General features: G+C 37.3%; 1 pseudogene; it reads left to right on the forward strand.

Moving 5' to 3' along the window:
* Positions 1–3,847: 3,847 nt before the first annotated feature.
* LOC117399999 (vasoactive intestinal polypeptide receptor-like) lies at positions 3,848–59,846 on the forward strand (annotated as a pseudogene).
* Positions 59,847–60,948: the final 1,102 nt, after the last annotated feature.

Genomic DNA, 60,948 nt, shown 5'->3' on the forward strand with positions numbered 1-60,948 from the left:
AGTCTATTGTCATTTTCATTAAAAGATGGAAATGGCTGAGAAGAATACTATTAAACGGATGAGATATGTTGCCACTGTTTTTAATTTACTCTGCATTTGAAGAAAATTACGAGAGGTGCCCAAGATATTTATTTTTTTAAAGCAGGTGACCAGGTCAACAGTACTGATGTTAAAAATAAAGCATGAATTGGGTTTCTTTGTGGTGTTTTGTGGCATACAGCAGTTGAAACTGGCACTCTGAAGATCCTCAGTGGTATATAATATATTAATATGTTTATGCCCATTTGTATTTATTTTTCAGTGTAAGTCTCTGAAATCTAGATTCATAAACACCGACTTCCACTAATCTTAGACTGCTTAATGTTACCTTCTGTAAACTAGTCCAGGATTAGTGCTAATCTGTGTCTGTAAAACTAGATGGTAAACTATTCCATTAGTTATCCTATGATAGTCTCTATAAGTCAAGTTAATTAGTCCTGAAAGACTTGAGAGGCAAATTGTTATTTAGTGATTTAATGCATGGTTATCTATAGCATGGATGATGTACAATAAGTGCAAATACTTATTTTAGTTCAGATATTCTATTTCAATTTACCCAAACATATTAATGCTCTCCAGAGTGTGTTGTTCTGTTTCTATTAGATTGGAATGCCTATAGAGGCTTTTTAGTTTAAAAGTTGCTCCAAACTAAAGTTACTTCTTTTCTGATAAGAAATTTTGACAGTGAACACATTTTCAAGTTAGTTAAATGAAATCATAGTTTTGCTATATTCTATCCTCCCAAGGTTAACACATGATTCTGCACTGGTAGCTCTACAGATAAGAAAAGGGGCCCTTGTCTCAAGTCTGTCCAGCTTCAAAGACTAATATGCATTCCAATAACAAAGGCACACAGACAAGCTTTTTTCTAACATTAGGCCATTGCTTGCTCTCCCTTTGCTGCAATAGTTTTTTCTGCTGACTTTATATCCTTTAAAATACAGTACAGAGTTATTACAATATCTTAACATTATTACAGTTTCAGAAAGTCTTTTTAATCACATTCTCCAAATGTCCAACTTGTATCCCAAAGATCAGCCTGCTTCCAGCAGGAATGAAAGTCTTGGTCAGGCTCTGCTCTTAGTGGGTCTGTAAAAGCCACTCCAGGATCCTTGATCAATTTCTGCACATCACAGGTATGGGTGGCCTGATACCTGCAAAAACGTAACCCTGGTTAGCCGGGGTTCCATCTTTGCATTTTCATCTCCATCATCAGCGGGGAAACTCCAAAGAAATTAAGCTGGTTCTATCAAAGGGCCATATATCTCTTCCACAAACACCTTTCACTCAAAAATGTGCTTGACCCTTGTACAAGGGAGGAAAGGTTTTAGGGTCACTCATGACAACTCTTAGGTTTTTATTTGTATAATTCAAATAAGATCTACAGTAGAGGTCAATATCCTGAGTTCTGATAGGCTACAGTTACATTGATAATATCTTGATAGTAACATTACACTGGGTGCAAATGATCACTTTAGCAATACGACAAATGTTCTGTAAAGTTACAAATGGTTAAAAACAAGTGAATAAATCTCATTCATAATCACAAGTATAGAGAAGGCTAAAATATTTTCATAACTACAAATATTGAATTATCTAGGTAGTCTGTAAGAAATTAGTGGGTCTGTGTGATTTCTGTAAGTCAGTACACAAACAATCCATGTATAGGAGTCCAAAACATGTCTGTCTTCCTTAAAAGTCTCCCCTGAGTTTAAGAGTGTGCTCAGAGGATAAATGGATAAAAGTAGTATGTGGAATCTGACAGAGTAAATAATGAAATGTTGGTATAGAAAACGGCATATTAAATATTACAATAAAGGTTCCTTAGGTGATTGCGGATTTGAAATGCGTCCTTGGCGTTTAACACCTGTGTCTAATCCACACAGGAACGAAGAACAGGCATACAAGGACACACAGATCCACTAGGAATGTGATCAAGATCATTGACATGGATTTTGCCTAAACGTATTTGTAATGTTGTCAGACTCCCCCCAACACCTTATGTACAATGTACACTTTCACCTTCACACGTTTGTATGCATGTTCTTATAAAACTGTAAGTGTTCAGTGGCTACTTCTAATCATGTTGAGTTTATTTATTGCAGAGGCAAGCAAAGAGTACCAGAGAAAATGCATGATTAGAGGAATTCACCAAACAATTAATTATTAACAAATTGTGAATTGGTTCAGGGAGTTCTATCATAATTTTAAAAGCTTAACCCTTTGCAGTCCTATATCAGACCAGGTCGACTTTACAATTTTCTCTTTCCGGTCCGATGTCGAACCCTGTCCGAAATCATCAAAAAGATGTAAAACACAAGTCTAGTCGTTTTTTCTCCGGAAAAAGCTGAGAAAACCATTCAATGGCCGAGTGAGACCGATAGGAGCCGAGAGAAGCCAAAAAAGAAAAAAAGGGGCAGATCTGAGCAATATACATAACCCTGGCACCACAGAGATAACATGGCCATAAACAAACAAGAAAGCTGCTTCCGCATCCAGCGCTCAAAGAATACCACAGACATTTGCAGAGCTTTTTGAGATGTTATAGTAATAAAATAATGACTTGGCTCGCATTATTGAGGAGTTTGGTGATAAAATGAGTGATCAGGAGATGATTTATCAGTATGCACAACTATGAAGAGGTATGTGAAAAATACAGCGAGTGGGGCGGGTGGGGCGGGGCTGGAGATGCAGTACTGAGTGTCCTGTTGATATGCAGTGCCTTTTAAACCTGTTTTGCTGTGAAAAAAAAATACTTTTAAACAGTGCGTCTAAAATAAACTGCACATGTGAAAATAAATTGGACCTGATGCGCCTGAGACGCGCTGAATAAATGTACCGCTAAGGGTTAAGAAATATATCATTAAGTGTTACATACATGGTATACATGTATAATAACTAACAACTACAAACACAAATGACACTTACCTCCAGCCCTATCCAAAAAAAAAGTTGTTTTTTTTTTTTTTTACCCAAAAAAGATTGAAAATGCATATTAAAAGAGTTGTATATAGTAATCTGTGGCAAAATATCCCCCTAAATGAGGGTAGTGGGGTTTAAGTTTTATTATTTATTTATTTATTTATTTATTTATTTATTTATTTATTTTAATCTGTGCCGTCCAGTTGTTACCCACACACCAGATAATCATAAATCAGCATTTTATATTATTATTTATTTTCTTAGCAGACTCCCTTATCCAGGGCGACTTATAATTGTTACAAAATATCACATTACAAAATACCACATTGTAAAGTATCACATTTCAAAATATCACATTACAGGTAAGAGCAGTTGCAAAGTATAATATAATCAGTAGCAAAAGATCACATTCAAATAAGAGCAAAAAATAGAGAATACAGTAAATAATTACATGTAAGAGTGGGTTCAACTAAGAGTGGAACGGGAGAAGGGAGACAGGACGATAGTTCTGGAGGGATGAAGGATCCAGGGAGGGTTTTTTTAAGATGGGGTGATGCAGGCCTATTTGAAGGCAGAGGGGAAACAGCCAGAGAGCAGAGAGATGTTGAAAAAAGAGGAGATGAAAGGGAGTAGAGCAGGGGCAGCAGCCTGGAAGAGGTGAGTGGGGAGAGGGTCCAGAGCACACGTGGTAGGTTTATGGCTCTGGAGCAATGAGCAAAGATCGGAGTCCGAGAGGGATGAGAAGGAGGAGAAGGAGGGTTTGCAGATGGTGATGGGGAGTGATTGAGCAGAGGACGGGGTGGATGGGGAAGGAGGCAAGGTAGTGAAGAGTTTGTGGATGTCTGTGATTTTGGAGGAGAAGAAGGAGGCAAAGTCATGAGATGAGATGGAGGAAGGTGGAAGAAGGGAGAGGGCTAAGGATGGAGGAGAAGGTAGAGAAAAGTTTACGTGGCATGTTAGTGGAAGGCTAAATGATAGCATTTGGCAGAGGTGAGTGTAAAAGAGAAGGAAGCGAGGAGCAAGCGAGAGATCCAAGGCGAGATTGGTTTTCTTTCAGATATTTTCAGCAGTGCACAGTTTGGTACGAGCCAAGCGGAGCACGGAGGAGAGCCATGGCTGGGGCAGGGTGGGGCAAGAGGGCAGGGGGTCGAGGCAGGAGGTGAAGGGCGAGAAAAGGGTGGAGGTAGCCAAGTCAACAAAGAGTTGGGAGAAGGAGTCGATAGAGGGAGCAAGAAGGGATGGGAGAAGCAGAGAGAAGGAGATACAGCATTCATCTCCTCTCGACTACTGCAACTCTCTCTATGGTGGTCTTCTGTCACGTGCCATAAACCGACTGCAGCTGGTTCAAAATGCCCCTGCTAGGATCCTTACCAGATGTAAAAAACATGATCACATTACCCCATCTTGCCCAGCTGCACTGGTTACCTATAAAGTTCAGGATTACTTTCAAAATTCTCCTGCTTACCTACAAGGCCCTTCATCACAAAGGTCCAGAGTATCTCTCCAATCTGCTGACCCACTATGACCCTGCATGCAAGCTGAGGTCCTCTGACACTGGCCTGCACCACACTTGGAGACCGCTCATTTAGCTTCATGGCCCCGACTCTCTGGAACTCTCTCCCAGCTTTAGTACATGTAGCTCCCACAGTCACTCGCTTCAAATCAACTCTCAAGACCCACTTGTTCTCACTTGCTTTCAATGATCTTTAAGCCTGACATCTGTTATTAGCTGTTGTCTAAATTGCTATTTCAGGTTTTTCACTCCATCTTATTCATACGATTCGGTATGACACACACATCCACAATGTTTAGAATTCACATCCTAGCCTTGTATTTAATGTAATATGCCTGCATTTAATGTATTTGCATTGTTTTTTAATGTTTGTGTTTAATGTACTATGCCCTGTATTTCATTGTATTTAATGTATTATGCATTGTTCCACGCTATCTTGTAAGGGGGGGGGGGGGGGATTAGGAGAGGCATAAAGTGAAGGAGTGGAAAAGGGGAAGAAATCCAGCAGAGTGGTTAGGATTATAGAGGTGGATGTTGAAGTCACCTAATAGAACAACGGGTGGAGGGAGAGGGGAGGGAGGAGAAGAGAATGTCAAGCTCATCAAGAAAGTGAGAAGGGATATACATTTAACATCAGCCATTCTCACACACATTTCTCATTAGTCAGTAGTTTTATACTTTGAACAAGAAAATAAATATAAATCAAATATTTAAATGTACACAGTCAAGTTGCATTTCAAACTTTAACTATTAAGATTCTCGATTCCAGAACTGGCTATGAAGAAGAAAAACATGGGCTCAGAATGCACATTTAAACATATGCTTGTGTAACAGTGGAGGATTATGTAACTTCCATTGCCAGGTAAAATCGGAGAACTGCATGTTTTCATGGATACAGCAACACTAAACTAACCCACATTACCTAGTGATATTAAATGTATTTTACACATTAGGCTCACACTGCGTATAATCAGGAATGGCTTTGTAAACATAGACAAGCTCATTTTAATAAGTAACTACATGGTCACCTTATGTTACTTTTATCCCTTATAACCCATGTCAATAAAGGGGTTTTACCTGGCACGTATGAAACCACTATCTAGTAGTTTGAAATTATCATGCTCATGTATTATGAATCTAATGTTATTTCATTATTATGATTGTTTTTGCAAGTTCAGTGTGTTCTATATTGGATTTTTATTAGACATGCATTTTTTTTAACTTAATTTCTTAGAACTGTTTCCCTAAATCTTCAATAGTACTTCCTTATGGCAGCGTTCTTGCCACAGTATTACTACACCATTAACTTGCTAATATTGAACAGCAACAACATGAGAAATCTTGGAAAATTCCAAAAGAGCCTCTGTGTACCTCACCAGCATGTCCAATTGTGAAAGTTAAACTGTAGTTCAGGACGTTTGCTGATAATTAAAAATGCATACAGAAAACAAATCTGTTCTTTTACAAACACCTCTAATACCCATGGAAAAACAAGAAAATCTTAAAACTAACAAATGCTGAGTGACATTTTGTTTAAACTGGATATGGAAACCATCATTGAGGAATTACAAATTAAATAAAGAACTGCCAGAAACACAGGATACAGCAGATACTGTAATTAAGCTAAAGAAAGCAAGGTTTCCTTAAACCATCAAACCAAGAAGCAATTCATTTAAGTAATGATTCTATACTACAGACCATATTTTGTCTTAGTATTTAATTCTGGCAAAGATAAATAAAACAAAGAATAGAAGCAGATAAATTAACAGTAATATTTTCATAGCATTGAATGGCACCTACTGTAAAACGTATCATTGCCAGTAGTGGTGGTAGCCCATTGGGGGCCATAAGCAGACATTATTTGTTGTCCGGCCCTCCATTTCAATTATAATAATAAAGCCAAAGTGTTTCTTATTTTTAAAAAAATATATAATACAATACAGCAGCCCCTCTTAATTTCCAGGCCCTTCTAGTGATAAACTGGAGACAGAAATGAGGTATTTTGCTAGATTTTGTATTGTTCTGACAACAGGTTAAACACAGTTCAATCATTCATATTAATTGATATAAGTGAATACAATACCTAAGCTAAAGTACATTCCAATCACATGCAGCACAATCCCCAGTTAAATATAATAACATATAATGATTTGCAATGATTTAAAATTATATGTAAATCTTTATTCAACATATTACAGATGGATAGGTTGTGAATACCTTACTTTACCCCACTGAATTAACCCTCTATTGCACAAATTATGATCAACTGACTAATGAGTTGTGATGAATGTCATTTATACATGAAAATGTACAACTCAGTTAATACTTTTATGAAAAGAATAATTCCAACACAAGAATGAAATGATAAAATATGAGTTTAATACGTGGAAAATGTGTTGTATAATCAGGCATGTACAGCTTCAAGTAACTGATTCCTTTAAAAGGTACAATCTGCTCAACATAAAGCTTCTCAGTCATTGGAATGCTGTTCAGTTGTTTCTGAACGAGGTTCAGTAGGGGCCTCCCCTTGAACAGGCGATCTCTGTTTGGGTCGTCTTCAGCTGCTATCTGGATAGAATTATCATTGAAGTGAGATGTGCTTTTATTTGTTCCCACCTCTTCAAAACATGATGTCAGCAATTTCAGGGGTTCTACATTCTGGCTTCCAGAACATGCAAGCTCTTGTTAGTCCAAAAACGGACATGTAAAAAGTAACTCCAATAAATTGCTCTATTTCTTTTATTGTGAACTGCAAAGGTGAGTTTATTTATTTTGATGTTTTTATACTGTTTTAATGTCTAAAAAGTCTTATTTATAATACCAAAAGTTCACATTTAAACCACGGTGTAAGTAATTATACTGAAAAAATTCAATGAAACGCTGATGTATGTACATATCTCAAAATAATGCAAAATTCGGCACGACACTGGCAATATTTTACAGATGGCCAGTAGTGCCAGCATGCAAATAGTGTTTGGGACCTAAACGCCAATCAATGGAATAAAATGGTTAATAATACTTTAGTGTGTGGTGTTTCTTTGCTACGAGACTGACAATTGGTATGTATTACATACAATAAAAGCAGTATTACAATAAAAAGCGTACGATAGTTTTTTTTCTTCAAATCCCACGATATGGAAATTATTATCGATATCGAACAATATTGATATCAAAATATCACTACATTTTATGCGCTCTAATTCTCTCCTTTCCCTCTTTTGACTCCCACATCTCCTCCCGCATCTCAGAAGGCCTCTTGGTTATCTCAACGTGGATGCATTCTCACCACCGCAAACTCAACCACTCTAAATCTGACCTCCTCTACTTTCCTTCTGCTTCTTCTCCCATCTCTAATATCTCCATATAAGTATCATTTGACTGTCACCCTCCATCCATTTCTGTTAAAAACTTAGGACCCCTCTCTCTCCTCTCAACACATCTCCTCCCTGTCACACACTTCCCGCTTCTTTCTTAGCAACATCTACCGAATCTGTTCTTTTCTCACTACTTATTCCACCCAACTCCTGGTCCAAGCTCTTGTACTCTCCAGATTGCACTACTGTAACTCTCTCCTTGCTGGTCTCCCTGCTTCAGCTGTCCGCCCCCTTCAGCTCATTAAAAAGTCTTCTGCTCGTCTTGTTTTCTCCCAACATCGCTGCTCTCATGCTACCCATCTGCTTCGCACCCTCCACTGGCTACCTATCTTTGCTCGCATTCAATTCAAGACCCCTGTTCTTGCCTACCGCTCTCTTCACCACACTGCCCCCTCCTACCTCCAATCCCTCATGTCTCCCCCTCTCACTCTCTCTGCTCCTCCTCTACTGGCCGACTGATCATGCCTTCCCTCCACTCTCCATCTTCCTATTACTGCTCCTTTTCTTCCCTAGCCCCTCAGTGGTGAAACAAGCTACTGGAGAACCTCAGGACTGCTCCGTCTCTCACTGCCTTCCGCCGCCTCCTCAAGACCCACCAGTTTAGACTGCACTTGTAGATCTCTTGATCTACCACTCCTACTATTCAGTGGACCCTCACCTATTGCACTATCCTTACACTACTATGTCACTGTAGATTTAACTTATTGTAATCCTAACTTGTTGCATCCTAGTTCATATTGTATTTTAGTCATACAATTGCACTTTCTTTAAACTATACTGTATTTAAATATTAAGCTTGCATTGTAACCCTGTACTGCCCTGTAACATTTGTAAGTCACCTTGGATAATGGTGCATGCCAAATAAATAAATAAATAAATAATAACATTGCTTTCACTCATTTCTGCATTACCTCTAACTAGCAAAACACTTTTCAGAACAATAAGTCAATTCCTCCTTTCTCCTATTCAATACAGCTGCAAAGTGGTGAAACACATATTCCACAAGATGTCTACAGGAATGTTATTTCATCTGTCTATCACTGCAATACACTAAGGTTCCCAGTGGTGATGGATTTAAAGTTCCACCTCATTCCACAGATTGCCCACATTAAATGCTGATTTGAAATAACCTTCTATATCCATGGAAAATATTGAAGTTTGAAAAAAGCAAACACAAAACTCAGAAAAGTGGGACACTAATATAATGCAATAACAGAATGCAATCAAAAGCACATTGGTTGGCTAGTACTTTGTCTCTGGCCCCATTACCGTACATATATAACAAATAGTCATCCCAGTAGAAAGTGCTCTTGGATTGAAATGCATGTTGAATAATGCAAATACTACAGTAATTGTCGGTAATTTCCTTTAGGAAAATATAATTGATCTAAATGTACTTGAAGAGACTCGCCAATTACTGTGCTTTTGCTGTGACAAATGAATGGATGTACCAGAAAGTGCTTAGATATTGGTATATTAAAATAAAGTGTTCTTTCTACAGCATAAATAATTACAATAAACTGTTCTTTTAAAATATCAACAAAAAGTAATCTTTTACCTGGTTGGTGGGCGTTACCTGGACTCTTGAGCAAACCAACTGCCTTTATACGACTTGGGTTGTAGAAATCCAGGTGCATAATATAGTCAGTTTAAATTGGTTTCTATGATTGAAAATGTCACCTGGCCACATGTTTACAATGACCTTGATCAGTTGGCAGGGGACAGTCGTTTTGGTCTTCTTAACAAAGAGCTCATTCTCTTCCTTGTACGGATGGTATTCCTTTCTTGCTTGACATACCATGTCACAGGAAGTACCGACCCTTAGTGAGCAATCACTTCTAATTTCGCCTCCCTTACCCGCAAACCCACAAACGAATCACCCTGCACACAATGCAGTTGAGTCTTTACCAGGTGAGTCAGTCAGGGAACCCAAACTCCTATTATAAATAACATGCCAGAGTACTGCCTGACTGGCTTACTTATACTCCAGCCAGCCATGGGAATCAGGGAAATGAACTGTTTTGTCCATTTAACTTTAAACACCATAGAAGGTGCCTTCCATCGTTATATTCTATATTCTAAATTTCTAAAAATCACTATCCAGAAGTAAAAACAACACAAAAAAAACAGAAATTAAAAAAGAGCCGGGATTAACCCTGTTTTACCTACAGCAAACCCAACACCACAACAAAGAGATTTTGCCTCGTTCTTTGAGTGAAGAGTTTCAAGAAATTATTATTATTATTATTATTTATTTCTTAGCAGACACCCTTATCCAGGGCGACTTACAATCGTAAGCAAATACATTTCAAATGTTACAATACAAGTAATACAATAAGAGCAAGAAATATTGTATGACTTGGTCAACATCAGAAACAAAAGATGTTAATCAATGACATTCTGGCAAGCCATACACGGACTGCTGAATGTTTTATTACCAGTCATGTCTATACAGGTTATCTTGTTTACAGTGCTACATTTGTTATGCATTTCTTTGCATTGCCTTATTTTTAAGCAGAATCAGTGTTTGTTTGTTTTTTGTAATTTTTTTTGTCATTTGTAATTTTATTACCATTATGCTTCAATTTGGATGTGATCAGTACCATTTTCTTTAAAATCTACTATATTAATTACAAAAAGGTCCACAGAATTAACATGCCCTATATCAGTATTTATTTTAGAAAAAATAATCTATTGCAACAATTTGAAAAAAAAAAAAAGCCATATCATTTTTGATAGAAAGTATTTCTGGAGGTTTAGTGGTATTTATGCGAGCTACAGTACAAACACAAATACAAAACAAAATCAGATAAGCTTAAGATTTTTGATACTATAATATGTTTTCTCATACAGCAGTTTAACTGGCTGTTGAGACATTTAAAATGACAGCTGATAACAATCAGGATAAATATACTTATGCTAAAAGCCAAAGCATACAATTCTTCTTTCAATAAAACTGGATAGTCTCATGTTAGCTTTTTTGTAACATCTGTCTTAACATGTCTACCGTGCAAAATCATTAGCAATTATTAGCAATATAAGACCTATAGGTTGTATCTGATTCATGACCAAAAAAATATATATTTACAGAGGCTGGCTTTTTAAATGTCAGTTACTTTCAATGACAAAACAAGAGACATTGAAAAAGACTAAAGAGATACCGCATTGGGGTGTCAGAAAACTGGCTATTCTTTAGATTAGAGACATTACAGTATGTAAAAACGTCTTGTAATCATATAATCAGATAACATTGTTAAAATACAGCATGACAGGATGTGTGGTCCCTGTTTCTATTTAGATACCAGCCTCAGCAGTAAGTAATTTAAATTTTGGGTACATATTAGATGGGCATTGCTTGATCCTTAATAAACTCCCTGGGCTGACTGGCTGGCCAATTTGACAACAAGTTAATTAAGGCGCAATTAGCCTTTGTTTGGAAGAAGAGTGCAGGCTGTAGCTTGGTCAGCAGCTTCAGTTGGTTGCTGTATAAAGCTGCCAAAGAATGGTATGCAAAAACCCTAAAAGAGGTAGGGCCTTCTTTTCTGATTATGGCCTGCCATCTTTATAAACCTTAAATAAACCTCATTCAACCATCCAGTTCAACTAAATGTATTCCTTTTCTAGTCTTGTCATGCCATTTAACTGCATGTCCTCTATTACTAGCTTGAGGGAAGGTCACTTTTTTCTTCTTCTTTGAACACTGAAGATCACTTGTCTTTAGTGAAGTGACTTTGAACTATATGTAAAAAGAGTTTCAATTATTTATAAAAAGCAGCATTCCTACTTTTATTACACCGATATCTGCAGAAAAATAAATAAATAATAAGAGCAGTCATACAGTTGTTAAAAGGTTAGACATATATAGGTTTTATTTTATTATAAAAGCGTATATGTGCACTGTGTTTTTGCAGTCTACCATGTTTTGCCCACATTTATACCATGCATTTACCAGGCTTTATCATGATTTTACCATCCTTTACAAAGTTCTGTGGAAAAATATTACTTGTCTGTCCTCTTAAGTATGAGAGGTTTAGAGACCTCTTCATTCAGTTTTTTTTTTTTTATGTGACACCATCTATTCAACATTTCTAATTATTGCCACTTGCATAGCTGGGAATTGGTTCCAGTGTCTCCTGTGTATTGTTGGGGGCTACCAACAGCACCAGGCTTGAGCAACCATCCATAGAAGAACGAAAACATGAAGAAATGTGTTCCACAGATTTGTTCAAAATGACAAATACGGGGCTTAACGGCAGCTTGCTGTAAGACTTACATAACTAAAGTTCCAGAAAGTTACAAAAATGCCTGGGTGGATCAGCATCTACTGAGAAATGCATTGAACTCATATGGACTACCGCTATACTGGATCCCCAATAACAGCAACAATAAAATATCTAACCACATTCTACTGGCAAGAGCCTTGTGTGTGTGTGTGTGTGTGTAATGCTATGTCTGGGTTTTTATTTTGTTTCCTTTGCTTTTTAAAATATTTTTTGGTGGCCTAATGAGGCAGGCTGCACTTGCGGTTCTTCAACACAACCTAAAGACTTTGTGGAAACCCAGTTTAAGAAAGCTGCACAATGTCAGCAGTCAGGAAAGGTCAGTAGTAAGTGTGCAGATACAACTAAAATAATTTAAATAATTAAAAATAATTCATAATACATTCATATGTGTAGCACTGTTTATTTTTGTTGCATTGTCACATCTAAGCTGAAAAGGTCAGTTGAAAATCTTAAACCAAGTTGAAGCTGTATGTTTTCAGCTAGTCAGATTAGCCAGTCAGTTTCTTCAAGTCCGTCATAAACCTAAATTCAGCTGACTCTGTTGTCCACAGTTGGCATTCAATGCTTGTGTTTTTAGATTATTATTATTATTATTATTGTTTATTAGCAGAAACCCTTATCCAGGGAGACTTACAATTGTTACAAGATATCACATTATTTTTTACATACAATTACATTATTTTTTACACATTATTTTTACATACAATTACCCATTTATACATTTGGGTTTTTACTGAAGCAATCTAGGTAAAGTACCTTGCTCAAGGGTACAGCAGCAGTGTCCCCCACCAGGGATTGAACCCACAACCCTCTAGTCAAGAGTCTAGAGCCCTAACCACACTGCTTATTATTATTATTATTATTATTATTATTATTATTATTATTATTATTATTATTATTATTATTAATAATAATAATAATAACTGTTGTTGTTAATTAGACATTATGTAAATTTAGGCTAAACAGGATAATGTGTTATTGCAAAACCTTTTTTTTCACATAGGCTACATTTCTTACTTGATTGTATTTTAAAACATACAATAACAAATAAAATATATTTCATAATAGCCTTCTTTTATTTTACTGCAGTGTTGCTGTACATAGCCTATTTAAACACTATATATATATATATATATATATATATATATATATATATATATATATATATAATGATAATAATTGCAGTAGGACCTGGGGTAATACCTTTACTTGGACTCCTCATATGCATCCCTGCTATTTTCCCCCACCTGAGGAAGTACCTTGCCAAGGTGCGTGGCTAAGTCTATTCACCCACGTAACTCTTTGTTAATCAAACTTTTTGTTAATCAAAACAGGAAATGCATTTTTAATTTCCAATTTCAGTTAACGTCAATGTGCTAAATATATTTTCACAAAAAGTGTGCCACTCAATATGTATAAGTAAATGTAATCTTAATTTAACATGAGACACATTTGTTTTACACATTTTAGAAGATAAAAATGATTCAGGTGTATATGATCATTGGGTTAGAATGTAAAGTATGGTATTTAAATGCATCTCAAATACTGGTGACTGGTTTAATACACTGGGTATAATTCAATAACTGACAACATACAATACAGAATAATTACACATATATAAAAAAAATCCAAGTATCTTTAGAATGTCTTTAACATGAGAAAAGAGGGATGACTTACTGGTGAGTTGGTTTTCATATTGAGCTAAATAAAATAATTTGACTACAGTATAGAATGGTACAGTCTGTTCTGTTGAACATCAGGAATGCGGCATGAGGATAAAACACATAATGAACCATCTTTTCAAATTTACTTTAAATATACATTTTGACGCTGACATTTGAGATTTCTGGAAATGTCACAATCGTCTTATTTCTGCACCAGTAATATTTGTATAATAAGAACAGATTATTCTCATAACTGTAATTGCAATGCACTGTCACACCTGTCCAACAGAAGCATACACTACTGTTTAAACATTACATTTATAATAACGAATTTCTGTTCTAATGCATGAAGCTTATGCTTGCATTTCATGTGTTAATGTGAAATGTTGCATCAAAGAAATTAGGGCCTTAGATACAGTAACTAAGTTTTAAAAAAACCTATGTAGTCCACTTGCTGTGCGGATGTAAAAAAAAATAAAATAAAATGAAGAAACATCCCTGAAAAGGAAGTGGTGGATGCAAGGTATGCTGCCAAGCTTTATGTGGCAAAGTTATATCCTCCACACAGACCATGTGTCATTTTTCATTTTCTGAGGCTCGTCCCCAATTACATCCCGCCAATCTATCAATTAATCTCCCTAATTAAGCCCTGGGTCACACCCTTATTCTTTGTCTTGCTTTTTTCATTGTCGTAATGTCACGCAGTGCTGCAGACCCCTATTTTTTGTCAGCATTTTCTGCTGTCTGTTTAACAGTCTGCTTGGCTAGATTGTGCTTCCCTATGCGTTGCCAGGCTTTCACTTGACTGGTTTGTTTTTTATGCAGTGTGCTTTGCCATACCTCTCTCCTTTCACTTGACTGGTTTGTTTTTTATGCAGTGTGCTTTGCCATACCTCTCTCCTTTCACTTGCCCTGGTTTGTTTTTTATGCGGTGTGCTTTGCCATACCTCTCTCGCCTTCACGGTGCTCGCCTATGGTTTGTTGCTGTTTTCTTGTGCTTTGCCGTGCCTCTTTCAGATTTGCAGTGCTTGCCTGTGCTTCGCTATGCTTTGTTATTATTATTATTATTATTATTATTATTATTATTATTATTATTATTATTTTTAATAATAATAGTAGTAGTAGTATTATATTTATTTTTTAGCAGATGTCCTTATCCAGGGCGACTTACAGTTGTTACAAAATATCACATTACAGAAAAGTCTAGACTTAAAGCAATTGTTACACTTTGTTGTGCGTTTACTATGGGAAACTTTTATCACCTACTTTTCATTTTTCCTGGTGGCTGATGGTTTCCTGCTCTCGATCCCTTGCAACATTATTGTAACAATTTCCCCGATTTGTGACAACAATTTTGCAAATGGGTCCCGCTCGCGCTGCAAGCTGAGCTCCTGATTGGTGGCTATTTTCCAGTCTCTGATGTGCCTGAACTATGGAGCGCCATTTGTGCCAAAACTATCCAGCCATTAATTTGTCAATTTGTTTGTCAATTTGTTTGTCAATTCATGAATTGGTCAATTTGTCCAGCAATTCGTCCATAAATTTGTCAATTCATACAGTAATTCATAAATGTATTTGTTTATTCATCTAATAATTAATTAATTAATTTGTCAATTCATTAATACAAAACGCTGTACGGACCTGCAACTTTCCAATCAACCAGACAAACTTCCCTGCAAACTTCCCAACAGACAAAATTCCAACTGTCAATCTCGCACCGTGCTGAAAACACTGCAACCTTTCTAGCCAATGTGAGCACAAACTCATATTTTAACCAATGAAAATCCAGCCTCACTCAAAACTGCTCCAACCGATAATATTTCAGTTTACTAGAAGGACGTTTCAAAAGATATTCTATTTAACAAGACACTCGACTCTGCTGATTTTCAATGGAGACATCCATCTCACTGCGCGCAAAGCATTGCGTTATATACAGTGAGTCAATGCAGGCTTAAGAAATGTTGTTGGTTTTCGCCATGTTAAAAAAATGCATCAGACTTTTGAAGTAGATTTCACATTTGCCCAAGGCCTATTTTCTGAGCACTGTCACATTCGGTTGCGCATGCGCAGAAACATCGCTCTAAAGAAGTGTATTCATTAAATCATTTAACAGTCCGGTAACAGCGGTTACTTTAGAAATACATAACATTACAACAAAAAATACTATCAAGACACTACCAATATATTAGTGTACCAATATAGTACGGTAAATAAACTACCGTTAGCTACTTGGACAAAGTAGGTTAAAAAAGGGTAATGTTCACCCATATATTTTTTATAAAATGATTTCTTAAACAATTAACATACAAAAAAATAGTAATAAAAGATATCTGATATGATATAGCTTTTAAATTTCCCGTTACCCACTTCCAAAAGCTGTCAATAGATATTATCATCAATGACATATGCGATCAGCAGTAACTGTATTACTGCACATGCGCCGCGGAACAGGACAGTGCTTAGAAAATAGCATTTTTCATAATAATTACGTATTGTCATAATTTGCTAATGTTGCTGTTTTCTTCAAAAGGCCATGGGCAAATGTGAAATCTACTTCAAATGTTTGATGCATTTTTTTTAACACGGCGAAAACCAGCAACATTTCTTACGCCTCCATTAACTCTCCATAGAATTTTTTTTGCCGCGCTCTCTGTATATACCACAATGCTTTGCGCGCAGTGAGAAGGAAGTCTTAATTGAAAATCAGCGGAGTTATTATTATTATTATTATTATTATTATTATTATTATTATTCTTTTTTCCAACTCTCAGGCGTTGAATGTGTTTAGTTAACTACATTCCATTCAAACACGTAGCTGGTCTCCCGGGTAATATGACTGGTATTTAATCTAACCAATGAAAACGCATATAAGTTGGAAACGGTTCTTTATTGGCTGATCTCTTCAGACCAGGGAGGAGGGAGCATGGAGCATGACGGAGGGAAGAGGGAGTTTCAGAGGACGGAGGAGGGAGTTTCAGAGGAGGGAGGAGGGAGTTACAGAGTAGAGCCCACATAATGACACATTTTTGCCTGATGTTCGAAGATGTGCTAATATATATGGACACCGTACAAACAGCCATGTCCCGTGTACTGCATCAGGTAACCGATGCGTTAGTTGGTAAGGGATCCAACCCGCAAACAAGTTCATTTATCACAGAGGTTATAGAACACATCGGGTGTAAATCAGCAACTTGTTCATTCACATGTGGTGTCTCAGTAGACTCAATTTCAAGAATTTATTTTTTTTTGAAAAAAAAAAATAGTGCATGACATGCGTGCCTCTATTGTACCTAAGATAAACAACATCTGGAACAAAATGACAACTGTTCCTCTACTGATATTGCACTAGTGGGGATGGGCGAAAAGGTGCGCAATGAATAATAAGGAATTACAGGAATTGTAGCATGTTTTAGAAACGTATTTATGTAGGATTAATGATTAGAAGAAATATGCAACTTCGCTTTTTAAATAAATGTTTCCACAGAGCCTGACGCTTGCGAAGAATAACTGGTTTTCAGCGGGTTCCTATCATTAGTAAAACCCGGCATAAGTTATCTTTTGAAATTGTTGTGTCCTCATAGTTCATGATGATATTCAATATTTGATCGGTTTTTGTCTGCTTTTCCCTGGGAGGAACATCATCTGCCTGTTATCCCTGTCAATTATACATTTTCAAAAAAAAAAAATTGTTCGGAAAAATGTTTACCACAACACTGAAATACCGACACGTCTGAGTATAGTAGCCACAGTTACGGTTTCAGTCTGACACTGCAGCAGCACCGCTCCCAAACCTGGTCTCATTATATAAACACATTACCACAGTAACGTCCTCAAATGTGTCTTCAAACCAGGCTGAGTCCCCCAGCTGGTATCTACTTACTGTAGCTGTGTGCATAGGAAAGTTAATGTGCTTGACAGAGTCATCGAGACGCTGCCACTTCTCAGCACAACTTACTCGTACATAGCTGAGCTGGGACAAGTCTGCATCAACGTTGTTGATACATAAAAAAAGCGAAAAGACAACTTCGTTTACATTTACAATCTATTTGTATAATTTAAGAGCCATGCGTCATTCACAGAGTGTTTTCAAATTCCAAGGATCAGATCGGAAACGTTTATTTCTGTGACGGGGATTTTATTTTATATTGAATGATACCGTGTCAAGGTGGATTTTACTTGATTGGATTTATGAAACATTTTATAATCCTGACTGCAAAGTTTTAAACGCCTCTTTATGAATTGAAGGATTGTGGGTGTGTTTTTTTTTTTACTTGCCTCGACAAAACGGATACTAACATTAATCCTGATATGTTGTTGATGATTTGAGTGGTACACATTTTGAAGGACTCTCCAGTGTGACATTTGTGACTCAAAAATGAATATGATCTTCAACTTGTACCTTCTTATGACTTTTTGGAAGCAGGTAGGTGCCTTTCTTCTGAAACTAACTGTTTGCCAGTGTTACTGTAAACATAAAAAATGGAAAAACGAAAATACCATGTTATATGCATTACTAGCTCCAATTTGGATAACTTTGTAAATTACACTTTGCCAAATACCTTTTTGATTACTTTATTCTGTAGGTTGATATATATATATATATATATATATATATATATATATATATATATATATATATGAGAAAATAAGTATAAATGCAGTTACAGAAATGAAAAGTATTTTTTGGATGTACACAAAAGGTATAAATGGTTACAACAGAATTCATTTCAGAAATAATGTATTTTTTAATCATTTAAACCATTCATGTACATAAAAAAGCTTTTCATATATTATATACCTAAATCACTACATTTGGTCACAGTATGCGAGGTAATTTAAAACATCAAAATGTACTGTAAACATTCTTTTGGGGTAGGTGACCGTTTGTAACCCTAACCCTAACCCATGGTGGCATCTACATCGACTGCCTTTTAAATGATAACAGTGTCTGAAGAGTGCTGTATATGTGATGTACATACAGAATAGACTGGAAAGGAAACAAAACGCCTTAATATAACATCCTTTATTATCCATCTTGTGAATGGTTTATTAGTAGATTATAACCAAGTTAGGTTAAAAAACAAACTATTTAGAACTAGATTTTACCTTCAACTTATTTTACTTTTTTTTTTTTTTTTTTAATAATTTAGAGAGAATATCGGCCAAAAGTGGAAAATCTTAGTAAATCTTAATTGCCATACAATTTACTCTAAACCAATTAGCTACGACTGTCAAATTATTATTAAGAAAAAGCATCCCTTCATAGAAAACAATTACAAGTGTCCTGTGAATAATGGAAATAAGATTTAAGCAAAAGTGTATTTAGGGGCATAAACTCATTGCTGTAATCCTGGGTAGATAATAATCCTTATATTAACAAAAAAAGCTCAAGGGAATACACTTTATTTTTTATGAATATTTGATGGCTAGAATCTCTTAAGTGATATTCTTGGTCAGAAAAGTCGACAGATCTTGTTTCAATGTTAGAATTGCTACTACCTACAGGGTTTGTCACTGTAGATTATAAGGATAACTCATCAAAGCATATTTACAGTCCAATCAATAAAAACACCAAGAAGGAGATGTAAATCACAGTTAGCAGCTGAGACAATTAAGGCAGTTTAATAATGTTAAAAAGCATGTGTTGATAAAGTAAATAAAATGGTCAGTGCCAGAATTAAACCACTATTAAGTATTTTTTTTTTATCTAGAAATTCAGCTAGTTTCCATTTTCTTTTTAATATTTTCAAATTTATTCCTAGTTAAACATACTAAAAAAAAATGTTCTTTTTTAATGTTGAAAATGACACCTGACCTCGTACCAGTATTTTCTTTTGTTTAAAATCAACACAGTCTTATAAAACTGCAATAACTATACCTTATCATAAAGGGACCTGGTTGTCTATAAAGTAGCATACTGGAACTTTGCATGCAGCTGAGCTGGTGTAGTAGGCAAGAGCACAAACTGTATGCTAACTTTATAATAGTCTTTGTACTGGTAAAGAATTGAAAGACATCAAAAGTTAAAAGATGTTTGTGAGCAAGAAAACAAATTTAAACTGTCTCACTGATGTGGTCGAATCATTTAGTGTTTATGTGTGTATATTAGGGTGTGACAGGGCAGAAGAAAAGCCCTGCACATAATTAGAAAAGTCCTTCATGTAAATTAAATGTGTTGTGTTTATTTAGCACAGATGAATATATGGTTATAGAACATAAGAAAGGTTACAAACGAAAGGAGGCCATTCAGCCCATCTTGCTCGTTTGGTTGTTAGTAGCTTATTGATCCCAGAATCTCATCAAGCAGCTTCTTGAAGGATCCTAGGGTGTCGGCTTCAACAACATTACTGGAGAGTTGGTTCCTGGGTCGACATTGTCCATACCTTTTAGAATTTTGAATGCTTGCTGCATAGTCTTCTTTGTTCAAGACTAAATAGATTCAATTATTTTAGCCTATCTGCATATGACATGCCTTTTAAACTTGGAATAATTCTGGTCGCTCTTCTTTGCACTCTTTCTAGAGCAGCAATATCCTTTTTGTAGCGAGATGACCTGAACTGAACACAATATTATAGATGTGATCTTACTAATGCATTATAAAGTTTTAAAATTACTTCCCTTGATTTAAATTCAACACTTTTCACAATATATCCGAGCATTTTTATTATTATTTTTTAAATTTAGGAATCACCAATTATTTTATTATTTTCTCCCAATTTGGCATACCCAATTATTTTTTTTAAGGTTCAGCTCACCGCTACCACCCCCGCACTGACTCGGGAGCGGCGAAGACGAACACTCACTGTCCTCCGAAGCGTGTGCCGTCAGCTGACGTTTTTTTTCACACTGCAGACTCACTGTGCAGCCACCTCAGAGTTACAGTGTCGGAGGACAATGCAGCTCTGGGCAGCTTACAGGCAAAGCCCGCAGGTGCCCGGCCAGACTACAGAGGTCTCTGGTGCGCGGTGAGCCGAGGACACCCTGGCCGACCTAAGCCCCACCCTCCTCCCCCTCGGGCGGCGCTCGGCCAATTCTGCTGGGAGCGCTGCACGGGCCTCTGTGTGGGTTAAGGAGGAAAATCGGAGCTGATAGTTTGCCTCACCACGCTACTGCCACTCCTACTGGTAAGGTGCATGACGAGTCCAGGCAGAAACTACTCTGGGCCTTCAGACTAACTTCAAGGGTTATGTGGCTTGGTAACTTCTGTAATTTATATTTGACGGTTGAAAAGATAAAATTGGCTTGTCAGCACCCATTTATCTTCAATTCTCCCAAATCCATAACTAGGTTTCAGCTGTACATTATATCATTGACAGTGTATATACAGTCAAGTCCTTTTACGATCAAGGGCCTGGTTTTCTACTTTGGGAAATCACCCATATACACAGTGTATACACAGTGGAAAATATTGGCCCACATTTGCCATCATAGAAAAAATTATCTAAACCAGGATTTTATCCAAAGCAGGATACACCATCAGCACTCCTACACGAAAGCTGTTCAGATGTGCTCAATATAGCTGCTGTCCTCTGAAATAGACATGAAACAAAAACTGTCGATTTTAACTCAGTTGATCTAAAATGGTTACTAACATACTTAAGTTTAATACAAAAATGGGACTAAACAAGATGAGATGTTGATTTTTCTTTTCTGACAAAAAGGGATAAATTCTCAAAGCTGTTTACTACAAACTGTCATTACCACAGTTTTTTTCAGAATGGAAAAACATTTCGGCTGATTTAAGGTCTTGTTCTTGTTTTCCCTTGCACTAATTACAATTTTGAATTAACTAGTTTGGAGAATCTTGCCCTAAATGTGCTAATTACGATTTGGAGTAAATAGGGTTAAATAAATGCGCTAATTACAATTTGTAGTAAATATAATCTAGTCCATTATTTTTATCTTATTGCGAAAAACTGTGTTAAATTAATGTACAACAGGTATATGTGCAGGGTTGTATCTATAATGATGGACACATTTTGAACAGCTTGGAAATCACTGGGTGACTGTGGGCCATCAGATGTGCACCGGGGGATGGGAATATGTATGCCATGCAGTACGAGTGAGTAAAGCTGCAAAGGAAACAGTTGCCAGCATGGTCCACACAGATGCCAAAATGCTGTTATTTACCTCCACCAAAGAATAACTCCGCTTTTATTGCCGAGTTTTCAGAATTACTCTCCCTCGTCTGCACTTCTACTGACAAAATCCTACTCCTAGGTGACTTCAACATTCATGTTGACTTGCCTTCCTCCCCCCTAGTGACCGACTTCAACATGCTCCTGGACTGTCTTGGGCTCTCTCAGTCTGTCAACGTCCCCACTCACACCCAAGGACACACCCTGGATCTGCTCATCACCAGGGGTCTTGACCTCTCCAGTCTCTCCGTCTCAGATATCTCTCTCTCTCTCTGACCATTTCTTAATTACTGCTAATATTAATCTTCCTGCTCCCTCTTCCACTACTGATACTGTTAATACTGTTCCTTCCATCCCAAGAATCTGCTGAATCCTCTGAAACTCTCAGAATCTCTTCATCCCCTCTAACTGGTACTCTCCTGTCCTCAGTTGACGATGCGGTGACCTTCTGTAACGCCACACTTACTCAGATCATCGACACAGTTGCCCCGCTTACAACCAGAATGATCAAGAAAGATCCCAACTGCCAGTGGTACACCATTGAACTTCGATTGCTTAAGTCTGCCTGCCGCAAGCTTGAGTGCAAGTGGAGGTCGTCTGGACTAATGGTTCACAGAGAGATCAGGACCGACCATCTCGGTAGCTACAGACGTGCACTCACTGCTGCCAAGGTGAAGTACTTCTCTCATATCATAACTATGGGACACGGTAAACGCAATGTTCTCTTTAAGACCATTGACAAAATCCTACATCCAGCCACCAATAGATCAATTTCCCGTTCATCCTCCTCTTACTTGTCATGATTTCTCCTCTTTCTTTCAGAACAAAATTGACAACATTTATTCTACGCTCTCTTCAACATCTACATGCTTTCCTTGGGTCACCTCATCCGCCAACATAGCCTCATGTTTCACTCCTATACTGATGACACCCAGCTCTACTTAAAAACCCTGGATGTTCCTCTACCATGGTCCGGCTCTCGGCTTGCATTCAAGACATCGAGGCCTGGATGTCTGCCAATTTTCTTCAGCTCAACACTTGTAAATCTGAACTCTTTCTAGTTGATTATAAAACTCAACTTAAGAATCTCAATATAGCTGCCCTGAACCTCGGAAACTGTCTGCTGCTGCCTTCCCCCACAGTACGAAGCCTTGGTGTACTTCTGGACAGCAACTACTCCTTTGATGCCCACATCTCCTCTGTGGTCAAATCTTTCTTCTACCATTTTCAAAACATCTCCAAAGTCTGTCCCTACCTTCCCACCCGGATGCGGAGATACTCTGTCATGCATTTGTCTCCTCTAGACTCGACTACATACAACTCTCTCTATGGTCGTCTTCCGGCACGCACCATCAAGCGACTGCAGCTAGTTCAGAATGCCTCCACCAGGATCCTTACCAGATGACCCCCTGTCTTGCCCAGCTGCACTGGCTACCTGTAAAGTTCAAGATTACTTTCAAAATTATCATGCTTGCGTACAATGCCCTTCATCACACAGGTCCCAAGTACCTCCTCAACCTGCTGACCCGCTATGTTCCTACCTGCAAGCTGAGGTCCTCCGACTCTGGCCTGCACCACACTTGGAGAACCCTTATTTGGCTTCATGGCTTCGACTGGAACTCTCTCCCAGCTTTGGTGCGTGATGCTCCCACTGTCGCTCGCTTTAAATCAGCTCTCAAGACCCACTTGTTCTCTCTTGCTTTCCATGATCTTTAAGCCTGATATCTGTTATTAGCTGTTGTGTCTTTACTACTTCTGAATTTTCACTATCTTATTCTCATGAGACTATGGGGTAGATGTACTAAAGTGTTGCGCCTGTCGCAATAGTTGTAAACCAATTGCAAACGAGTCGGAAGTCTAGGGTGAAATGTACTAAACATGCGCAGTGCTGTTAGCAACTTTTTAGGGAATGCTTTGCAGCAGCAGTTTTTCTTTGCGGTTCAACCTTAGATGAATATGTAATTATGGGTGTCCCTGCATAAATGTGCAAAAGAGTCAGTGGAATCTCAGTTCTGATGTCTAGTATTTTATTTTTAAAGAAATGTAAGAAGTAATTGCAGCTGTGAGAGAAGCCAATATCAAGGGTAGGACTATTAGGGGAAGGATTAATTAATTTATCTTGGGTAGCAAAAAGAAATCTAGGATTTTTGTATTTGTTTCAGTTAAATTAGAATAATATGATGATCTAGCCAATGCCAGAACCTCCCTATATTTAACCAGGTGGCCCTTTCATGCGATGTAATGAACATGCAATTTAGATTCCCGCCATCTCCGTTCTATTTTACAACCCTCATATTTCATCTTACGAGTTGTATCATTTTTTAAAAGACACTCTAGTTTTGATTGGTGCTACAGTATCTAAGATACCAGTCAAGGTGGTGTTGTAGGTATTAAGATCTAGGGTTATGATGTTCTTAACAGCTAAACCACAAGAAATTACCAGATCTAAAGTATGGCCACGATTATGCGTAGGACCTTTGATATGCAGGATATAATCTAAGGAATCCAGTAGCAAAATTGTATAGGGTGATGCAAAACGTTAATGCAAATCAGTGTTAAAGATGTTAGTAACAATGATGTTTGTACATTGTCATTGTTTAGACTTTATCAGCCTTGTGTGTGTGGAGCTATAGTACAGTGCCAAAACATTTATATATTTCCATGTTTCTATCTCAAAGCAATTTAAAAAATAACATTTATTATGACTATGTTCAAGTCCAGAAGCAATAGAGTAATAAAATCAAATTGTATCATATTTTATAAAAATGAATATTTGGGGGCTCCACAAAATATACATATGCATATTTTAGCAGGACAACTTTTACAGGGACACATTTCTTGTTTTGTATTATCCGCTACAGAGGATAAAATCCAGTGGATCAAAATATAGTGGACATACATACATTCACCTTTTGTCACACTTTTTTACATCAGTCATTTTAATATGATTAACATGATTGTAACAGGGCGTATTATTTGTTTATTTATTTGTAGAACGGGGTCTCCCCCTCCGCCCCTGTGCAGTTTATTTTGTATTTCTGTTGTTGTTGTATTATTATTATTGTTATGGATTTATGTATTTTTATGACGGCGAAGGGCCGCTGGTTTTGTTATTTTGTTTAGTAGCGTGGATGGGAAGCCCCATCCACAGTAATTAATAAACTCGTGCTGATTGTGGCCGAGGGGTAATAGAATACGAGCCAGTTAAACCCCTCGGCCACGATATATAAACCTGCAGCTCTCTGCACTCCGGGTGAGGGTGTTTGAGAGGCGGAACAAGAGAGCAAGGAGAGAGAGAAAATGAAACTTAAAAATGAAACTTATAGGGTCAGTGAAGGTGTTTGCCCAGCCTGACCTGGGTTTTTTGTTTATTTTTGTGTTTGTGATTATTTTTGTTTAAACTTTTATTTTGCACTGTTTTGTGTTTAAATATTTTATTTATTTTTGTTATTTAAATAAACGGCAGCCCTTGTCTCTTTTGAACTGCAGTACTACCTGGTGTCAGAGTTTTTTTCCCTTCCTGCTTCTGACCTGACGTCACCGCACAGCCACCCTGTCACAATGATACTAACATCTCATTTGCTTACCTAATGACATCTAGGTGTTTTTTTATATCCCGAGCAACAGTATAAATCTCCATGTATTAGTAAAAAATGTATTAGTTTATAAGGTTGATGTTGTTTTTTTTCTTTCTTTCAGGTCGATTCAATTCATCCAGAATGTGCAATAATTTCAGAGCTTTTCAAAGCAGAGACTCTTTGCTTAGAAAAACAACACAATGAATCATCCTTAAAAGAAAGGCACGGTAAGGGATTTTTCTAAATGATATTTAGCAGCATCTGGCTAAAGACACTACACTGACCACATGGATGCCACACTGAACTGTACTATAATAATGCTGCTCAGATGATCTTAGATACTTTGCAATCTAGCGAGCTAAACTAAAAAATTGGTGCATTGAAGAACACATTTTCACTTCAGCTGGATCATTTTAACAATAATTGGACTTGGAAAATAAATACATATATTATCTAAAGTTCATGTCAACTAGCTGCTTCCCCTAATGACTGACTTTGTAACCAGTGACATACTTTTACCAGAGGACATGAGGTGAGGTGAAATGACTGGAGAACATACCCGAGCTTTCTTTAACCTAAAATAAATGTAAACAATTATAATAATAAAAAAATAGATATATGTGCTTCTTCAAAATGTTAGGTTACTTACCGTAACCCTGGTTCCCTGAAGAGAAGACGACCACCAACCAATACTTTTGGGATATGCCTGCCTTAGGTAGGTTTTCACTGAGCGTTTTAAGTCAGAGCTGCCGATAGGCCCCTCCTCGGAACCCACTTCCTTTTTTGCATCTAACCCGCGAATGCGAGTGATGCGACCTCGCAAAGTTTGGTGGTCGTCTTCTCTTTCAGGGAACCAGGGTTACGGTAAGTAACCTAACGTTCCCTTTCAATTTGAAGACGACCACCAACCAATACTTTTGGGAAAAGTATACCATAGCCGTCGCAAGGGAGCGTGAGTGGACAACATACAAGGGACACCTCGCTACTGTCAACTAGTGTTGGTGGTGCGCACGTGCAACCTCAAGGACCCTTGTGCCTAATGAAGGTGTAGAGGGATCTACCAAATTGATTCAGTAGAACCTGGTGAATGTATGCGGAGTAGCCCAGCTAGCTGCAGTACAGATGTCAGTCAATGATGCACCTCGAAAGAGCACCCATGACGTGGCCACACCTCTGGTAGAGTATGCTGCCACCCTCCCAGGTGGGGGTAGGCTGGGATCATTATAACCAGTCGATACTGTGTCCACAATCCAGTGGGTCAATCGCTGCTTCGAGAGGGCTTGAACCAGGGTCCTTTCACCATAGCAAACGAAGAGCTGGCAGCGTTTTTGTCCTATCCACATAACCTCTCAGTGTCCTCACTGGGCAGAGGGAATTCAGTTTCCTATCCTCCTCTAGTTCCACTGATTGGTTCACGTGGAAAGCCGTAATCACCTTAGGTAGGTATGCAAACAATAGCCTGTTTCCATGATCCCAGACACGCATACAGAAACTGTGCACAGACAGAGCCTGCTACAAAAAATGAGTACACATAATACAATGTATATTATAGTACACCATTTAAATCAATAAATACATCCCGCCCCTGTGCATATTTTGTTTATTTTATATTTGTGTTGTATTATTATGATTTAAATGTGATTTTTGCACTGTTGTTTTAGGTCAGCAGGGAAGGGTTATTTGCCTCCCCTGCTAAATGAGTTCACATGTAGAATGTGCCTGAGGCCAATTTAATGACTGACAAGCAGTCAAGCTCAGGCACAGCTGCATAAAAGAGGCAGGAACTTCTCAGTCGAGGTTGGGTGTTCAGGGAGTAAGAGCAAGAGAGAGGTGAGAGAGAGAAAGATCTACCACGAAAGTAAGCTAAAACAATTGCTACGGGTGCTGGTTTTAAACCAGCATGATACTTGTTTTGTTTCAACTGTTTATTTGTTTTTGCCATCATGCCTTTTGTTTTGTAAAAGTCTCTAGTTTGCTTGTTTGTTTTATTATTTAATAACTGCGTGAGCAGCGCTTCAACACGCAGTACTATTTATATAGCTATTTTTATACAAAAGTATTGCAAAGCACTGTACAGTTCATAGCAGAAAAAAAGAACAACCCGCAATACATTCGTATAGCATGTCACACATACAACTGCCACAGTCAGACCATTTAAATAACAGTATACACATCATAATACGAAAGCAGCATTTTTAAAGTTACATTAAAACCCACTACAATAAAAAAGCCATTTTATAAAAGTGTGTTTTAAGTCTTGACTTGAAAACTGTAACGGTCCCAGCTTCCCTGCCAAACGAAAGCAATGTATTCCATAATTTAGGAGCTGTACAAGAAAAAGCCCTACCTCCCATGTTGCTTTTGTTGACCCTAGGAATAACCAGCAGTCCCGCATCCTGTGATCTCAGAGTGCGGTTTGGAAGATACGGGGTCAGTAACTCCTGCAAATAACTAGGTGCTAATCCATTCAGGGTCTTGTAAGTTAACAGCAAAATCTTAAAATCTATTCTATACTGCACAGAGAGTCGATGTAAAAAGACCAAAACAGGGGTAATATGTTCACTTTTCGTGGTTTTGGTCAGAATTCCAGCGGTGGTATTCTGAACAAGCTGCAAACAGGATACCACCAGCATAGCAATGGAAGTTCACTCCGTGTCTGCAGATAATGTCACCTAACGGTAGAATATATAATGAAAACAGCAAGGGACCTAGAATGGAGCCCTGTGGAACACCACAGACAACTTCCGATAATGCTGATTTTACCTCCCCAATAGAGACGAACTGAAACCTATCAGAAAGATAAGATTTGAACCAGGAGAGGACAGGGCCAGACAGTCCTACTGTGCTTTCAAAATGATTCACAGTAGGATTTAGTGGTCTACAGTATCAAAGGCAGCACATAGATCAAGAAGAATTAATATTGATGGAAAGCCCGAGTCAGAGCTTATCAGCAGAACGTTCACAACTCTGACAAGGGCTGTCTCTGTGCTATGTGCAGCACGAAAACCAGACTGAAACTTATACCACAAATATATCATTAAGAGTTTTTGTAATTGAATTGCAACAACTCAAAAATAAATCTAGGATTATTTTTATTTGTTTCAATTAAATTAGAATAATATGATGATCTAGCCAACGCCAGAGCCTTCCTATATGAACATGCAGTTTAGATTCATGTCATCTCTTCTATTTTACGACCTTCATAGTTCATCTTATGAGTTGTATCATTGAACCACGTGAGCTTTTTTTTAAAAAGACACTCTCCTAGTTTTCATTGGCACTACAGTATCTAAGATACCAGTCAAGGTGGTTTTGTAGGTATTAACCAGCTCATCTACTGATGAGGACTCAGAGAGTGGTAATGAGCTCAAGACATCAGAAAGCTTAACAGCAGTTGAAGAATTAATTACCTGGGATTTAAATGTACAGTCCACAGTCTTTGTAGATACTGGCTGATTTACCTAAAAAAAAAATGGCAAGATGATCAGAAATAGTAAGATCTAGGGTTATGACGTTCTTAAAAGCTAAACCACGATGAATTACCAGATCTAAAGTATGGCCATGATAATGCATAGGACCTTTGACATGCAGGATATAATCTAAGGAATCCAGTAGCGTCAAAAATTCCAAGGAGTTAGAATCAGAGTCAATGTCAACATGAAGGTTAATATCACCCAATAAAAGAATCATATCATATTTGACTGTCAATATAGATAGCAGATCCCCAAATTCAGTCAGAAATAGCAGGTTTGACTTAGGTGGCCGATAAATAATTACAATATGAACAGGGAATGGACTGTTTAATGTCAAGGTTAAAACTTCAAAAGATGAATAACCTTCAACAATTTCCTGTTTGATTCTAAGTTGACTACGAAAAACAGTAGCAAGTCCACCTCCCCGCCCAGTAGAGCGAGCTTTCTGGAAAAAAGAATAGTTAGGGGGAAAAGCCTCAATCGGGGAAACCATTGTCATTCGGTCCAAGTCATGTTTCAGTTAAAGAGAGAATATCAATGTTGTAATCCTGAATAAAATCACAAATTAATGGAGCCTTATTAGACAGAGACCTGACATTAAATAAACCTAGTCGTAAATTGGTCCAATCAACAGCATGTGATTGAGCAGGGGTAATAGGAATTTGATGAAGGTTACTGTAGCATATACCTCTGTGTTTACTCAGTGGGTAGCGGGAATGGCAGGATACTTTTAACTTGAATTTTACATGCCTCTTTAGATTCCCTCCCCTCCCCAGTTCCTAGTTTAAATACCTTGCTAGGTGGTGTTTGATGTTATCAGCTAGCCTGCTTGTCCTTGACCCATTTAGGTGCAGTCCATCTTTCCTATAATATCTATTTCATTTCCAAAAGCAATCCCAGTTGTTTATAAATTCCAGCCCTTCTTGCACACAACAACTAGCCAGCCAGCCAAGTATTTAAGACCCTAATTCTACTGAATACTTCATCCCCACCACCAACAACAGGTAGTAGATCTGAGAGAATAATTCTGCATCCTAACTTTTTCAGCTGTCTTGTTAAGGATTTAAAATCCTCTTTCAGAACCTCAGATTTTCTGTTCCTTATGTCATTTGTACCAGCATGTACAATGACCACAGACTCTTTCTTGTGATTTAATAATCTGTGCACTTCAATATCCTTTACTTTTGCTCCAGGGAGGCAGGTAACAACCCTATTTAAGGGATCTTTATGGCTAAAATCACTGCTGACATAGCGTAGAATTGAATCACCTACTAACATCACCTCACCCCTGTGTTCATCCAGAACTAGGTCATCATTGCTCAGTGCTTGAACTCTACTGGCTAGATCAATCTCCTCTCTATGTTGACTGCTCAGTGTTGTCCTCCTCTTCGTACTTTTTTTAACAGTTACCCAGTCTCCACTCACTTCCTGCCTTTCATCCACATTTACCTTCTCAGGTCCCACTACACATACAGTTCCACTGTCTTGCTGTGGCACTGAAACGTCACATGAAGCAGGCTCATTTATAAAGTCATTTTCAGTCTCACCTTCAGTATTCAAAACTAACCAAGTGTTATTCATTTTGTTTAAACTATTTTCAATGAACTGCTCATTTTCGTTTATGCGTCTAAGTATTCCAATTTAATTTTCAAGTTTGGCAACCTTCTGCATTAAAGAATATGTGACAGCACTTCTTGCAAATAAAGTCTTCCTTAAATTCAGATGTGCTGACCACCATATACATTTCACAAGAAATACAGATCAAAGCACGCATTTCGGAATCCATAGTGTGTGGAAGACAATCAGGTAAAATTATAGCCTAGGATACAAGTGACTTACTCCTGTTCTGGCCCCAACACAGTTCCACTCAGCCAGCAGCAGCCTCTCACAGGCTAGCCAGGACAAATACAGATAACCAGCAACAGCCTCTCACAGGCTAGCCAGGACAAATACAGATAACCAGTAGCAGCCTCTCACAGGCTAGCCAGGACAAATACAGATAACCAGCAGCAGCCTCTCACAAGCTAGCCAGGACAAATACAGATAACCAGCAGCAGCCTCTCACAGGCTAGCCAGGACAAATACAGATAACCAGCAGCAGCCTCTCACAGGCTAGCCACAAAAAAGTATGACAAAGTTGCCTCAGATACCTTTTGTTTAATTGGGACAACCGCTTATTCAGGATATTTTTACTTCTCTCGAGACGTCCCGATTTAAGCAGTGCCGACAGTGCCTGTGTTCAGCAGGAGTACTTGGGTTTCACAAAGGTATCATAAGCCACAAATACATTGCCTTGCACGCTTTACTAAAGCTGCAGTAAATTCATGTACTGAACCATTTACAGCCGACTGGCTAATACCTGCAGTAGCACCTACAGTCCTCTCAAAGGAACCAGTGGCAAAAAAAGCCATGACCTTTCATGTAACAGATTTTTCTGCAGATATCAGCTATAATTTGCTTGTTAGTGAGAAGCAATGTATGTATTCGCTGTCTGATAGGCATGAGAAAGGCTGCCTGTGCTTTCTCACTAGTACCTAATCTCCTAAATTAAACAACCACATTAAATCCAAGCAGAACTAAACGCAGCATTGATAATAAGAGAAACCAAAAATGTACTTACTGATGTCTTGTCTCTCTGGAGTTTGGTCCGGTGGAGCATGCATTCCTGTAATAAAGGAAGAGAAAAAAAGAAAAGAAATTTGAATTTAAAAAAAATACAGGTACTTTTAGCATTTCATGTGAAATGGTGCCGTTCCCATGAAATGTTATGACACTGTATTAAAACTTACCTGAGTTATGAGTTAGGCTTGTAAAGGCAGTTTCACTTTTGGTTGAGGTGGTAGTGGCGACCGCGGTGGCTGGTCTGTGCACAGCGATGAGAGCGTGCACACTTTCGCATGTAATTACAATAGTGGGGGCACGCTTATTGAAATTAATAGAGAAGCATTGCTTTATTCAAAGTAAGGTCAACTGAACACAGTTTTTCAATATGTATTTTAAAAAACAGAAATGTTGTGCTCTTATTTATATTTATATACCTATATACTGTATATTATTAGGAGTATGTATTTGGTATAGATATTGGTCTAATGTTTCTCTTTGTTTTTTAGCTTATCTGTCAAAAGGTTTGTGCTAAGGGAGGGGCTAGGATGGTCCAGAGGTATTAAAGGACCAGATGAGTAATTCAAGGGGAGAGAGAGGTTGTTTTTTTGTTTTTCAGTCTGAGCTGCAACTTGATAAGAACTGCCTGAATACATATTAAGAACATGTGCAATGACTCTAACTGCCACCAATAGGTGATTAAACCAGAATTATTGGTTGGTAATTTTTTTTTTTTTTTTGCTCCTGTGTTTTGGTGGTAGTCCTGACTGGCCACTTTAAATAAAAGCTTTTTTTGCATCTGTGTTTGTTTGACTCCATCCTTGTAACCTTTTACCTTCTGCCTCACTACATCTGTAAGCTGCTCGTCTCTAAACATAACATCTAGCAGACCAGATACAGAACATCAATCTCACAGGAGTAAAAAAGTGACACAGGTTCGGAAAACTCTGTTTTGATTTCTCCTTCTTCTCTCCTTTCGATGCAGGAATGCTAATGCACATTCCATTCTCTCTAAAAACAACCAAACACAAAATTAATAAATATTCGATTTATAAAATATCAATATAGAGATGTATATATACTTATGTTTTTTCTTTACGTTCCTCTTCTCTTGTTGCTCCACATTTTACTTCCTTCTACCCAAGGCGCCGATGGTTGCTCACTGAATAAGCCTGAGATGTCTCTTTCAAAATGCAAACGCAGCACCCAGCGTTGGCTTTACGCCGCATCAAAATCACTTCACAATGAAATGTTAATGACACAATGCCTCAAAAGTTATGCAGTTTTTTTTTTTTACTCCAAAATCGCATTCCAGCACAAAAAAGGTTTATGCTTACTTTGAGCTCCAAAAATCAACCTTTGCGCTATTACTTTGTGATGTAATAAAAATCGGGCCCAAGCGGTGCTAGCTCACCCTTTTTTTAAGTTTCAAGAAAACCTCAAATGCCAATAATTGGTTTATTAAGTAATAATACAGTAGATACAGTTTCAGTTAAAAGTATTTCCCAATGTTTGTCATAAAATGTTAAAAGTTTATATTAGTATAACTATAGTACATACAGTAAGTATACCACCACTTAGGGCTCACTCACTTAAATGTGCCAAATTAATGATTTTTCATTAACTGAGTGTGGAAGGGTGGTGGGAAATTCACTGACACACACGGGAGACAGAAGGTTATTTTGCAACACCGTACTGGTGCCCAGTTTTATTATTTTCTTTTTTTGGCTTTATTTTCTCTTTAGCCCGCAGAGGGCACTGTGATCTGTGGCCTGAATATCGACAACAGAGACTGCTGCCCTCTTCCTGCAGTACCAAGCATGTGCCAGATAGTCAGCACAGATCTCCCCCTGTTACAAAGTCCAATAGGGCACTGGAAGTGTTCAAATGTTGTTTGTGTTTTCTTTGGCTAGAAACACAAAGCTAAGAAAATTATAAAACTGTGGCCACTGTGGCCTACAAATCATGCTAATAAAACTTTCAAGTAACATCTTACCTTGGCAACAGACATCAGATGGTGTCATGTTAATTGAGCTACCACATTACATTATATTGTGATATTTCATAGCTGTCCACCCATGGGCTCTGGCTCACACTATTTACACTGTATTAAAGATCTGTCTACTTCTGACTGATTGGCAATATTTACAATGCATTCTCAATAATTAAACACCCAAGGTGTGGGAACTTTTGGGATTTATTTTAATTCTTATATTTTATACTCAATATACACTTCTCAAAGAAACATACTTTCCCTAGTCCCTTGGGTCTTTTCCCCTATCCTAAAACAGGGTTCTTTTCCACAACTAAACAAAGGTTTTTTTTTTTTTTTTTTCGTTCTACAATGCTGCTGTCATTTACCAAGCCACATCACATTCAGGTGCACACAGAAACAATTAAAATAAGTTATTTTTTATAGCTTCAGTTTTTAGTAAATACATTTTTTTAAAAGAAGAATATTACTATTAATGGTACAACATGGGACATGACTAGAAATTACTCACAAGTCCTTTAATTATTGTACTTAATTGCTTGGTTGTTGTTCTACAAAATCTTTTCTGCTTTAAAAATTATCGACAAGCGTAAACATGTATTATGCCTAAATTGTGCGTGTGTGTGTGTGTTTTTTTTAATAGTTCTCTTTATTTGTCCTAATTGGCAATATTAACAATGCATTCTCAATAATTAAATATAAAGCAAAGGACATCATATCAGCTATGAAACAAACATTAAAGAAATCATAAAACAATAAACATTATTATTACATTATTAATAAAGGCCTAAAAACCTGAGCCAAGATGAGTACCTTATGTTTCTGTGAATTATTTAGTTTTTGAGGAGCAATGTACAAACCAAATCCATGTATGTATAGCACCAAGGTTGAAGCAGATTTATGTAAACTTTAACACATAGCCATGTAGTGATTACCAGGGTAACAACAATTACTTAGATTCACAAATCTATTTACTTTTTTTTTTTTTCCTGATATGGTCTGTGGCAGGGTAGAACAGAGCCCTGCACATAATAGGGGGAAAGGCTAAGCCTTGCTTATTAATGTGCTATTTTGGGATGTATTGTGGTGATTGTGTTATTATTTAAAAATAGATGTGTTGTTTGGTTTGTGTGTTGGTGGTGTATGTAAATGTATTTTGTGTTTATTTAAAAACGCAATGTCATTTGTTTTGTTTGGCAGCATGGGTGGGGTTACAGCCCGATCCCCCTATAATCATGTGCAGAATGAGACCATCTCCAAATAGATTAATTAAGTGTTAATTTGGAGATGGTCACGCAGATAAAAAAAAAAACCTGCAGCATTTGCTGAACAAGGTGGGTGTACACCAGAGTTGTAGTAAAAAATTAAAATTAAACATCACGGCAGAAAAAGTGCTGATTATGAGTTATTTTTCAGGTTTTGTTAGCACACAAATAAAGGTAATGAATGCATCTAAAACGTTTCTAATAAGTAACATTTTGCCTAGTGAAAGCTTGAAAAGTAAATAATTTGGGAAGTATTTGGTGCTCACTCTTTATTACACATTAAGGTACAACGGGGTAGGTTAACATGAGATAACCGCACACTTAGTGCGTTATAAGGCCAGACGTGAAATGTGCTGTTATCTCAAGTAACATTAAGTTACTTGAGATACTTCTTGCCTTAATGCTATTATGAATCGAATTTAAAATTTCTGTATTTACGTTTTAAATTAACACAGCAAATTAAAACAATATGTTCAATAACAGTAAATATCACTACGCATACAAATTTCACAATGCCTCCTTAACTGCTGGCTTTTAGGAATTATGCTTTTACAATAAAACAAACCTCACAAACTGAGGACTACATTTTACTGAGCATAGCATTATTGGTTTTATTACCACCATGGCACCACAACTAAGTTTTTGTTGTTGTTGTTGTTGTTGTTTTATTCAGCTTGTAGATGACATGTGACTTGAGGTCATGTGACGTTTTGATTTGTGGATAATAAAGATATAACTCTTTGAGATATTGGCTTCACAGTCAGTAGACCGGTGTATATGTATATCAGAAACTACTTAAGGTAATGACTTCATATTTGCAGGGTTTTTATTAATCCTTCATGCAAAAAGTCTTTCTGGCCATGAAATTGACCTCTGACCTAACATTGCTGCCATATTGAGGTTATATGATTTTTCTTACAGTTGCAAAGAGACAATACTGATTCTGAGCAGGGGAAACTGCTTGTGCAATTTGGTTAGCGCTGGCCAATCCGTGCCATTTACACTTAATTGTGGTATTTTGTTATTGTTGTCACAACAGTGTGCAAAACTGAATGGGATGGTCTACGATGCTGGCCCAGAGTTGCAGTTGGTGAGGTGGTCAGTGTGATATGTCCAGATTTCTTTCGACATTTTACAACTAAACAAGGTAAGAAATGTCCCTGTTCTTGTAGATCTTGTAGTCTTTTTTGCATGAAAACCTCAAATGCATTTATCGCCTCTTGAATCTATTAATAAACAGGTTTGATCAGCATAATACAAGATTTTACTGACGCTTGTGTCTATTGTTTAGCTAGTTTTACCATTAGGCATAGTCTTTTAATCTGCATGGATCGAGGTGACTGTAGACGCAGTGGATCCACACATCAGCATGGATCGAGGTGACTGTAGGCGCAGTGGATCCACACAGCTGCATGGATCGAGGTGACTGTAGGCGCAGTGGATCCACACAGCTGCATGGATCGAGGTGACTGTAGACGCAGTGGATCCACACAGCTGCATGGATCGAGGTGACTGTAGATGCAGTGGATCCACACAGCTGCATGGATCGAGGTGACTGTAGACGCAGTGGATCCACACAGCTGCATGGATCGAGGTGACTGTAGGCGCAGTGGATCCACACATCAGCATGGATCGAGGTGACTGTAGGCGCAGTGGAGCCACACAGCTGCATGGATCGAGGTGACTGTAGGCGCAGTGGATCCACACAGCTGCATGGATCGAGGTGACTGTAGGCATAGTGGATCCACACAGCTGCATGGATCGAGGTGAATGTAGGCATAGTGGATCCACACAGCTGCATGGATCGAGGTGACTATAGACGCAGTGGATCCACACAGCTGCATGGATCGAGGTGACTGTAGACGCAGTGGATCCACACAGCTGCATGGATCGAGGTGACTGTAGACGCAGTGGATCCACGCAGCTGCATGGATCGAGGTGACTATAGACGCAGTGGATCCACACAGCTGCATGGATCGAGGTGACTGTAGACGCAGTGGATCCACACAGCTGCATGGATCGAGGTGACTATAGACGCAGTGGATCCACACAGCTGCATGGATCGAGGTGACTGTAGACGCAGTGGATCCACGCAGCTGCATGGATCGAGGTGACTATAGACGCAGTGGATCCACACAGCTGCATGGATCGAGGTGACTGTAGACGCAGTGGATCCACACAGCTGCATGCTGCATTCTTTGCCCCTAACCAGATCCATTCCAGGCCAATTTCTCTATGAGGCCACAAATAAGTGAGAAAAAGAAGCCATTTTTTATCAAACTGGATTACATAATGATACAAGTGGTCATTTAATTAAAATAAAAAAAAATGACAAGAAGTATGTTGTATTTAATGTATGAAAAGTCATCTTAATTTTTTTTTTATTTTTTTTATCGGATGCAAGCAAATATGCATTCTTTCTTATTGATGAAGTGGGAGACAGGCTCCCATGTGATAACTTACAAATATCCCTGAATTAAATCAAAGTTTATGGATCTGCCATAACTATGTTGCAGACAATTGCAGAGGTGGCACAGGGAAGGTGGCACAGCAAACCATGCAGAAAACAAAAACAAGAGACATACACTGTGAGTATGTGGGGGATTGGTTAGTGGAGTATAGGGAGACCATGCCTCCTGAATTTCAGCAACATTATAACTAATGAAGGTAGTGTTATTGATCAGTGGAAATAATATGCAGATATAGAAGTATTAAACACTCAAAAGTTATAGTGTAGTTTAAACTAAAGCAGAGTTAATAATGTGAGGTAGACTCAGAAGCCAAGTATGATCTTTCATTGGAAACATGAGGGGGACAGTTTCTTTCATTACATTTATAATCTGTGACACATAATAACTGTATGACTACAGGGTGCTGTCAGCTACCGGCTTTAGGTAAGGAATAGTATGCATAGTGGACAGGTAGAGTCAGAGAAATTTAAGAGGAGAGTTACTGATACAGGGAAACTCAAAAGTGTACACTGAAAAGATATTGTGCATTCATTTTTTGTTTAAAGTGTTTGCTTAAACAAATATGTGTATACATAAAATGTGTAGAATTTTTACTGTTGAGGTATCTGCTGATATTTGCTGATCCACTGTTAAAGAAAATTAAACAAGTCTCTTGAAGAGTATGACATAACAATCCACTCAAGCATTCAGCAGTACGAGACCGAGCTCCGTTCAAGAAAGTGACCTTAATGTTTAAAAAGTGTTATTGAATGCATACGTGCTTTTAAAGGTACACTACTCCCTCCCTGTATGATAAAGCCTTCTTTGAAGATAAACCAAGCTGCACAGCAGATTATACTTTTTTTGAATCTTAACCTAAGCATAAACTCCAGCTAACAGCATTATTTTAGCATTTGCATTATTTTGCTATTGTGTTGTATCATTGCTCAGAAGATTTTTTATACAAGTAACACACATATAATTAAATATGGCATTTTAACAAAAAAAGTGTAATAACATTGGGGAGGCACTATTGATTATAGCACAGTCCTTCAGCCAGAGCCATGGTCCCCCACCGTTCATGAGGACCAAAATGAAAAAAAGCACAATAGTCAGTATGGGGTTTATTTGACCACTTTTTTAAAATTTTAATTGCATTCTCTGCCTCAAGATGGCTTCCCATGTACCCGCATGGACCTCTCAGAACTACATTTCCCATCATCCTCTTGCTTACTGGTAAATCCATCTCAGTTACATATGTGAGCAGGAGGATGATGGGAAATGTAATTCTGAGAGGTCCATGCGGGTACATAGGAAGCCAACTTGAGGCAGGGAATGCAATTTAAAAGTTTAAAAAAGTGATCAAAATGTTAGCAACACATGGGAACATGTAACAAAATAAAATAAAAAGGTCCTTATGTACGGTTTAATGTGTCTGCCGCAAGGAAAGGGTGGTTAGGTTAAATAACTAAGGAGGCTGTGTGGTCCAGTGGTTAAAGAAACAGGCTTGTAACCAGAAGGTCCCCGGTTCAAATCTCACCTCAACCACTGACTCATTGTGTGACCCTGAGCAAGTCACTTAACCTCCTTGTGCTCCGTCTTTCGGGTGAGATGTAATTGTAAGTGACACTGCAGCTGATGCCTAGTTCACACACCCTAGTCTCTGTAAGTCGCCTTGGATAAAGGCATCTGCTAAATAAACAAATAATAATAACTGGGGCACATTGTATGTGCATGGCAAATTAAATGTGAGGTAATTCTGTTTAAAGAAAACAGTGTATTGAAAAACATAAAGTATTGACAAAATGACTAGATGAATGTGGAGTACAGATAGCATGGAGGTTTGGTCCCCACTCTCAGAAGAGGAACACCTGTGGCAAAAATAGGTGGGGGCAGATGGAGGGGCAAAGGGATGCTTTAGAAAATCACTCCTACACTCCTAAACCCAAGTTTTAAGATCTGCTTTTAAATGTACTTCTAGTTTTGACAACTTCTGGTCCTAGGGGTCTCCAGAAACTGCAGTGGTGGTATTTGAGTCTTTGGAAAGAATGAAGGCGTAGTTACAGTAGATTACAGGATTTTTCATGGAAGGATCAGGGAGGCATGCATACAATCACAGAGACTGACTGCAGATTCAGGGAATTGGAATTAAATCCTGCTACCACCCATATTGTACCGGGAAAAGTTGATATCAAAGAAAAGGATTGCATTGTTTAAACACGTTGTTTTTCAGGATTTGTCTATAGAAACTGCACAGACAGGGGATGGACCTACTCATTCCCACCATACCCTGAGGCCTGTGACTGATAATGACACAGGCATGGAACCAGAGAATAAGGTTTGTAAAATATTGTGCACTTCTGCAAATGTTATCTAAACATCAGGCCTCCTGTTTAGCTTGAACTCTTACAAAATGTAACATTTATTCACATGACTCCCAATTATGACCAACTTGGCTTGCCATGTTGAAGTTTGTGAGCACACATTAAAAATGGGGGTTGAAGTTAGTCTCAATTGGGGTAACATTATGGTCAGGTTATACTTAAAACTGTTTAATGGCCCCATATGTATTTCACAGTTGGTTAATATTTTAGCTGTTCCTTTTGATATTGACTGTGTCTGTGTTAGATAGTAACATAATGAGAGATCTGTTTAAGCAGAAAGCCAAGTGATGACTTTACATGAATATTCAGGGTCAGTGAAAATTAGGGGTTTTAATTTTTACATTTTCTGTTTATCGATTAATCATACAATCTATTAAATGATTAATTGATTAATTGCACCTGTTTTCTAGTAATATGAAATGGTATTGAAAGACAATTACAAGTAATATCAGTAGTGTAACTTTGGTTTCAAAAGAGTGTGTGTGTGTGGTGGGGGGCAGTTTCTGTAGCTGGGCATGCATGAAGATTATTCCATCTAAGTTTCATTCAGATTGGCACCTTTGTGGTTGCGAACTCCCTCTTCGGAGGACAGGAGGACGTATTTCTGAGCCACTCTATGACAAATATAAAATATGTTTATAGTATTGAGACCATAAACATTGGAAATAGTATCATGATTGAGAAATTTCTCAATGAAAAAAACAACTCTTTACTACTGGGCTGCGCTTATTCCTCTCTGCTTGAGATCACCCATAATGCATTGCATACCAAATGCCTATAAAGAAGATAAACATGTGGGTGGACAATAAGAATGAACAGGGTTACCAGGTTTCCAGAGTAAAAAACTGGGAGTTTTTTTTTTCAATTCACTGATGCTGTAGCAACTCTGAAGCAGTTAAAATAACTATGTAATAACACAATCCTAATTTAAAAATGAAAAATCAGGTGTATTTATTGCAGATAATAACAACTCATTGTTTTCTTTCTATTGCCATATAATCACAACATGTTAAATGTACAAAAAAATTGATTAGAAAACAATAGATCAGCTATTACCATTTAAACATGTGATATACACATAATCTGAATTACTAAACACATAATCCATAAAATCGTTTATGTTAGTTTTGAATGGTGATAACACAACCTAATAAATTACAGTATTGTACTTTTAAAAAAGTACTGTTTCTGAATGGGACAAAAGATTAAGGCTGAAAACTGGGACGATCACAGTTTTCCCGGGACATCTGGTAGCCCTAAGAATGAAGCCATTTATCTACGTTAACTGGTTAAGAGACTCTGTATTATTCCCTTTACTATTTTCTCATAAATGATTTATCTATAAACGAGCAGATTATGATGTTTTACAATGACAGTTGTCAACTCAGGGGTAGATGTACTAAGATGGGCCAGTCGCAGCGCAAACACACCGCAATTTGCATTTTCATTGCGACAATTTGTAAATTATATATTTTGTTGCAATATACTAATTTAAATATTTGTTGCGTCTTCTTAGCGAGATCTCTAGCATTATACATTGTGAGAGTCGTGCAACATTGTTCAAATAAATAGCAGGACTTGAGTTGTGGTTTGCTGCAGCAGAGGGTGCTCGAAAGATAATGTCTAAACATGCAAGGGTGCAAGAATCAAAATAACATTGTTTTTGTTAAATGTAAACGTCATCTGTAACATTGTTTTTGTTAAATGTAAACGTCATATGTGCAATACTTTCTGTTCTGTCTTCATTTTACCTATTTTAACACTGATATATATATAAAAAATGCAAAGCAGTTTAATCCCATCAGATTCTATAATGGAACCCCCACCTTTACCCCCAAAAGCTTTTCATAATCATACAATAGACCCTCGCTAAACCAGACATGTTTGTCCGACATAAGGAGGTGTCCGGTTTAAAAACAATACAATAAAATCACACACACACATACATTTATAGTGCTCAATGCATTTTAAAAGTAAATCATTGTGCTGAAATAACACTAATGTGTTTTGGGTAGGCTACACATTACATTATGTAAAAATATAAATCTATACAGTAGGCCTATATACAGTATACCAGTGGTAATCAACTCTGGCCCTTGAAATCTATTCCAGTCCTGGTCTTTATTCCAAGCAGGTCCAAAATTAGTTTATTGCCTCTTAACAGCTTCAATTAACTACATTAGAACCTGCTTGGAGTAAAAACCTGAACTGGAATGGATCTCGAGGGCCAGAGTTGAGTACCACTGCAGTATACAGCACAGTAGTAAAATCAAATGAATACCTAGTGCACTTTCTTTTTACTGTAGCCTGCCAGTAACACAAAATAAATCACAGGGCTGCATTGTACACATTGGTGTAATGCAAATAAAATATATATTTTTAAATTGCGTAGCTTTTTGTTTTTAAAATTATTATTATTTTTAACTTGGCCTACTTAGTAGCCTAGACAATTAACACAAAATAGATCATGGTCCTGTACAGATTCTCAGAGTGAGCTGGAGGGGTTAGTGGCACATCTCTGCAGTCTATTACTCCCAACACGTTGCAGAAACCAGAAATGTCATAGAAATTACTTTTCAAGGCTTGTAAGTACACCCTGAATTTAGTGAAAGTTAGGTACTTGGGTGTTCACCTCAAAAATGCATTGAGCACAACTGGCAACACATGAGAAAAAGTGGACTGGGAAATGCCAACAACAACTGTTTAAAACATGCTTTCAAAAGTTCTTAACAAATTGATGCAATTGTAAGTGTTGCAATTGTCGGCAGCTTTAGTACACTACATATTTGAGAACCCTCATTTGCACTATCTCTGCCCCCTTTTTGCGAATTTATGTAGGAACGCCCATAATCACATATTCATCTAAGGTTGAACCGCAAAGAAAAACTGCTGCAAAGCATTCCCTAAGTCGTCGCTAACAGTATTGCGCTTGTTTAGTACATTTCACCCTAGACTTCTGACTCGTTTGCGACTACTGCGACAGGCGCAACACTTTAGTACGTCTACCCCTAATCTGTTTAGGTCTTTCTTACTGTATTTTGACTTTTGGTGTTCATAGTAAATAATTGTGTCACTTTTTTTTTTTACTCCATAAGACACATTTATATTCTTGCCTACACAATATTTTAATCTTCTTTTAATGTATTTCTTCTTGTAGAAATCGTACTACTCAACATTTCAACACATCTACACTGCAGGTTATTCCACGTCACTGGTTTCACTAATAACAGCCATTGTTGTTTTTACTGTTTTCAGGTAATGTTGAGATGTATTTTTTAATTTATTTATTACTAAGCAGCTACTTTAAAGGAGATTTTTAAAAGTTACAAATAACACAATCTGTTCAAGATAATTTGTGGTTGCCATAATTTAAATTGAATTCCAGCCAGATTATTTGTACGTGGTCTTGGGGTTCTGTTGAAGCACAATTTGTGAGCCATGTGACTGTTGACTGCTCTTACAGCAACCAGTGGTTACATACTATAGAAACAGGAAGGTGCAATTATCTTGCTCTTTAGTTGTTGTAGGTTGAATACTTCATTTTAATTGTATATATTATTTGTAGAAATGGTGTCAATTAGTGTAATAAATCTTGTTTTATTGCTCAACCAGCACACATTGTCTTTGTTTTTACTGTGTAAAACAGTTTACAGTTTTTATGATAATGGAAAAGGGCAACTTATACACTGATACAACCAAGTTAGGGATGCAGCTCACATACCGATTATATTTAGAGCTAAAAACATGGTGCAGAAGATACTTAAGGTGTGCTTAAATAATACAATATTTATTCACCTAAAAATCACCTTTTGCAAGTAATTGAAGACAAACTTAAACCCCTTCTAAACGAGGCTGAGAATATAATTTAGGATGTATTGTGCCAAGAGTTTGAGAATCTGTGGTGCCAAATGGCCCACACATTTATTTTTATTTTTTTCAGGAAGTTCCATTGCACCAGGAATTATATCCACATGAACCTATTTCTTTCATTCATCCTCCGAGCCAGTGCTGTTTTCATAAAAGACGCTGTGCTCTTTGCAGATGAAAACATGGATCACTGCTTTATGTCAACGGTATGTATGCATCTAACTAGCACCATCCTTTCAGTACTGTAACATTTATGTTGATTACATGTGTACCTGCTCAAGAGCATTTTGGTTTCAGATCTAAGTAATACAAGATATGTAATATCACCTACCCTAAGAGGTGTTGCATGAGATATATTTGTTTGTCAAGTTCAATCAGAGGTTAAATCTTGCACACGAATCTCAAGGGACCAGCAAAACAAATTGTCATCAGTAATTCTCATTATCAGGAGTCTAAATCAGTTTTTATTGAAGTTACAGTAACACTGTAACTTCAATTACAGTGAAATTAGTATTTAAAATGGCAAAGCATTTTATTAAAAATACAATTGTCAACTTTTAAGAAGTATATATTACAAAAACAGTTGCAAAGGCAACTATATTATATTGCATGTGCAGTATTCACTGTCCTAGTGAAAATCTATAATTATCTACATTATTACTAAAACACCAAAAAGTAATTTAAACAAAATAATACAGTATACCTGTATATTGTATTACGTATCTGAAAGACTATTAAAGTAGATCATATACACAAGCATACAGTGCAAATGATACTACAAATGAAGTTTACTTAGCTGAATAAAAGTTTGTTATTTTGGTTTTGAACTTTCTCAAGTCAATCAGTCCAATAACACTGGTCTCCAATACATTGTTTTAACCTACGTTATGTACATTTTCTTTACATTGTCGCCTTAGTTGCATCCCTCATAAGCTGCTTATTTATTATGTCAGTAGCTTCCCTGCAATATTTCAGTGTTTGCTCTTTGAAAAGACTCCTTTGAAAAGACCTGCTTTCAGGATATTCGTCTTCAAAATCGCTTAGGTGAAAATGTTAATAACGTTACTCCTCAAATTTTTGGCTGACACCTGGCCGTGGTGCAGGTGTAAGAACTTAGGGCAAAATATGGTACCACAATCACTTAACAGGGCGAAGTCTGGTTCCGCTCATTTGTGCTCTCCTAGCACCCTATAATGAGGCGCTGACGAGCCTTAGTGCCTTGCCCAGTTATCAAAATTGAACATATAAGAAGAAAGTAAGAAATGAGTCTGAAAAAACTCAAAAGCGTTTTGAGTATTAATGAAAGGAGGTGAAGCTGTGAACAAAGGGTGATTGAGTTGAGCTCAGATACCAGGAGCGATGTGTTAATGGTGAAATTGTATGGATGGATAAAACATGGTCCCCAATGAGCTGTTGGATATGTTTTTACATGAAGAAATATGTATGCATGATGCTACACCTTTCAAGTTGTTTGTTTTACAAAGGGTATAATAAATATAACAGTGTCAAAGAGTGCCTCTTATTAGCTTTATTAACATTATTACTGGAGGGATGGAATAAGAAAGCACCCAACAACAGAGCACTTGCTTGCTATCACTGCTCGTATTTTCACGTATTTTCTTGTAAACAAGTATGTTACTGCAAGTGTACCATAGCATACTACAGATAAGCCACAAAATCCCCTATGTGTGGCGCCTTTTTGTTTAATTCCAAGCAATTGGACAACATTGTGAATTTTTGTTTTAATACCAACATTTATCCCACCTTAGCTAAGGTGGCACATAATATAGATTTAATCTGCCTCCTTCATGGTTCTGTAATAATGCAGTCTGCATTTACTACTAAAACAGGGTATGAACTACCAGTATTAAATATAGAAAAATATATTGGCTACAGAGAAGTAAATACATTCCATCCAGGGGTTCTGTGACATCATAAAAACAAAGCTTTTGTTTGTTTTGCATGGGCCAAGATCCAATTCTAGATACTATCTATGTAATATGAAGCAGTAATAGATCCTAATGGATTGTTTTAATGATGCATACAGTTGCCTGTCTTTCTGTTCTGAACTCAAGTATTCAGAGGTTGGTTATGCATTGTCAAAAGTATTTTGAATCAAATAATTTTTCTTAACTGCTATTCTCTTTCTGCAGAAATGCATGTGTAATCAGCAGCTCTGAACCAAACACTGGTAAACATCCATAAATGGCATTATTTTAAGTGAATTAAAGCGATTATGAAAATCGTGATTATTGGGAATTTTAGACACCACTGCCAAAAGTAAATTGAGATTAGCCATGAATGATATTGCTGCTCTTAAACTGAAAACAAAACAAGAAAAGTAGCAGCTGACAAAAGAACATACTGTAGAGTTTAGCCATTACAGGAAAAGGTTAAAAACAAAGTGGTCTGTTCTAGTGTTCTAACCAGTGACAGGTCTTAATACAGCTGCCCTAAAAAATATTAAAACTTCTATCACAGGTCTCTTTTTTTTGCCATTTTCGTATTTCATTATGTGAATAAGGGGGTCAACAAATTACCCCTGTAGGAAACACCAGCAGGATTAATGTAGACGGTAGATCACTGAAATATGGGACCTGATTTTTTTAAATCAAGTCCCATGGGATCCTCTGTAGCAACTAAGTGGTGTCCCTCCCTCAGAATGTTTTTACGTTGAACACATTCAATGTTTTATATAATGAGCTAATTAGGTACTAATTAAAATTGTAAACTTTGATTTCTAATTATTAGGGTTCTTAATACAGTAGTTTAGAGTTTAAAGGTTTAAACATTTTACAAAAAATGTTTTAAGTGTTGTCAAAAATATGCATTTAATATATCAAGATGTGTTAAGTGTAAGATGTATTCCGTTTTTCCATATACGCATACATGTTGTCTATTCTTGTACATTGCAGTGCATCATACACCAGTAACCACTCTAATGCTTTTCTGATTACAAATATTCCTAATAATTATCAAAACTGAATGTTGTACATAGTTTTATCCTCCTCCTGGATGCCTACAAGGTTGAAATAATAAATAATAAGTAATTAAGTACTGAATCTGGACTAAACCGTTTCAACAGAAACTTTTTTTTCCCCTCTCTTTCAGTTCAGTGTCTCATGGCTCACAAGAAGCCACTAATATGATTTGAGGTAGCACTAATACATATATTTCAGTAGTGTATATTATATTAAAAATTGAGACAAATTAAGCATTAGGTCTAGGAAGGAAATGTGAATGTGTATTTGACAGTAAAACCAGTTGGACATTTTTCAAAATCATTCATGAGGGTGTTTCCTTTATTAAGGATCATTAAAAGAGCTCTCAATAGGGACTAATATCATAGTTAATAGTATTTAATTAGTAAATTTAGGTTACCATTTCGGGGAACAGTTCCTTTTGTCGTTCTCTCCCCAGTTAATCTAAAACTCTGGTATGCTACAAGGAAGGTGCTGTCGGCAAGGCTTTCCTTCCTTTTATAAGCTTCGAAGGTACAATGATTCAGCTGAGAGCATCACTGGATAGAAAGAGTTCCTTTCCTGTTATAACTCTACTTAACACATGGGTTAATGCATTGTTGTGCAACACAGATGTTAAGAAATTTGAAATGAAAAGTTCTGAAGCTAATTAAAGGAAGATAATTGAAACATTAGTTACTACTTTATTTAGAATACAACTTAGTAATGCAATTTAGTTGGCTGATGACTTGAAATTGTGAAGCTAGGTTTAAAATGCTAATGTAGTTATTTCACTCTGTTTGAAATAACTTATTTTGTATGTAATCAAAAGGTTTGCATGTCGAATCCAGTTTAACATAATTAATTTGTGTTAAACCGTGTCTCTGTTTTGTGATTAGATCATTTTAAATATATGATTACAAATTCAATGCACCAAAGATGTATTTGCTATGCAGATCATTTTTATATTTCCTCTACATTTCGCAGTTTATGGTTTAATAATTGGCAGTTTTGTAATAAAAGCAGCACATTCCCAGAGGCTTGCATTTTACCTAAAATTGCACTATTTCTATGAATATATAATTACATTTATTTTGCTTATCCTTAATGTTGTTTTACTTCATTAATTAGAGTGATAATATAGTATATAGGATGCGCCGTGACTCAAAAGTTAGCCTTGGCCTCTTCACATTATGAGGCCACAACGTTATGGATAAATAATTTATTTCTTGGTCTAGTTGCTCTGCCTTACTGTGATTGTTACGTGTACTGTCTACTTTCTGAGCTCTACCGGTTCATGGTTCATTGGTTTGGTATCATTCTCCCCAATTTCTGTTTTGATGGTTTCTATTTGTATTGTCAGCGTCTTAAACTGTGACGGGCCCAACAGATAACGTTTTTTATTGAGACGCTCAAAAAATAAATGTTTTTGCTATGAGGGGCCCAACAGATATTATTTTTTGCTTTGACTTGTCATGGTTTATGTATGGAAATGAATTATCACATTCTTTATATATTTATAATATTACATATTGCAATAAAAATGATATTCATTCACTATGACATTATTGACAGAGACATAAGCCTAAACATTGTCTACTGGCTTTGTAAGATCAATTATAAATGTACAGCTATGGCTAAATGTTTAGCATCACCCTATAGAATTAACAAATTTTGCTTCATAAAGTCAAGTGAAACCTGCTGAATAATGTTAACATATTGAATTACATACCGCTTTGTAGTTTTCCATATACATGATGAAAAATTTGACATTTAGAAATCTACCATTAAATACTGTACTACAATAATGGCTTCTGGTAGGCTTTCGCAATATCATGTTGTAGTTTATTTGATTACTTGATATTAAATAAAATTTCTAAATTTGTTCATATAGTTTTTTTTTTTTTTTTAATTGTCTCAATCCTAAAATTGGATATGGTTGGAATAAGTTCCTGGTTTAAAATTATCTAAGAAAAAGCCACAGTGGAGTATCATGTGGATGGATTCAGACTTTATTGGATTACCTTCAAACCGATGTATGTTTATACCCCAACATATAAAAGGTGTGCTGATTAGGTTTGGGGGTAAAACATATTGGACTGGTATCCAGTTCCACATATTTTCTCATATACAGTCAACCTCGACACCTTCGCTTAATTTGACAGGCAGACTTGGTCCAGAATTTTCTCCATATAAAATATATGCATCCTGCATCTTTTAAATTTTTGAATTCGACACCACGCGTTACTCATAACTCAACACTTGTTACCAGTACCGAAGGGATAAAAACTATTAAAAAAACTAATGGATAACTCAACACTGTCATTTCATGTGACTGACTGGAAACGGATCGTTCATTCATTCACCAAGTGCAGCTGGTTACAGTGTCAGTTCATAATATAGCCAAACTTAAACCAATTATTTCTGTATCTGATGCCGAGAGACAAGTGCATGCCTTTGTTTAATCTAGAATGGATTATTGTAATGCAGTTTTTTCTGGTGTCCCAAAATGTGTGCTATCCCGCTTGCAGCTTGTTCAGAATACCGCCGCTAGAATGCTGACTAAAACCAGGAAAAGTGAATATATTTGTTTTGGCCTCTTTACACTGGCTCCCTGTGTAGTATAATATTGAGGTTAATATTTTGCTGTTAACTTACAAGGCCCGGAATGGATTAGCACCTAGTTATTTGCAGGAGTTACTGACCCCGTATCTTCCAAACCGCACTCTGAGATCACAGGATGCAGGGCTGCTGGTTATTGTGTGTGTATATATATATATATATATATATATATACACACAGTACTGTGCAAAAGTTTTAGGCAGGTGTGAAAAAATGCTGTAAAGTAAGAATGCTTTCAAAAATAGACATGTTAATAGTTTATATTTATCAATTAACAAAATGCAAAGTGAGTGAACAGAAGAAAAATCTACATCAAATCAATACTTGGTGTGACCACCCTTTGCCTTCAAAACAGCATCAATTCTTCTAGGTACACTTGCACACAGTTTTTGAAGGAACTCGGCAGGTAGGTTGGCCCAAACATCTTGGAGAACTAACCACAGTTCTTCTGTGGATTTAGGCAGCCTCAGTTGCTTCTCTCTCTTCATGTAATCCCAGACAGACTCGATGATGTTGAGATCAGGGCTCTATGGGGGCCATACCATCACTTCCAGGACTCCTTGTTCTTCTTTACGCTGAAGATAGTTCTTAATGACTTTCGCTGTATGTTGGGGGTCGTTGTCATGCTGCAGAATAAATTTGGGGCCAATCAGATGCCTCCCTGATGGTATTGCATGATGGATAAGTATCTGCCTGTACTTCTCAGCATTGAGGAGACCATTAATTCTGACCAAATCCCCAACTCCATTTGCAGAAATGCAGCCCCAAACTTGCAAGGAACCTCCACCATGCTTCACTGTTGCCTGCAGACACTCATTCGTGTACCGCTCTCCAGCCCTTCGGCGAACAAACTGCCTTCTGCTACAGCCAAATATTTCAAATTTTGACTCATCAGTCCAGAGCACCTGCTGCCATTTTTCTGCACCCCAGTTCCTGTGTTTTCGTGCATAGTTGAGTCGCTTGGCCTTGTTTCCACGTCGGAGGTATGGCTTTTTGGCCGCAAGTCTTCCATGAAGGCCACTTCTGACCAGACTTCTCCGGACAGTAGATGGGTGTACCAGGGTCCAACTGTTTTCTGCCAACTGCTGGACATCATCCGATTGCGAAGGGAAGTAAGCATGATGTGTCTTTCATCTGCTGCAGTAAGTTTCCCTGGGCCGACCACTGCGTCTACGGTCCTCAACGTTGCCCGTTTCTTTGTGCTTCTTCAAAAGAGCTTGGACAGCACATCTGGAAACCCCTGTCTGCCTTGAAATTTCTGCCTGGGAGAGGCCTTGCTGATGCAGTATAACTACCTTGTGTCTTGTTGCTGTGCTCAGTCTTGCCATGGTGTATGACTTTTGACAGTAAACTGTCTTCAGCAACCTCACCTTGTTAGCTGAGTTTGGCTGTTCCTCACCCAGTTTTATTCCTCCTACACAGCTGTTTCTGTTTCAGTTAATGATTGTGTTTCAACCTACATATTGAATTGATGATCATTAGCACCTGTTTGGTATAATTGTTTAATCATACACCTGACTATATGCCTACAAAATCCCTGACTTTGTGCAAGTGTACCTAGAAGAATTGATGCTGTTTTGAAGGCAAAGGGTGGTCACACCAAATATGGATTTGATTTAGATTTTTCTTCTGTTCACTCACTTTGCATTTAGTTAATTGATAAATATAATCTATTAACATGTCTATTTTTGAAAGCATTCTTACTTTACAGCATTTTTTCACACCTGCCTAAAACTTTTGCACAGTACTATATATATATATATATATATATATATATATATATATATATATATATATATAATCTTCAAACTGGGAACTTTGGAACCTCTGGGAATGAACATTCTATTCTAAATCATGACACCATCCACAGAATTTTTCCCCACAGTTTCCCCACAGCTGCCAGGCAGGGACTTTCCAGGATCCCTGGGCTGCGTATTTCCAGTCATGTGCTGATTGGCTGGGGCGGGCACTGTCTCTATCCAGCTCGCCTATAAAAGGGGCTGTGAGCAGGACCTTGGGGTTAGCCTGGAGAAAAAGGAACTGTTACAAGAACCTGGATCGTTTAAACTGGTTATTTTGTTCGATTTATTTGTGTGAGAATAAACCAAGTGTTTACTTTAAGCAACTCTGTTTTGTCCTTCTTGACATCGCTACAATATATATATATATATATATATATATATATATATATATATATATATATATATATATATATATATATATATATATATATCCATAATATTTTCATTTGCAGTGAGTATAAGGCAAAATATAGAGCATACATTACCACAGGAGGGGGTAACTTAAACTACAATTCCAAAATTAAAACTCAGTAATTCTCAAATAATTCAAATGATGCTAGATGAGATATGCAACATTATAACAGCATTGTCATCTCTTCTGTTTACAGGTTTCATGTAAAGCTGCTGTTGTGTTCTTTCAATTCAGCATTCTGGCCAATTTCTTCTGGTTACTGGTAGAAGGCATGTACCTAAAGACACTCCTGGCACTAACGTTTGTTTCAGAGAAAAAATATTTCTGGTGGTACATTTTGGTGGGATGGGGTCAGTATACAGTTATTGTTTATACTGTGCTTGATATAGTGCTTATTTGGTAAATTACTAAGGGCCTAAAAGATCTGTTATTGCTTGTGTTTCATACTTAAATTTGCAATATGCAGATTTCCTCATGATAAAAAGGAGATGAGTAACAATGGGTTAATAACACTGATTTGATAGCATAGCTTAGCACTCATTTAATGGATAATGTATGCCAGCTACATTTTCAGAATATTACACTTTCAAATCCTATTATGCATGTTTTCTATATTTCTCTACCGATGTCGCTGCTTAGATCATTGTTAACCAGTTTTGTTAACACATTTTTTTTTAATACATAATAAAATTATGTAAGTTAGTAACTGGAGTGTAAATTCAAAATCATTTACAGAAGTGACACAAATGACAGCTGCAAACCTCTAGTAGTAATCTTTTCTAAGCCCACCTCACCTTGATTAAGACATCAGTTCTACACATGCACTTTGCTTATTGCACGAATCTGTAAGTTTTATCCCAGCTAAAAGTTATTGAATTGGGCCCTAAATCTCTGTGTTTTGGATTCAAGCTGTGGTATTTGATTAGCATATTTAAAAAATATCTCTTAATTTGAATTTTTTTTTAGGTGCTCCAACTACAGTGATGACTACATGGGTACTCACTAGGATTTATCATGATAACCATGGGTAAGTGTAACAATTAGGAATATGGTATTTCTTTTTAGCCTAAGGAAGATGTATTGGTGCTACTGTATCTGCAGGATATACATGCTGACCAACGGTGTCTGTTTCCTTGATTAATGCAGTAACTTTATAGGCATGGTTTTCTTGATCAAATTTAAAGCCTGATCAAAGAATATTGGATTGAAATGCAGCATGGAGTAGTAGGGCAGCAGTGTGGAGTAATGGTTAGGGCTCTTGACTCTTGACCGGTTGTGGGTTCAATCCCAGATGGGGGACACTGCTGCTGTACCCTTGAGCAAGGTACTTTACCTAGATTGCTGTAGTAAAAACCCAACTGTATAAATGGGTTATTGTATGCAAAAATAATGTGTAAAAAATAATGTAATTGTATGTAAAAATAATGTGATATCTTGTAACAATTGTAAGTCGCCCTGGATAAGGGTGTCTGCTAAGAAATAAATAATAATAATGACAAAAGATTTAATACTAACATGGTGGGCCCAATTTGTAACAAAAAAAACTAGTGGTAAAGAAATCTGGACAAATTGGACAATTTCTGTGTATTAACAAACTTTCATGTCTCCTATTAAATACTGCGCAAAAGAAATCTTGCCAAAATTAATACATTTTTCCTTTACCCTTTTCACTTTAAATAATCTTGAAGTTCTACATAAATATATGACATAAACAGTGCCTTAATCCAGTTCCCGACATTGGAATAGAAGGTAAATTAAAATCCAACACATTTAGTTTACCTTTTATTGAATTACCCAAAACATTAATATAAACTTTGTGGCAACTTTGCAACTCACTTCATGAAATCATCACAAAAGTACACACAACTTCTTACAAAAATGACTATTTCTTTGAAAGGCTGAACAAAAAATACAGCTACAGTAACTGTAATATTAACTGACCCTTCGGTAAAAACACAGCTATTCTAGTATTTTCAGACTTGATGTAATTACATGTAGGATTTGTTGAGACAATACATGCATAACTGCTTACGATAATTTGAGTTTTGTGTCTAACAACAACGACTCTAGATGTATGTAGTGCTTTTCATTGCCTAGACCACTTCAAAGCAGCCTGCAATATTCAGATGATGATACTCCATGGGGATAACAAATTACTTCTATACTGTACGATTTATGTGATTTATGTGTTTAGGTAGCTTGGTCAGCTACTGCAATAAAGCCCACTAAAATAATTATTTTAGCCTTGTTTTTAGAACAGTATAAATTGTTGATGTTCAAGTTATGATTGTGTTCCGATTAGTTTTGAGGTGACTGGATTTTGTTTATTCCCCTTTTGTAGATGCTGGGATGACAATGAAGATACCACAGTCTGGTGGATCATAAGGTGCCCAATACTTTTTGCAGTTTTTGTGAGTAATTTAAAATGACTTCTTTTAAATAATCTTCTTTCCCTGTCTAACCCAGAAAAAAAAAGCAATCGTTATTATCAGACAGCTACTCCATTTGTAAGGATGCTTGTGACTGTAATAAAATACTGCTGAATTTCACATCATTACAATGTTTTAAAAATTAGAAACCCAAAGAGTAATCACTTTTGAGACTGTTCTAATGAAAGTTATTTTTGCAGTCTTTGATATGGAATCACCTGCAGCATGTGATCAGCCTTCAGTACAAGTTTTTACAATGGGCAGATGTTTCTATTTTGCTATTTGTAAAATTTCTTCACATTTTCTTTAAACTTAGCCATACTTGTATCTGTCTTTTTTTCCCACAGGTCAACTTTGTTATATTTGTGAATGTTATCAGCATACTGGTACAGAAGCTGAAGACACCAGCTGTGGGAGGAAATGATTCAAGCCACTTTTTGTAAGTATGCTTTTATTTCCTGAGGCTATGTGTACAAAGTTGGGCCCAAATCTTGTTCCCTTTCAATTCGAAGATAGCCACCAACATACTTATGGGATATGCCTGCTTTAGGTAGGTATTCACTGAGGTCTTTATATCAGAGCTGCCGATAGGTCCCTTCCTGGGGTGACATCCTTGGTCCCGCCTACCGAGGGATTAAACAGTCAACCCACAGAAGCCACTTTCTCGTTTACGTCTCACCTACGGTAAGGTAAGACTTCTGTGTTACTAACTCAGCGTGTTTTGAAAGAGCCTTTCTGAGTCGACTGCAGTTCCCCTGCATTTGTGCTGAAAGCTGGCTTGCCGCTTTTGTGGAATCAGCATCTCTAAACTTTAGCTTCTTTCTGCTCCTTTCCTCAAAGCCTGCCTTGGTGCGCACGGTACTTCAGTGCCTCGCGTAGCACCTCAGTGGATTGTCTTGGCCTGCCTTCTCGGCGCGCTTAAAAATTCAGTTCACCCACGTTGCCGTGGTGTCTGTTCTATTTATGCTCACAGCTTGCTGTTGTGTGCGTGTATGTGTTTTATTTCTTTTACTGCCTTGCAGTTTAAAAAAATAAAAATACAAAAAGAAGTGTGATTCCTCCACCGGGACCCAGCTCTGCTGCGCCCTGCTGTTGAGTTGAATCCGCCGACTTGTTTCAGCCCGCCTACTCGGCGTGCTTGGTAATAACAATAATAATACAAATTTACAGCTCACTCGCCTGGCGTGTTCTTCTCCCATAGCTGAATTGCTGTGTGTGTAAGCCTATATTTTTACTATTACTGCCTTTGCAGTCACTCGAGCCTGTGCATCCACCCCTGTGTATGCTATGCGCTACCCCGGGTTGTGTTGACTACACACGGTTAAGGCTAGGTGCCTCTCGGTGCTTCGGTGCCCTCGGTGCGTAGACCCTCCATGCCTCGGTGCTTTAGCGCCCCAGCATGTCAAACACCTGCACTCAGCACCCCGATTCTTCCGTGCACCAGTACTGTATTCTACCTCACTCAGTGTCCTCGGTGCTTCTGCACCCTTGGTGCCTAAGTGCATCTATACACAGGTCTACACCCTTTTGGTGTTTAAACAACGCCCTTGAGGCCATAAAGATATCAAGCATGGCTAAATTCCACTCTTGCACGTCCTGCACAATGTCCCCTGCTAGCATGGCTGAGCCGTATGCGGCGTTGGGAGCCCCTGGCCTGGCAGCAGGCTCAAGCCATTGCTCTGGCCCCAGCTCAGCCGATAACGCCGGCCCCATAGCTGACCCCGACAGCACCGGTGGTCACCCCGGATGTTACAGAACTGGATGTCAGCATTGCTGAGGAGGACCATGATGCGATTTTGATTGCAGCCTCATGGGAAGGTGGCTCCTTCCTTCAGAAGCAGCCCCTGCCTCCCCTGACCATTCATTTGAACCAGCAGTAGAGGAATTGCTGCAGTGCTCTCAATGCTCCCCTCCTGTACTCTGGTATGGGAGAGATCGAGGACTTCACCCCAGGAAGGGGCCTATCGGCAGCTCTGATATAAAGAACTCAGTGAATATGTACCTAAGGCAGGTATATCCCATAAGTATCTTGGTGGTCGTCTTCTCTTTCAGGGAACCAGGGTTACGGTAATTAACCTAACGTTTTTGTTTCTGAATGCAATTTATATTTCACTCGTAACATGCCTATGTGGTGTTCTTTTTTTCTTCTTTTTTTAAATAGAGAATCATACATGTAAGACAAACTGTAATTAGAGCTAAATAATTTTGTTATGACTTTTTTTACCATATTTTCTCAGATTTTTCTAATTTTTTTTTACTGAAGCTGTATAATCACAAATAGCAAAGGATTTTTGTACACGGTCTTACTCACTTTTTCATGAGAACATAAGAAATAAATGCTGTTCGGCCAATAGAGGCTTGTTTCTTGCTAGCTATGAGGCCAAAAAATATCTGACTTATGGTGGCAACATGTTTTGTATTGTGCTAACAACAAGGTGATATAATATAGAACATGCCAAGCACATTTGACTTTCGTAAGTAATCAAAATGAACCCATTCTCAACTTACTAATGACTTTTCTGTTTCTTGCAGGACTCAGAAATCTAGTTTGGTGCAATACTGTAGTGTGCTATTGTAATTTTAATAATATAAAATCCTTTTTGTTGTTGTTGTTTTAGGAGGCTTGCAAAATCAACTCTGCTTCTCATTCCACTGCTTGGAGTTCACTATATTGTCTTTGCATTCTTCCCAGAAAACACTGGAATAGAAGCAAGACTATATATTGAGCTTGGATTAGGCTCTTTCCAGGTAACCAACGCCATGTTACATACACTATATAGTGGGCTATCTTATGCTGCTGCTCAGTTCTAGCAGTTTTCCGACCACTGCTCTTCCAACCAGAACAAGCACGATCCCACGACACAATCCTTCAGCCTACCAATGTTGAAGGAAAGCAGTAAAGAAAGTGTAAAACAATTTTATGAAACGCAAAGTTTATGTAACTTTGAAATCAGGACACAGTAACCGTTGTCTGTCTCTTGTATTATAATACATGTGCTGATGGCTTTTTGTGAAAATTACACATGTTGCATTTACAGAAAGAAAGAAAGAAAGAAAGAAAGAAAGAAAGAAAGCTGAACCAGAAGAGCATATATATGTATATTAGCACTCATTTGTTACTGAAGGGGGTAAAAGATAATTGTTGCAGTCTAAAAAGCTCACAACCAGTACGTGCCACTAGATGCCTTGTGATTGTATTAATTAAGGAAATAAATAATTGTTTATAACAAATCTCAGTACACATCCACCCACACAATGATTGCAGCCTGTTATGGGTCTGTGCAGATCCTGCAGATTTAATGTAATGGTTGTCTTAAAGATATGCTAACTGGATTAATTGTTATTATTTTCACAAAACATTTTAAATAATAAGCTATCTACTGTTTTCAGAATCATGTTTTATGATTTATCTGTTGGTAAGAAAACCTTTATGGATAAAATGAAAATACTTAATTTGCAATAGCAGGTTGTAAACTAAGTCAGCGCCTCCTGTACTGTAAGTCTGATTGCACTTAGATGATTAGAGTTAGTGTGAACTACAACAACTATAATGATAAGGTGCCAGGATCAACAGCAATCTTTCATATGTAATGTTGTCTGTGAAATACCTGCATATTCCAAATTGGAGTACAAACTTAAATAAAAGTGGGCTACTGATAATATTACTACGACTAAAAGTGATTTCTACAGTGGATTTGAAAACCGGGTTCAGCACTACATTAAGTGCATTGGATTAAATTGTTTTGTAGTAAAGCATTTCTGGTAAGTGTATTTATTAGAGATATTCTTTGTATGCTTATATTATTGTATTTTTCTATTTCAGGGTTTTTTCGTGGCTTTACTTTATTGTTTCTTGAACGGAGAGGTAAGTAACTGTACCAGTGTTCAGTTACACTGACTTACCCCTTTAGGGCAGGAATTTCAAAAAACAGTGTTATTGTATCGCACTCGCGGTATAGTGACGACAGCTTTAGTACCAAGTGATTTTCAAATCGAATTTGTTAATAAAATGAATCCGTTAATGCTTTCTCAATAAAAAGCGTAATTGTTGCAGGTCACTTACATCACTTCCTGTCTCATCGACTAGATAAGGGGAACTCGTTAATCAAAATGCATGTGTGGCAGGATGACAGAGGTTTGAGGCTCAGAGACAGTGGAAGGGGCAAAATAATGATCTTTATTAAACAAAAATAATCAAATAAATAGGCACAGGGGCCCAAACAAAAGGTTTAAACAAAATACAGAAATGTAGGCTGGGCATTAGCCTTCACTACAGTTTCTTTCTCAAAAAAACTAAACAGCACAGCACACCAACAAACAAACTCACCCAAAAAACCCTCCACACAAAGGGTTTCACCTGCCTTTTATAGTCTGTGGCTGGAGCCCAATTAATTAATAATTAACAATTAAACACTTAAGGCTCCAGCCACATTCTCACATGTATTTTACAGGGAGGAATTTAACCCCCTCCCTGCCAATCCAAAACAAACAAGAATTCTAAGAAAAACAACAGTAAAAATAACAATAAACACAAATTATAGGAGCGAACTGGCACCCCATCACAGCATGTTACCGAGATCAAGGAAAATGAATGGAAGCAGAATTCGCTGTTATGGAAACTACTAGCGAACAGGGAGACAGCTCTCCCATCTGCGAGCAGCAGCCAAATGGAAATAAAAAATAATGGGAATATCTATATTGTGTATAAGGTGTAAACTTAAATTTAAAACTGCATTTTGTCATCCAGAATGTACATTTATTTAGAACACTTCACACATAAAATGCCTTTTACGATTATCTGTTGTGTGGGTATAAATAGAATGGCATAGATTTAAAAATAAATAATTAAATCCCACTAGTCATTTACCCTCACTCGGGGGTATATTTTGCCACATTTTATTATATACAACTCTTTTAATGTGTATTTGCAATCTCTTTTTGGTTAAAAAAAATGGCTGGGGCAGTGGGTGTGGTAGTCTTGTCCGCTCATGAAGTTTGGGCAGCAGTGTGGAGTAGTGGTTAGGGCTCTAGACTCTTGACCGGAGGGTCGTGGGTTCAATCCCAGGTGGGGGACACTGCTGCTGTACCCTTGAGCAAGGTACTTTACCTAGATTGCTCCAGTAAAAACCCAGCTGTATAAATGGGTAATTGTATGTAAATGATGTGTAAAAAATAATGTAATTGTATGTAAAAATAATGTGAGATCTTGTAACAATTGTAAGTCACCCTGGATAAGGGCGTCTGCTAAGAAATAAATAATAATAATTGATAATTTCTTGGTAGTAATTCAACCTGACTTTAAGTAGCTAACAAAATAATAACATAAAATATCCAAGTCATGAACATCCATTCACTATATTGGTCTCAAATCTTTTGTTTTGAAATCTTTTAGCAAACATGTATTTTCATTTTTTATTATTTAAATTTCTGTTTTCAGACCTTGTTTTCTGTCTTGCACTTTATGATCATTTCAGCTGGAGAGTGAAATACAACCCCCGCCCCTTTACTGTTAGTAACCAACCATTGCTTCCCCGAATGACTGTCATGCTTTTGGTCCTTAATGTGCTTTGACCCAGTAGACACTGATGAAGTGAAATGACCCAGGAAGTGCAAAGTGTAACAGACAAGAATGCTGAGAACTTTCTTTTACCTATTGTAGTATCAGATGCCATGTTTTTTTTTTATGAGAATATTTCAAAACAGCACACTGGAGACCTCTAGAGTGAATACAAATGCACTACAAATAAGCTTTTTTAAAGAATTATTTTGTTAGCTACAAATACTTTTTTTATGAATAAATAAAATCAGGACAGAACTGACTTAAATGAACAATGCTCTTATCTTATCTAGGGATCCATCAGTAAGAATACTTTACTATGTTGTTTCAGGTTCAGGCAGAACTGAAGAAACGTTTAGAAAGGTGGCATGGCGAGGGATATTTGAGTTTTAAACAAAAACGCAGAGCCTTGTCCTCAGAGAGCAGCACTGTGAATTTCGTGTCTCAGCTCACTGAACTTGAAAAATGTAGCCCTAAAAGAAGACCATCTGGATACCACAACTGTATTTCCTCTGTGTGATGTTCATTTGATTGGCCACCTAAGGCCATGCGCTGTATCTGCAACGCACAGTGGTAAGCTATTACTTGTTTGAAGGACCAGGTGGCTCAGTGCATTGGTATGTGTCATATGAAGTTCAGGTCAGCGGTTCTTGAACAAATTTGTGTTGGGGACTTTGTGAAATATTTCTTGTGCTCTAAGTTCAGTTCCTAGTGGACACATGTCCACATTACAAACTAATTTGCACAGTTGTAGACCGTTGTCTTTTAAGGATCAGAGAGGAGACTGGGCTGTCATTTCTCATCCAAAATGAAAGTGCAAAGTTACTTTCAAAACAAACGTGCACACCATCCTGAAGCACTACTGAACACAACATTGCCTTCATAGTACAGGATTCTGTTTTTGTTTCTATATTTGATTAGTCCACACTGTACTGGAGCAATCTGCCAGTATATAATACCCTCTTTCAATTTGACGCACAGACATCCACTCACAATAATTGCCAATATCTTAATGATTAGTTTTTAAATGGTTTGAAAACGTTATACGTGCTGATTGGCTGATACAATTCCAAACCCAGATTTATGCTTCTGTACTGCATGTAAATCTATGATCGCATGCTGCACAATTTGATATCCATACAACATGTAGTGTACCCTGGTCATCGTCTTCCAACATTAATTAATTAATTGATTACTCGCCCTAAGTGGTCTGTTGAAAATAAATTCTTCTTTTCTCTGAAATGAAACATTGCGCTACAAATGTCCATAACAATTTTTTAGTCACTGTGTGCATGTGACCTTTCTTTTAAAAGGAGCAGTGCTACTGTACTAGGAAACCTACATTTGGCAACACAAATGTAGGTTTACGATTTGACTAAACACACTTAGTGTTAAAAGACTGTATGGGACATCAATAATTATAGAAATGTTGTAAAATTATAATTTATGCTTGACCACCAAAAGTACACAACAAAAATAGCAAACCAACATCACTGTATTAATAAAATAGCAGGGAGGTTGTTCAACTGTGGATACGTACTATAAGTGTCACATGTTGTCAATAAGGCAGCTTTCAGGAGCACAGAATTAATCTTAACTTATTTTTTAAGTATTTTAGAAAG

This window comes from Acipenser ruthenus, chromosome 4, assembly GCF_902713425.1.
Source record: "Acipenser ruthenus chromosome 4, fAciRut3.2 maternal haplotype, whole genome shotgun sequence".
NCBI classification, from domain to species: domain Eukaryota; kingdom Metazoa; phylum Chordata; class Actinopteri; order Acipenseriformes; family Acipenseridae; genus Acipenser; species Acipenser ruthenus.